The 67,375-nt window shown below is 37.2% G+C and overlaps 4 protein-coding genes and 2 pseudogenes across 4 annotated transcripts; 5 read left to right on the forward strand and 1 right to left on the reverse strand.

The window, feature by feature from the left end:
- The first annotated feature begins 2,021 nt into the window (after positions 1-2,021).
- LOC143272632 (olfactory receptor 4C6-like) lies at positions 2,022-2,957 on the forward strand. Its single transcript, XM_076568408.1, has one exon. The coding sequence runs from the start codon at positions 2,022-2,024 to the stop codon at positions 2,955-2,957; it is 936 nt and encodes a 311-aa protein (XP_076424523.1).
- A 15,460-nt stretch (positions 2,958-18,417) lies between these two features.
- On the forward strand, positions 18,418-18,649 carry LOC102917517 (small integral membrane protein 15-like; annotated as a pseudogene).
- A 3,824-nt stretch (positions 18,650-22,473) lies between these two features.
- On the reverse strand, positions 22,474-23,409 carry LOC102915016 (olfactory receptor 4C46-like). Its single transcript, XM_006995004.3, has one exon. The coding sequence runs from the start codon at positions 23,407-23,409 to the stop codon at positions 22,474-22,476; it is 936 nt and encodes a 311-aa protein (XP_006995066.2).
- A 13,512-nt stretch (positions 23,410-36,921) lies between these two features.
- Positions 36,922-37,482, forward strand: LOC143272710 (large ribosomal subunit protein mL49 pseudogene; annotated as a pseudogene).
- Positions 37,483-39,467: 1,985 nt separating this feature from the next.
- Positions 39,468-40,385, forward strand: LOC102917213 (olfactory receptor 4P4-like). Its single transcript, XM_076568681.1, has one exon. The coding sequence runs from the start codon at positions 39,468-39,470 to the stop codon at positions 40,383-40,385; it is 918 nt and encodes a 305-aa protein (XP_076424796.1).
- Positions 40,386-50,007: 9,622 nt separating this feature from the next.
- Positions 50,008-53,587, forward strand: LOC102916905 (olfactory receptor 4S2-like). Its single transcript, XM_076568682.1, has 2 exons — positions 50,008-51,443; positions 51,585-53,587. The coding sequence occupies exon 2, from the start codon at positions 51,609-51,611 to the stop codon at positions 52,560-52,562; it is 954 nt and encodes a 317-aa protein (XP_076424797.1). The 5' UTR covers positions 50,008-51,443; positions 51,585-51,608; the 3' UTR covers positions 52,563-53,587.
- Positions 53,588-67,375: the final 13,788 nt, after the last annotated feature.

A 67,375-nucleotide genomic window follows, 5' to 3' on the forward strand; every position in this document is an offset into this window, starting at 1 on the left:
TCATGTGCGTGTGTGTACATGTGTGCATAAAGCTCAACAGTCAATCCCCTGTATCATTCCTCACATGTCATCAATCTTTCTTTATGAAACATGATATTTAACTATCGTGGATCTCACCAAATGGTTTAGGTGGCTACTTTTCACACCTCAGATTTCTAGCTGTCTCTGCCTCTCAAAAACTGGGATTATAATCATAACCGCTTGCACTCAGCTCTTTTATGTGTTTTCTGGGGTAAAATTATGGACCTCATGGCAAACACTTCACATTGAGTTGTATTCCTATATAATGTAATGTTTCTAAGACTCAACTTCCTTATTCTCCACATAAAATTTTAATGTTATCCATCACATGTGATATGATAATAACCGGTATACTACTTGGAAGGAAGGTAATAAGGACAAAATAAAGTAGGTTTAGAAACTGACATTTCCAATCTCACTCAGAATCCTTTGTTTCCTCTGGTGATTTCACAAGTAAAACAGGAAGAAAAGCAATGGATTATGATGGAGGATTTATAATGCCTTACATTACCCTTTTATATTAGAATATTTATGTCATCCCACTGACTTAGAGCATATGAAATGATCACATCCGACACATTATAGATATGGGCTTTTGGAAGTGAGAAATGCATTTAAGGTTAATTTATTTTAAAAGGGGATTTTAGAAAGTTGTTTAATACTTGACAAATTAAATGATGGCTTCATATCTAAATTTATTATTAAAATATATATTCACATATATAGATGTGTGTGCATAGTTTAAAATTAGAATATTAACTTTTTATAGGAGTGTCATTGAATTTTACTACTGAATTGTTGAATGAAGTAGGCATAGGAAGCATGAATTTATTTCAGAGGAACATTATCCTAATGATTAATTACATAATAAATGTCATTCATATTGAGCCCTAGCCATTAACCTGGGAGAAATAATATATATTGTAATTGCTTTTAGCTTTAGAAGCAGAAATGCTAAATTTGGATTTGACTTCTGTATTTAATATTCATGAGAATTTTGTATCATTTTCTGCAACCTCTTTAAGACTTTTTTCCTATTCTCTAAACTGAAAAAAACCCCAACATTCTAAGACATATAATTTCATGAGGCATGAGACTCATGAATTATTAGCAATATGTAATTAGGATATTACTAGTCCAGTTTCATAATGTAAATGTTCATGTGTAAAAGATGTTGTCTTTGATATGTTGTCCTTGGTGTTTGATTTTTCTCAAGGTTCTACAACTAGAACATGGTAAATGTTCAATAAATACATGGCACGAGTCCATGCACACTCAAACATTGTCCATGTGTACATGAAATTGTAAGTTAAGCTTAACATTCTACTTTCAAGTGTGCAAAAGCCAGAGCCTTTGAGATGTTCAGGAAGTCTTGCATGTGTAATGTTTCTTTTATTGTGTGGTAAAAAAATGATGTAGGAACAAAGAAGTGTGAGACAGAGAATGACAAAGGAACAAGCCAAGAGTGTGCAAAATAAGTTATTAAATACTTGTTAGTGGCTATACTCCAATTTCAAGGTTTTCTCAGGATTTAATTATACAGTATTCTTAGGAATATGCACACACTTAGCTATGAAGAAGAATTTCTAAATTGTCCGAGCAGCAAGCACTAGGACAGAAAACAAGAGTTGAATTAATGAGAAACAAAGTTGTCTTGAGTTCAATGAGCTTGAAACTACTATCAGATGTTTCCTTTTCTTTTTTTTTAAGAGTTAAAAGTCCAGAGATTGAGCAGTAGCCAAGAGCTAAGACCACCGTATCTTACGACTCGCTGCTGTTTTTCCCCTGAGAGAGAGACCTTCTTCCTGTGTCCTGTCTTTTTATTGACTTTTTCTAAATGCTATTAGCTTCTGCACAAATGGACGGAGAATACATGTATCAGGAAGGTATGAGACAAGAAGAAACAAATGTCCATAACACTACATGATGACCCATCAAAAGTAATATTGCCTTTACAGATTCTCCAATGCAGAATTTTGTGTGTTCTTCAGATAGCAAAAATGGTGAATCAAAATAATGTGACTGAGTTCATTCTTTTGGGAATTACAGTGAATCCAGAGCTGAGGAAAATATTGGCTGCTTTGTTTCTAATTATGTACATGGCCACAGTGTTGGGAAATCTACTTATTGTGGTAATCATAACTAGAAGTCCGAGTCTGAGGTCACCCATGTACTTCTTCCTTTTATCTCTATCACTCATGGACATCACTTATTCTTCTGTTATTGCTCCAAAGTTGATTATGAACTCCCTTTCTGAGAGGACTATAGTCTCATTTGAAGGTTGCCTGACCCAGCTATTTGCAGAACATTTCTTTGGTGGTGTGGGCATCATCCTTCTCATTGTGATGGCCTATGACCGCTATGTGGCCATCTGTAAGCCCCTGAACTATGTAACCATCATGAGTCCTCGAGTGTGCAGCTTAATGGTAGGAGGGGCTTTGGTGGGAGGATGCATGCATGCAACCATTCAACTTCTCTTTATGTATCAAATACCTTTCTGTGGTCCCAATATCATTGACCATTTTATGTGTGACTTGTTTCCATTGTTGAAACTGGCCTGCATGGACACACATATCTTGGGTCTCTTAGTCATTCTCAACAGTGGGGTGATGTGTGTGTCCATTTTCCTTATTCTCATTGCTTCCTATGTAGTAATCCTCTGCTCCCTCAAGTCTTATAGCTCTGAAGGGAGACGCAAAGCCCTCTCCACATGTAGCTCACACTTCACAGTGGTTGTATTATTCTTTGTGCCATGTATTTTCTTATATGTGAGGCCCGTGGTGACATTTCCAGTAGACAAAGCAATGGCTGTGTCTTTTACTGTTGTTGAGCCAATGTTAAATCCCTTGATCTACACCTTGAGGAATGCAGAGGTGAAAAATGCTCTGAAGAACATGTGCACGAAGCTGGGGACAAGGGATGCCACCAACTGTTAAGGCATGAAGAAATATTTCCTACAAAGCCAGTGAAGATCTCTCTCCCCCCACTAATTTCAGTCCTCTGGGGACAAGGGATCCAGGAGCATCTTTTGAATTTAAAAACCAGATAAAGGTATATTTTGGCTATTGTCTACTTTCTGGGAAAGTTCACCAAGATATTTTATGATACACATTCTTCTTGAAAAGGATGTACATACATACACATGCACACACACACAAGCATGCACATGAACACACACTCATGTTCACACCTGCTTTTTGAAGAGTATAAAGTTCCTCAGTTTAATGTTCTAAGTTCTTTCCCTCTTCTCTGCTGAAATGATCTCTTCTGGAGGTTTTACTTGACTACCTACCTCCCCCTGTATTCTTAAGGTTCTTAGTGAATTCCTACTTGAAAAGAAAAGTGAAGCATTTCCTGGCTTTCTCATCCATTGCCATTGTTTATTCTCCATTTCTATATCCAGGTGGTATCATTAAGATTCATGATTAAAAACTCTTCTTCACAGTATCTCTTGGATTCTACAGTCTTCACTCTCACAAGTTGTAATCTTTCAGACCATATGGGTTACATTCATTTCTGTGGGTAGAAATTCCATCAATGAAAACATTCCTAGTGGTCAGGTGCATTCTCATGAATACTGGTGATGGAATTTAAGCCTGAAAACGACTTAGAGACCTACATGTTCACAAATAAACAATAAGAAAATAATGAAAGGCTCAATACATCTAAATACTTTAGGAAACCAAATCCTCTAGTTTGCATGCTGCCAAGTATTCTTTCAGAAAACATTTTTCAGATTATTAGTGTGCTTTTTTTTTTTTTTTTGTAAGACAGGGTTTCTCTGTATAGTTTTGGTGACTGTTCTGGATCTCGCTCTGTAGACCAAGCTGGCCTCCAACTTACAGAGATCTGCCTGGGTCTGCCTCAAGAGTGCTGAGATTAAAGGCCTGCGCCACTGCCGTGCCCGGCCTAGTGTATTATTTTAATAAGAGACCTCTTGCTTTGATTTAGAGAAGAAAACAGAAGGGATGCTTCCTAGTTTACTGGAGATATTTTCTGATCATGTGTCATTATCTTGAAGTTAGGTATTCTTTGCAGAACTCTGTTTTGTTTGATTGTTGAACAATATTTGCTGTTATATTCAAGATTCAGGCTCCCAGAAACAAAGGGTATTTGTTTCCTTTAAGATTCTATTATGATAATATTAGAAATATTTGGCATTTTACAATACCAGGATGGGGTACATGGTAATCCTTGGGGCCTAGATAATTTAGTATCACATTTTCTTAAAGCAAATGTAGATGATAATGTGACAATAAATTGTAGGATCAGTTATGGAATTAAAACATTTAAATTATAACAGTTGTACAATGTATTTGTTGAATGGGCATTTTAACCCTAATGAACATCAAATATCTCCATAAACAAGGTGTTCATTTTCAGTTATTCATCACAGAGGGTGGGCAGAGCTTGATATTTCAGAGGCTCTTCTAGGAGCTGTATATAAAATCTAGTAGATAAGAGAATGTTGTGTTATAGTTTGGAGCTCGTATTTTAAGGCAGGAGGCAATTTAAAACTATTTAGGTTAAAAACTTACAGAGCACATGTTGCTTCTCACAAAATGCCTTTGAAGTACTGCATAGCTGTGTTTGGGGGGGGTTCAGGGGGACTACTATATTAAGACATTAAAGATGCAAGATAATTCTCTAAAGGCAAATGTATGGGAATAATATGGTAGGTAAAATAGGGAAGGCTATTAGAAATAAGCCTGAAGGGAACAAGATAGAAATAGCAGTATATGCTGGTCTGTGACAGTGATCAAGGCCAAGGTGAGATTAGAGACATGGCTGAGTTCTGGTTAGAAAATTCTATTATTTTTTAAATACTTAAATTCAAACACAATGTAAATATCAAATTGACTTTATCCACTATAATTAAAAATAAAATGTTTCATGTAGTTCCAGATAGCTTTAGAAATTGGCATTAAAAAACCATTTATATCTTTCTTATATTTAGTCTTTGACATTTCAATAAAGGAGATATGTTTCCTAATAATAATATTTTACATTTCATTACATAAATGAGCTTTGCTGATGACTCATACTGAAATTATGACAGGCCTTTTGTTAATATAATTTCCAAAATTTCTTCTCTTCTATTTTCTGTATATTCACTGAATTAATTTGTATTAGGATGACTCATTAAACACATTACTTAACAGCTGAACATCTTAATTTTTTTCAGTATTCTTGACTTCTAGGACAAACCTTGACTAGGTGGTAAAATATAAGAACTTACTGCTATTGTTAATTACTGATAAAATTATATATTAAAATGTACAAACATCAACATGATTTGTGCTTTTAAAGAGGTACAATGTAAGAATACAAAGCTAGGCCGGGCAGTGGTGGCACACACCTTTAATCCCAGCACTTGCGAGGCAGAGGCAGGTGGATTTTTGTGAGTTCAAGGCCAGCCTGGGCTACAGAGTGAGTTCCAGGAAAGGCTCCAAAGCTACAGAGAGAGAACCTGTCTTGAAAGAAAAAAAAAAAGAATACAAAACTAATCTCATGAGTTCATTATCTAACCACCTATGTGCTACTTCCTACATGCCACTCTGCATTAGTTATCTGTGTTCCAGTTGAAAGCCAATTAAATTCCTTTTCCTGGGTAGTGCTCCTTTATCTCTTATTTCGAAGTCCTTATCCTGTTGACACCATCTTCCACATATATCCTGAAGGATATCACTTTTAATCCTTTTCCAACTGTTATCTCATGTCAAGACAACATCATATTTTACCTGGGTGATTGTGATTACTTCCCTGATAGACTCCCTACTTTGATACTAATATTCCATGAGTCCAATATTTGGTCCTCAAAACAGAACACAGAGATGGTTGTCTTTCAAATTCATAAATATGATCAAACTGCATGTCTGTATTTCTTAAGGTAAGAGCCATAATGCAGTTATGTTATTATCTTTCTGAAATCTGTTAAATTGATCCTTCTGTGCAAGTCATTATTTTTTTTTTTTTTTTTTTTTTTTTTTTTTTTTTTTGGTTTTTCGAGACAGGATTTCTCTGTGTAGCTTTGCGCCTTTCCTGGAACTCACTTGGTAGCCCAGGCTGGCCTCGAACTCACAGAGATCCGCCTGGCTCTGCCTCCCGAGTGCTGGGATTAAAGGCGTGCGCCACCACCGCCCGGCTAAGTCATTATTTTTTATATGCATTTCACATAAGATACTCTATCTGGAATGTGTCCCTTTCTATTTGTATGACTATTTGTATTCAGTGTATATTATATGATAGGAATAATTGACACATTGGATATTATGTGTTGAAACTGAGCATGTAGTTTGCTTTTCTTGACTTCGTACCCTACCATGTTTGTATCTCCAAGTTCTCCTTCAGTTTGAGGGAAAAGGTAGTATGTCTCCTGAGGTGCCACAACCAGGAACCTATACATATAAACTTCATCCCAGTTTTTTCCACATGGAAGTGATCTCCAACATAATATCATGTATTGTACTCATGTCCAAAATATTTTGACTGATGTGCATATCAAATTATATGAGTATTTTTGCTCAGTCTCATAGATGAAGGAGAACTATCTGACAAGGGCATTATTTCCATATTAGTTTCTGTATAAGACTGCACTAAATTGATAACTGCAATATTATGAACATGATTATTCTAGCTGATATTGGCCATGGTCAAGTTTCTAGGCTATGATAATTTTTGGTATTCTCTCTATTTATGAGATCTTGTAAACTTTATCTATCTCTGCTTTGACTATAATATCAATCCCTAGAACACCACATCTAGTGTCTTGGTTAGGAATTTTAGTGCTATAATAAAACACCATGACCCAAAGCAACTTTGAGAAGAAAAAGTCTATTTCACCTTATAAAATCCAGTCTACTATCAGGACAGTCAGGACAGTGTTGCTGTTTGGTTTTGCTCCTTATTGGGGGGGGGGGCTAGCACTCATCTCCCAAATAAATCACTCATGGAGGCTTATTCTTAATTATAAATGTCCATATGTGGCTTGGCTTGTTTCTTGCCAGCTTTCCTTAACTTATCTTATCCCATCTACCTTTTACCTCTGGGCTTTTCCTGTTCTCTTACTTCTATAAATCTTACTCATACTCTATGGCTGGCTATGTGGCTGAGTGGCTGGCCCATGGGTCCTCCTCCTCCTCTCATGCCTAGATCTCCCCTCTCCCAGATTTCTCCTTCTATATATTCTCTCTGCCTGCCAGTCCCACCTATATTTTCTCCTGCCTTGCTATTGACCATTCAGTTCTATATTAGATCATCAGCTGTTTTAGACAGGAAAAGCAACACAGCTTCACAGAGTTAAACAAATGCAACATAAACAAAGGTAATATACCTTAAAATAATATTCTACAACAGGGTGGTAACTCAAGGCAGGAACCTATAAGCAGGAACTGAAGCAGAGTCCCTAGATGGATGCTTCTTATTGGCTCCCTCCTTCTGGATTCCTCAATTATTTTTGTTATACAACCCAGGAACACCTGCCCAAGGAAGGCATCACTTGATATAGGCTGGACACTTTTGCAATAATCATCAATCAAGACAATATTCTATAGGCAAATCTTCTGGAGGTATTTTTTTCAGCTGAAGTTCTCTCTTCTCAGTCTCTTCTCAGTTGACTCTAACTGTGTCAAGTTGGTGAAAAATAGCCTACATACCTCAGCATGCTGACAGGTTTCCTTTATCCTGCATGACCATCCTGCTGTCACCAAGTAAGGCAACTTCAGTCTTTCCACATTCTCTATCTTGATTATCGGGCAGTTCTCTAGGGGTGACAGGGATTGTGACCTTCAAGGTCTGCCAAGACCACTCTTATCTGAGCCCCAAATGACCTCTTGGTGCCTTCTCTTGTTTCTATTAAGAATGGTATATTGAGCATAGAGGCATTGTTATTTAGATACTCTGATGAGGTTAACAATTTGCACTACTTAGGCTTTTGTTGTTCTTTTAATCTAATGAAAGGAATTCATCTTCTCTGCTAGTAGTAGTGTGTGGAAGGCAAGGCAATAGATGATGTCAAAAGATTATACAGTCGATGAATAGTATAAATAAGGTCTGACATGTTGCAAAAAATGATATAATGAAAAGATGAGTGGTTCTAAACTCATAAAATTCCAAGTAATCAATTTGAGAAAATAAAAAAATACATAAAATATTTTCCCATTTTCTTGCATACACTGGTCATCTGATTTGTGTCTATGATTATTATCTAGAATGTGTCTTTGAGAGTCACTAGAAGTCAGCAAATATGGGCAACATAATAAATACATGACACAACATCAAAAATAATAAAGTATAGTGAACCAGATAGAACCAAGAGGTGGAAGAGGTTTAATGTCAATACTGACAGATCCTAAATATTGAATTATTCCCACTCTGAGGGAAAAATAAAAAAAAAAAAACATTTTAACCAAAATAAGCAAACAGACAACCAAACTTCTAACCTCTGGGCTCGCTTGCTGTTCAGCCAGCAGCAATGAGGCCTACCTGCCAATTCTTTGTAATTCAGATGCTGCCACTCTGCACTGGCATGAAGAAAAAACTCAAGAGTTTTCAGCTCTCCTAAAAACTCTACAACTGGAAAAAGTCTTTGCATTCTCTATTACCACTGGGAAGAGGCTTCTCTCTTTCCTTCATCCTTCCTCTACAGGGCCCCAATCTTTAGGCCTAGTTTCAAAAATTTTTCCCCTTTTTACCGGGAAAATTCTTTTTTCTTGATTAAAATTTTTTCTCCCTTTTCTAACGGGAAATTTCCTTTTCTTCCCTCTTCTCTATTGGGAAGATTTCCTTTTTTATTTAAAATCTTTAGCTGTCTTGCCCTTACTTAACTTTGGTGCCTTCCTGCTTCATCAGTCCAATTGACTGAGTGTGAGCTAGCTGCACCCATTTCAATTCATTCTTATCTTTTTCTTTTTCCTTTAAAATGCTGGCCGGCCTTCCAACAGTGTCTGTCAGCTTGTTCCTTCTTTCTCAGATCTCGGCAGGGACCTCCATTTGTTGTGGTAACGTCCGCGTTACCGATACCCATTCACCATGTCCGAGCGAGGGGCTGCAGATTAAAAAACAGAGACAAGAGACAGCGAGTCATTCACCATGGCTGAAATGCCAAATGCCGTTTATTGAAAGAGGGAAGAAACCTTAAATACAGGCTTACAACACAATGGAGGATCCCTTGAGGGCAGAAGTTTGCTACCCAATGTTCTACATTCTTGCATCTAAGCTGTTTACACCAAATGCAGGATACAGGAACAAAGAACCTCTAGTGATCATTAGCTGAGAAGGAAACCGTCAGGGAATCTAAATAGGGAGGACATCTGGTCAAGGTGGACAAGCAAGGTGGCAGCCACTCCCAGTCGGGGGTCGGGGCCCACATCGGAACCTTCACCAATAAACTGTTACATTTGAAAAAGACTTAAGAAATTTGGATAGAAATATTTATTCAAATTGTTCATTTTTTCTTTATTAAGAGGTTTATTCATTTTATACACCAATCATAGATTCCCCTCTTTTCCTTTCTCCTGTTACCCCCTAGCCTTACCCGCCCCCCAACCCATCCTCCATCCCCTTCTCCAAAAAGGTAAAGCCTCCCATGGGGAGTCAGAAAAGCCTGGTAAATTCAGTTGAGGCAGGTCCAAGGCCCTACCCCGGCATCAAAGCTGTACAAAGTGTCCAACAATGGGTTCCAAAAAACCCAGCTTATGTACCAGGGATGGATTCTGATCCCACTGCCAGGAGCCCCTTAAGCAGACCAAGCTACACAACTGCCTTGCTTATGAAGATGGCCACTTAGAGCAACAATCAATAAATGGGATGTCCTGAAACTGAGAAGGTTCTGTAAGGTAAAGAACATAGTAAATAAGACAAAAAGACAGCCTACAGAATGGGAAAAGGTCTTCACCAACCCCACATCTGACAGAGGGCTGACCTCCAAAATATATGAAGAACTCTAGAAACTAGGCATCAAAATACCAAATAATTTAATAAAAAAATTGGGTATATATGCATATATATATGCATATATATATGTATATATATATATATATGCAGGACTGTTGTGGAGAAACATTATTTGCCTGGTTCTGCACATATTAGGAATGACAATGAATTGCATACACAGTTTTTTGATAAATTAATAATTCCCCTTTTCCCAGAGTAAGGTAAAAAATATTTTCTCACTGTAATTGACAAGTGATTTCTTGAATGTATACACATCTATTGGAAATGACATCCATGGTAATGACACCATATTAAAGCAAACAGAAAGGCATACGTAGACTGGCACCAGCATAAACAGAAAATTAACCCCAAAGCTCACTTCAGAAAATATGACTATGAAGCTTGAAGCACTGGGGGATATAACAGAGCATCACCAAAGGAAGAAAGAATATATTGACAATTAGAAAATCTCTGGAACAAATCAAATGTTTTAAAGAAAATATGTGAGTCCCCTTGAATATAGCACAGCAGGAATCAGGAGTAGAATGTCACCCTTCTTGCTCTATGGGCTATACTCACCACTCAAAATCATCTGAAACTGTTTGTGTATTTGATCTCACTTGTGTGTCTATGAAACGACATTCTCAAAGAAGCCTCTGAGACTCAGTTGTTTTTATCAAATTCATTTCTGGAAGTATATACTGAGGTTTTGAAAATTTTCAGAATGTCAAGAAACTTGTTCCATGCCACAGAACAATTAAAACAGCCTAGTTTGGAGCAGGTGTGTAAGAGTCAGGAACTGAAGTTCTTACTCAATGTCACTTCATCTTCGCAATGTGCTTTAACCCCAGGGTAGGCTGGATAGACCACGGGACCTGTCCATATACTTTTCTAGTGGCTGTTTCAAGCCCCCCTTTCCTTGATGTGTGTGTGTGTGTGTGTGTGTGTGTGTGTGTGTGTGTGTGTGTGTTTCATATTGTAGACACTGAGGAGAAATGCCCTCGAGAAACAGTGGAAATGGCTATCTCAAAGTGAGAAAGACAAAAATTAATATGCAACCCACTTTTTGGTTAATCTAATTAATGTTTAAAATAAGTGGAATTCCTAGGATGAAATGTACTGAACTGTCACAACACATACTATTACTCTTTTACTAACTGACTTTTGGCAAATATATCTATATGAGTTTTCAAATATTCACTTTTTAACTAACAAATGTCGGGGAATTTCACAATGAGGATATGACCAACCATTGTAGCAGTATGAAACAGGAGAAAATGAGTAGAAATTATCAATGGGTACAGTAACTGTTTTTTTACTTAAGCATGTAATGACTATATTTGGTGATGACATAATTGTTTTTAAAGTATTTTTGACATTTTAAATTGACACATCCTAGTTCTAGAAGATAAACAGAAATGTTGGCTATGAACAATAGTAAAAAAGGAAGAAATTACAAAGCTCATGTAATCTAAAAACCATTTAAGCAGTAGTTTGCTTTCCATAAACTGACAGCAAGGCCCCATTGCTGAAGACACTTACACAATGTAGCAAACATAGAAAAGATGAGCTGGTGCCTATAAAGAGCCTTCACCCATATGTTATAGTGTGTTTGGTACAGAATGCCCCTTAGCACACTACCAAAAGGAAAATATTAACACCAAGCCAGTCACAAACCCTTTGATCTACAATGGTGTCCTGCCTACAAGATATGTTAGCACAATGGTGGAATATAACAGTAACCAGCCAGTATCTTATTTGACTTAGGGTCCACTCCACAAGATGTAACACATACCTTACACTGCTTGATTGACCAAGAACCTGACAGTAGATAGCCCAGGGACCCAGGGTACAAACAAATATAACTAACTGGTCTTCATTGAAATGACTCCTAAGGGTATTCTGCTGTAGTCATGGTTTATTGCCTTGTTCAGCCATCATAAGAGAAGCTTGCTCTTATAGCATATGGGAAAAAAATAAAAACCCTGTCTTAGTTAGGGTTTTTTACTTCTGTTAAGAGACACCATGACCACAGCAACTCTTATAAAGAAAACATGTAATTGAGGGTGGCTCGCTTACAGTTTCAGAGGTTTCGTTCATCATGATCATGAAGGGGAGCATGGTAGCATGCAGGCAGACATGTTTCTTGAACTAAGAGTGCTACATCTTTCAGGCAACAAAAAGTCAACTGACTGCCATACTGAGGGAAGCTTGAAAAAAAGAGACCTCAAAGTCTGTCCCCACGGTGACACACTTCCTTCAATAAGGCCACACCTCCTAATAATGCACTCCCTTTGGGGCCCATTTTCTTTCAAACAACCACAGATCCACAGACACACAGTATTCAGTGAGAGAGAGAGAGAGAGAGAGAGAGAGAGAGAGAGAGAGAGAGAGAGAGAGAGAGAGAGAGAGAGAGAATCTTGGAGTACTCAACCCTAAATGAGATGCCTCAATCAAATCCTTCCCCTGAGGGCTCAGGAAACCATGTGGAAAATGGCCAGAAAGATTGTAAGAGTCAGAGAGGGTGGAAGACACCAAGAAAACAAGGCCCTCTAAATCAACATGAGCAAAGTTCATATGAACTCATCGAGACTAAAACAGCAAGCACAGGGCCTGCACAAGTCTGCACTAGGTCCTCTTTGCTTATATTATGGCTTACAGTTTAGTGCTTTTCTGGGATTACTGAGTGCATGAATGAGTAGGTCTTTGAGTCTTATGTCTTTTGTTGTACTGTTTCCCTTCTGTTGGTTTGTCTTGTCCAATTTCAAGGTGATAGTTTGTTATATCTTATATTTTATTATTATTTTGTAGAAAAAAACCTGTTCTAGTCTAATAAGAGACAGAAATGGAGTGGATCAAAACAGGAGGAAGATGGGGAGGAATAGGGAGGAGTAAAGGAAGGGGAACAATTTTCAGCATATATTATGAGAGAAAAGAATTTATTTTCAATAAAAGTAAAAATATAAAATTAAAACATTATATCAAAAATAAATAAAAATAAAAACAATTTTAGAATTGAAAGAAAATGATAACAGAACAAATCGAATTCTATGGATCACAATGAAAGTAGTTCTAAAAGGCAAGTTCCTGGACTAAGTACCTAAAAAAAACAACTGGGAAATCTCAAATTAATAACTTAATGACACACATGAGATCCCTAGAACACCAAGAAGAAATAGTAACAAAAAGGAGTATACAAGAAGAAATAAAGCCAGGGGTCAATTTAATGAAATAGAAACAAAAATTTTATAAAGAAACAATGGAACAAGGAGCCGTTTCTTTGAGAAAATCAACATGATTAACACACCTTTAGACAAATTTACCAAAACAGAGAAAGAGGATCCAATTTAATCGACTTGAGATTGAAAGGAAGACATTACCAGAGACATGAAGAAAATTCAAGGAATTATAAAGGTATACTTAAAAAAATATTTATTCAAAATAAATATTTTGGATAGGCCCATAATCTGTAATGAAATCAAAGCAGTAATTAAAAGACTCCTATTATTTTTTTTATTTTATATAAGAGATTTTCTAGTCATTTTACACATCAGCCATGGTTTCCCCTGTCCTCCCTCCTCCCACTCCCTAGCCTTCCCCCACAATCCTCTCCCCATTCCCACCTCATCCAAGGCAAGGTCTCCCCTGGGGAGTCAGCAGAGCCTGGTACATTCAGTTGAAGCAGTTCGTGTCCCCTCTCCCCTTCACCAAAGCTGAGCAAAGTGTCTCAGCATAGGTCCTAGGTTCCAAAAAGCCTGCTCATGCACCAAGTCCCACTGCTTGGGGACCTTCAAGCTATTAAACTGTCTCACTTATCCAGATGGCCTAGTCCAGTTCCATGGGGGCTCCTAAGCTATTGGTTCACAGTTCATGTGTTTCCACTAATTTGGCTATTTGTCCCTGTGCTTTTTCCAATCATGGTCTCAAATCTCTTGCTCATAGAATCCCTCCTTTCTCCTATCGATTGGACCCCTGGAGCTCCACCTGGGGCTTGGCCATGGATTTCTGCATCTGCTTCCATCAGTCACTGGATGAGAGTTCTATCATGACAGTTAGGGTGTTTGGCTATCTGATCACCATAGTAGGTCAGCCCAGGTACTCTCTTGACCATTGCCAGTAGTCTACAGTGGAGTCATGCTGTGGGATGTTCTGTATGTCCTGTGGGAGCCCTTCTTGGGTTCTTTGTGGTGTTACCCAGCAGGTCCGTATAGAGGATGATTAGGACCATGGGCCTGAGTGCAGGTGTCTGAGATGGTCTGCACTTGGCTGTGCTGGGGGATGGTCTGTATGTCAAGTTGTTCTGATTGATCAATAAATAAAACCTGATCGGCTGTGGCTAGGCAGGAAGGATAGGCGGGACTAACAGAGAGGAGAAATAAAAGGACAGGAAGGCAGAAGGACTGACTGCCAGCCGCCGCCATGACCAGCAGCATGTGAAGATGCCGGTGGGCCACCAGCCACGTGGCAAGGTATAGATTTATGGAAATGGACTAATTTAAGCTATAAGCACAGTTAGCAAGAAGCCTGCCACGGCCATACAGTTTGTAAGCAATATAAGTCTCTGTGTTTACTTGGTTGGGTCTGAGCGGCTGTGGGACTGGCGGGTAACAAAGATTTGTCCTGACTGTGGGCAAGGCGGAAAACTCTAGCAACAGAGTCATCTTTGGGGATTTCTGGGCACCTCTCTAGCACTCTGCTTCTTCCTATTCCCATGGGGTTTTCATTTATCATGGAATCTCTTTCCTTGTTCTCCCACTCTGTTCCTGGTCCAGCTGGGATCTCCTGCTGTCCTAATCTCTCTTTCTCCCAACCCTTGCCCTCCATTACCCCCATCACCCCCAGTTTGCTCATGTAGATCTCATCCATTTCTCTGTTGCTGGGTGATCCCTGTGTCTTTCTTAGGGTCCTCTTTACTAGGTAGCCTCCCTGTAGTTCTCAGTTGCAGTCTGGTTTTCCTTTGTATTACATCTAGTATCCACTTATGAGTGAGTACATACCATGTTTGTCTTTCTGAGTCTGGGTTACCTCACTCAGGATGATTTTTTCTAGTTCCATCCATTTGCCTGCAAACTTTATGATGGCATTGTTTTTCTCTGCTGAGTAGTACTCTATTGTGTATATGTACCACATTTTATGTATCCATTCCTCAGTTGAAGGGCATCTAGGTTGTTTTCAGCTTCTTGTTATTACAAATAATGCTGCTATGAACATAATTGAGCAATTGTCCTTGTGGTATGACTGAGCATTCCTTAGGTATATGCCTAAGAGTGGTATAGCTGGGTCTTGAGGGAGATTGATTCCCAGTTTTCTAAGAAAGTGTCATATTGATTTCCAAAGCAGCTGTAAAAAATATTGCATTCCCACCAACAGTATAGGAGTGTTCCCCTTGCTCCACAACATATCCAACATAAGCTGTCTTCAGTGTTTTTGATCTTAGCAATTCTGAAGGGTGGAAGATGGTATCTGAGAGTCATTTTGAGTTGCATTTCCCTGATGATTAAGGATGTTGTGCAATTCCTTAAATGTCTTTCAACCATTTGAGCTTCTTCTGTTGAGAATTCTCTGTTTAGCTGTATAGCCCATTTTTTAATCAGACTGTTAGATATTTTGGAGTCTAATTTCTTGAGTTCTTTATATATTCTGGATATCAGCCCTCTGTCAGATGTGGGGTTGGTGAAGATCTTTTCCTGTTCTGTAGGCTGTTGTTTTGTCTTATTGACCATGTCCTTTGCCCTACAAAAGCTTCTCAGTTTCAAGAGGTCCCATTGATTAATTGTTTCTCTCAGTGTCTGTGCTACTGGTGTTATATTTAGGAAGTGATCTCCTGTGCCAATGCATTCAAGATTACTTCCTACTTTCTCTTCTGTCAGGTTCAGAATAACTGGATTTATGTATAGGTCTTTCATCCACTTGGACTTAAGTTTTGTTACAGTGACAGATATGATCTATTTGCAGTCTTCTACATGTTGACACCCAGTTATGCCAGCACAATTTGTTGAAGATGCTTTCTTTGTTCCATTGTACATGGAATCATCACAGAATTCTACCAGATCTTCAAAGAACAACACAGGCCAATATTTCTCAAGTTATTCTACAAAATAAAACTGAAATAATATTTCCTAATTATTTTTATGGAGCCACTATTATCTTGATACCAAAACCACCGAAACACTCAATAACAAAAGGAAATTATAGAACATTATGCTTTATGAACATATATGTAAAATTCACCAATAAAATAGTAACAAACTGAATCCAAGAACAAAGCAAATAGTTTCCCACCATGATCAAAGTGTCATTCCAGGGATGCAGAGATGATTCAAAATATGTAAATCAATAAACATAATCTACTGTATAAACAGACTGAAAGAAAACAACAAAAAACACATGATCATCTCATTGAATTAAGAAAAGGCATTTGAAAAATCCAACATCCCTTCACGATAAATATCCTGGAAAGATAAGGGATACAATGGATATACTTCAAGATAATAAAGATCATTTACAGCAAATACACAGCCAATATAAAACTAAATGAAGAAAATCACAAAGCATTTTCACTAAAATCAGGAATAAGACATCCTTGTTTTAAGGACATCTGCTTTCTTCCTACCTATTCAGTATAGTACTTGAAGTCTTAGCTTGAGCAAAAAACAGTTCTACAAATTCAATGAAGTGAGCATCAAAATTCCAATACAAATCTTCACCAAAAAAAAGGTCAGCTTCATATAGAAACACACACACACACACATACACACACACACACACACATGACAAAACAAAACAAAATAGCTAAAATAATCTTGAATAATAAAATAACTGGAGACATCACAATCTCATATTTCAAATTGTGTTACAGAGCTATAATAATAAAAAAGCAACAATATTGGCATAAAAGCATATATGTTGATTGATGGAATAGAATTGAAGATGCAGCCATTATCCATAAACCAAGAGAAACATTATTTTTTTTAAAATGAGGCCAAAAATATATACTGTGGATAAGACAACATTTTTAAAAATGATGCTGATCAAACAATAATTATATGTAGAAATATATCCATATCTATAAGCTAGCACAGAACTCTACAATAAATGGATCAAGAATTTCAATGCAAAACCAAATACCCTGAACCTGATAATGTATGGAATAGGAATGAAATCATGGGTACAGGACAATCAGCATATCATACCTTTTCCCATTCATAATGACCATGTAGTGCAGGAGCTTGACAATGGCAACATAGTGGACCAAGATAATGGACACCAGAATAAAGATTTCCTACCAGCAATTGGGCAGTGAAGAGCTGGGTCATGCATTAATTATAGGAAATCTTTTTCTTTGCTACAGCCAAATTTGAGCATGAGAACCGCAGTGGAGGTGCAGATCTGGGTATATTTTCAGTTTTGAATAATTTGAGGACAAGATTACCCATAGGGGGATGCAAAGCTCTCTCAACCTGTAGTTCTCACATAGTAGTGGCAGTTCTACTTTATGTGCCTGGAATGTATACCTACATACTGCCTGTATGAAGTCAGAACAAGGAGAAGGAAATGCCTGTGTTTTACATGTGATTGCCCCCATGCCTAATCTCCTCATCTATAGTCTGAGAAACAGTAAAAACAAAAATTGCAATGCACAGGTATGAGACACAGACATTTCCTTATCCTGTTATTCAGATAGAAATTAATTTTCAATTAGCTCAACATGTTTCATAGCTTTTTAGATAGATTGGACAAATGAAAGACCATCCCTCTAACCACCAGCTAGCTTGTCCTATACTTCATTGACAGAATACATGGTTACAATGGGGAAGGCCCTAAGCTCAGTTTTCCATCACCACAAATACAAAAAAACCAAACAAACAAATAAGTAAAAGCACATGTTTGAACATACCATTTATGCCTCCAAAAACTTACAAGAAATTTTTTTCTCAGAATACATTGCTGTTTACTCTCTCAGGTTTTTGGGGAATTTTTGTAGATTTTTGGTCTTAATGTTTTGTTCCAGCATCTCTTTTCATTGATCTTTTTCCTGTATATTATGGTTTCTAAGCTGTTTTGTGTGTGTGTGTGTGTGTGTGTGTGTGTGTGTGTGTGTGTGTGTGTATGTGTGTGTGTGTGTTTGTGTGTGGTGTTTCTTGTGCTTTTTAATTATTTTTTGTTGTCATTTGCCTGTTTTTTTCTTTTTAAAGAGAGAAAAAGAGCATGCAGTTGGGTGAGTGGGGAAGTGGAGAGGATCAGGGAGGGTATGGGGGCATGATTGGAATATATTGTATGAAATTATTTCACTCAGATAACTTTATACTTACTGCCTGGTGAATTCAAACCTCTCCAAACTGTGATCAAACAAAGAAGACAATAATGAATGGTCATCTTAATTGTGATGGCTCAATCATAATCCCAGGAAAAATTAGAGCTCACTAGTCCAGCACAAGCCCCAGTTTCCTGCTTGCTATGAAGATGCTTGACATGAAAGCTTGGGATGAGTATGTTGTGGAGTGGGCTTCAAAGGACCCATATGGCTTCATTACAACAGTTATTTTAGCCCTCATAGCACTGTTCCTAGCTTGCACCGTATTGTCCTGGAATTTGCCCAACATAATTGAAACCATAGAGAAGGAGCACAATGAAAAACCAACATCAAGAGAACATTGCAAAAGCTAAATGCCTAAAAATGGAATTGAAGGAATGAACAGACTCTGCAACTAGACAAAAATCATCTGGAAAATTCTGTATCTTTGCAATGATTCACTAAGGTTTCATTCAAGTTCATGATAGTATTATTTAGTAAATTAAATCTGACCTCAACACTGTAGTAATTGTTCAGTTTGGAAACAGAAGTTTGTTGGTACCAACTGACAAGTGTTTAACTTAGCATTAATCATACAGGTAGAACACATCCAATGTAAAAATTCAAAACTCAAAACACTGTAAAATCTAACACTTGTGTTCAGACATGACACCAAGAATAGAAAATTCCACACCTCATCTTTTAATAGGTTGCAGTCAAAATACAAGTGTGCTAAAAATACATAAAATTATCTTCAAGCCATAAATTTGGATCCCATTCTCAAGGTATTATAAAATACTCTAAAATAAGGAAAAAAATTAAAACATTACTGGTCCAAAGCATTTTCTCTCCTCAATGTTTATAAAAATCCTTTAACCTGGTAGTCATTTGCCATTTTGCAATTTAAGGTATCTAAGTGAAAACCAGCATGTAGAGAAAAAAATGGTTTCAGATTATGAATCCTGTTTAAATGGTAGTTTAAAATAGGGTTCACTTTTGGACAGAGGATATTAGGAATGCAAAAGAATTACCTTCTGAGATGAAAAGTTTACTCTGGCATAACAAAGATACAGTATATTAATCACCATTTAAAGTCATTATTACTTATTTTTTTTCAATGGAACCATTACTCTTTTTCAAAAGAAAATCTTATTGATGAGTATGTCTATTTGCATTCTTCTGACTTTAGGCTTTACTCAGCTGGTAATGATCAAGACATTTCTGGATTTTAAACTTAGTTTTATATAGGATTCTCATTATCTTGACCAGGTAGAATACCACCTACTGGATCAAATAATTTTTTTTTTGTACATAGAACACTGCCATTTTCTTAAATGAGTAACTAAATATCATGATTTAAAATCAGCAGTGAAAATGTCTAGTAGAAAATGACAACTTGGGTTCAATGCTCCCCCCAAAAAAAAGAGAAAATAGGGAAGAAAATTTTAAAAGGGAAAACATGAAAAGTCTCATCATGGAAGCTGCAGTGTGACACAGTGATTCATACTGTAGACCCCTTTGTTCATATATCTTTACTTCAAGTGTTCATTGAAAGGAGTCATCGGTCTGTTTTGAGGCCTCTGGTTTCTACTACACTATGGATGCTGGGTCTTCACTAGGAGTATTTCTTGGTATCAAATTCTTGCCCTGTGTTGTGGACATCCTGCAGCTTCAGGTCTGTTGGTCAGGTTCCTATATGTGCTCCAACAGGTCATAAATGGGTTGGATTTTGGGGCAGGCCAAGTCATAACCTGGGGTATGGGTTTAGGATGCTGTAGGGTTGGTCTGCCAGATGAGAAAGAGGAACAGTACTCCTGTGTTTACAACTTCCTGTCGGGCTCATGCACACCTGCACTCATAGAGTTGAATCTCCTGATTTTATGACCACAGGGCCTGCTCTCCCACCTGCCCCAGGCTTTGATGGGCACAGGGGCGAGGAGGGCAGCTGGCCCTCATCGATGCTGTTGCAAGACAGATGAGTAATGGGGACAGCTCTCCCATGCTCACAAATTTGGAGCTGACTCACCCACACCTGTGCTAACAGGTTTGGCCTTATTGTGCTGCACTGGTGAGGTACAGGTATGTTGCAGCATGTGGGGGTCAGGGCCAGATCTTCCACTCTTGTTACTTCAGGGTAGGCTTTCCCACCTGCCTTAGACATTGATGGGTGGGAGCAAGGGAAGAGCATCTGCCCATGCCACCAAGTGGCAGGTGAGGGCTAGGGCTAGGTTTCTTATGTTCAGCTTCTCAGGGTTGGTTCACCTATGCTCTCAACACCAGGGTCATCTCTGCTGTGCTGCCCAGACAATGTGCAGGGCTCCTTTCCGGTGTGTTGTCACTGGTCAAGGGGTAATTTCCCTCACCACTCAGCCAGTCCCTCTTCTTTTGTCTCTTCAGATGTGTCTCTGTCCACAGGACCTGAATCATTCTGTCTATTCCCCACCTCCATAAAACACCATATCATACCATACCACACCTTGTTCCCTCTAATAGTGTCCATCTGGGGGGTGCTGCAAGATACCATGTGGGCCCTTGTTTTCCCCTGGGAGTACAGGGTAGACAGCCCAAGGTCTGTCTGTGGGTCTACTTGCTCCATTCAGGCTGCCATGACAATGGGCTGGGTCATGCTTCCTCATCAAAAAGAGATCATTATACTGCTCAATTGCCATGTGCTAAAGTGTTGGGTGGATTCCTGGATGGTGAATTTGACTGAGTTTCATCTAAACAGGCCACATGGCATGAGGTGTGTAGTTTACTATAGTGCAATGGGCCAAGGTTAGGGAACCGGATTCCTGCTTGACTAAGGCCTGTCCACCTTGGCCACAAGGCATAGGGTGGGTCAATATTATTTTATAAAGTGAAAAATATAAGTTTACATATCTTAAATCAGAAAGAAAAATCTCATCTCATATTTTGCAGCTAGAGAAGCTACATGGAGATTTGGAGTTCTCAGGCCAGACAAATAAATTTTAGTACAAAGAAGATTAGAAAAAAGATGAATTCTGCTTCCTTGACTCCATCATTAGATGGAAGAAGAAATTAAGAAAACTGAACAGAAAGAAAAGAAACTTTAAATGTGATAAATTTCCTCCACTCAGTAAAAGTGCCTTCCCCCTAATTGATGTCTACCTGAAGGGCTTAACTACATTGTCTGGAGAAACTATTATGGGAAGCTCTGAGGGCGTGGCTCTGATAGACAATAACTGTAAAACAAGACCATGCATTTGAAAGAGAACAAGGATGGGTTTATGGGAGAATAAAGAAAATAGCTTATGTAAATCACTCCCACAACCCTAATTTTCTTCTCAAACAAAAACTATACTCCAAGGAAGATCTATGAGTGTATTGTGACCCAGGTGCACTACATTTCAAAGAACTTCCAGATTTGTTTAATTTACACAGGATCATGTGTGATCACAGTGGGGCAAACTTCAGACTCTATCACTTCTGCTTTAACACTGTAGACTCGCTAGACCAAGAGCCTTCATTCAGTGTTGCAGTTTGGGTAGTGATGAGGTCATTGTTCATATATTTGGTTGTGACATGGCTAAAAAGGAGAGTTCACAATGAGTAAATTATAAATGTTGATAATTCCCTCATGTAAAGATGGTGGAGGAGAGTTTCAAATATCAATGAAATAGGAATATTAGTGCTATTTATCATGCAAATCCTACTACTCAACCTAGCAGAGCTCAGAAGACAATTTTGATAAAAACCCCGGGTAAGGTAGTTATGACTGAGAGAATAGACCATGAATGTTTCAGTTATCACTCTTTACTGTTAATGGGGACTTACAGTAGATATATAACAGAATGAGGAAATATCAATGAAAATTAAGAATAGGGTTTAGGTGGCAGGAGTCAACAGCAAATACTCAACTTTGAAAGACATAGTTTGTTGTGCCTAGATAATGAATAAGACAGTTGAAACAGAAATCAGGATATTCTGACCTGAAAAGCCTTGTGGCTCACCTCATTATAACAAGCATTTATAGAGTGAGACACAATAATCAGTACTGAATAAGCATTAGAGAGAGTAAATGTGTGTTAGACCAGTAGTGTAATTTTAACATAGGGTTAAGTTTCTCCATTATACGGATCTTATTTCTGCTTCTTTCAAAGCCACATGACGAACAACAGTTGTTTTAATCCTCATGCTGTAATGTTCTATATGGAGTCAATACAAAATGTACATTGAATCCTTTCCTCATTTTCACAGAAATATATTTATTTGTCTTCTGAATGAATTTTTCTATTGAACCATCCCCTAATAGCATCTTTCATTTGAGCATTTCTCAAGGTATAGATTAAAGGGTTTAACATGGGAGTTATCATTGTATAGAATACAGCAACTGCCTTATCAATGGGTAAAGTAGTTGCAGGCCTCATGTACACAAAAATGGAAGGCACAAAGAATAAGACAACCACTGTGATGTGGGAGACACAAGTAGAGAGGGCTTTGTGCCTCCCTTCTGCACTGTGGTTTCTTAGTGAGCACAGGATAACTGTGTAGGAGCCCAGAAGAAGAGTAAATGTTAATAGACAAATAAACCCACTGTTGGCAGCAACAAAGAGACCCAGAATGTGAGTATCAGTGCAGACCAGTTCAAGCAAAGGGTTAAGATCACACATAAAGTGATCTATGACATTAGGGCCACAGAAAGGTAAATCAATAATGAACAGGATCTGTATAATTCCATGAAGAAAGCCTCCCATCCATGACACTCCCACTAGTAGGTTACATATTGTTCGGTTCATGATGGTTGCATAGTGCAGTGGCTTACAGATGGCCACATAGCGATCATAAGCCATCACGGTAAGCAGGATGATTTCAGCCGCTGCAAAGAAATGCTCTCCAAAGACTTGGGTCATGCAACCATTGAACTGGATAGTCTTTTTTTCATGAAGTGAATCAAAAATCAGTTTAGGGTTATTGACAGAAGAATAGCAGGCATCAATAAAGGAGAGATAGGCAAGGAAGAAATACATAGGGGACCCTACCAATCGACTGTGTATAATGGTGACCAGAATGAGCAAATTTCCAACAACAGAGACTATGTAGATGACCAAAAACACCACAAATACAATTGTTTGCATGTTTTGGTTCTGTGTGAGCCCCAGGAGAACAAATTCTGTCACATTCCTTTTCGCCATCTGCTTCATGGAAAAGTTAGTCACATTGCCAGGAAAAATAATGCATCCTCAACTTCATTTAATTTCTTCATTCTTATAATTAATATTTAGATGCTGCTCTGTTGTAAAATTTTATGGATATTGTTATTGTTGTTTCTCATATACAAAAAACAGTTCTTCATACTTTGTGTTAGTCAAGTTGACTCACGGATGACAGAATGAAGATACATGCAAAGAGTACAAACATCAACTTTGTTGTAGACAAAGCTGGAGGTGGAGGGTTTCAAGGAGGTAGAGAATCGAAGTAATGGCCACCACGGTGAAGCAAAAGATTTCTTTCTTTAACTTATGAAATGAGGAACCATAAAAGGTAATTAAAAATATAACTTCCAAACAAGCAAGTTATTTGAATAAGAGGAAACTCTGGGAACCAACATAGTAAGCTGACTTTTGCCTTGAAAGAAACAGAAGTGAGTTCATTTCTCCATCAAATCCAGAGAAGGAAACTGAGGGATTAGACTATTTATCAAGTTTTCTTTTCATCACTTAATAAAGGTAATTTTGCTTGGCAGGGAACAAATACATACAAGTTATGAGTCTATCTTTTTCTAACAAATTAAGAGGATCTGGAAAAATATTCATCTTGATATACCTATCCAAAATAAATATTAATGAGCAATTAAAATGGCCTAACCATGGATATAAAGAAGGTTATGGTAATAATAAAAATGATTTAATAAATGAATAATTGTGTTATTATAAAGTAATCCACAATATTTGACAGTATATATGAAAGCCTTGTAATAGCTATAAAAAGTATTTCTTCTGTGTACTGCACATTATTCCTCATTTCTTTTAATACTTTTAATAACCTTGCTATTTATTTATTTTAGTGATAAGGAAATGATGAATAGGACCATGTATAAGATCAAAGAAGTATTCAATAAAATGACAATATTTACTCTCTCTCTCTCTCTTTTTTTTTTTTTTTGAGTCACAGTTTCTCTATGTAGCTTTGTGCCTAGAACTCACTCTGTAGCCAATGCTGGCCTTGAACTCACAAAGATCCGCCTGGCTCTGCCTCCTGAGTGCTGGGATTAAAGGTGTGTGCCACCACCGGCAATTTTACTTACTCTCTTTTAGTAGTAGTTTCTATAGGTATTTGTTCATTCAATCCCACTTGTATACAAAGTTGCTAATTAATATAATTATTTTCTACTTTTTATAGTTAGTTTATATAATATAAAACCAGAAAAGTTAATATTCCTATGCTGGAAATCAGAAGAAAAATGATAATTTTGATTCTTCTTCTTCTTAATTTTATCTGACAATTTTTAGCAAGTGTTATTCCTCAAATTCTTACCACTAAAACTATATTCCATAATTGCCATTTTATACAAATGTTGGTAATTTACTCTGAATGTGCTTATAATATTTCATTGCATTTTATATGATTTGAGTGATAACTTCATATGACCAATTTTGTCAGTGAACATGTCGATGCATCATGACATATTTACATTCCAAGTACTAAGAAATTCATGCTTTGGATTCCTGGAATTTTTCTTTTATCTTGGCCTACCTTAATGTCACTTTTCTCTAACATTATTATAAATTCTTTTGTAATCCATTAAGAACTACTGTAGCAGTGGCTGAACACATCCATTCAAGGATTGTAAGGAGCATATAAAAACCTGTTTCGCTCTGTCTTTCCTCTCACCTTACATTCATTTCCTGATACAACATGAAGCTGCTTCATCATCTGTCTATAAAGTAAAACCTGCCTTATAATTCATGGTGAGAATTGGTTAAAATAGAAAAACATGCACAACATACAAGTACAAGGCTTCAAGTTATTATTTTTTTTTTGCAAAGATGTATATACTTACCAGATTAGCATGAGTGAGTGTGCAAAACATGGAGAAACATTTGACACTGTCATGAACTCAAGAAGAATCCTCCGCAATCTTACTTTCTAAGAAGTCAAAAAGGTAGGTATCACAGTGAGTTATCTGTGCTTAGAATCAAGGACTTAACAATAATGCAATTAATACTAATCTTTGGAAATTATGAGTGAGAGGTACAACTAATCATTTTTATCCTCATAATTTATTCTCATTATTAATAGAAGTGTCTAAGGACAAAATATATTTCATATAATAGATAGGTGGGTCTTATTAATTGCTTGATTTCTATTAGTTTCAAATTATCTAATGATAATGATAGACATTTATCTGTTGAATTTTAAAAATTAGAATGAAGAGGAAAACTTCTCTGACTGTATTTGAAAAACATTAAGAAGTGATGATTCCCATATATGAAAAATCACAGTATCTAATAAGCACATTTAAGAATCATACCTTAGCAGTTGAAAATGATCTTGACCATGGTTGTGAGTCTTCAGTATTCACTTCAAAACCACCTTCAGTGAGACACTCCCCCCCAGAGAAAAGAAACTTTTACTATGAAAAGATATGAACACATTTGCAAAGAAAATCTTTAAATAACTACTATCAAATAGACATATGTTAAGGAAGTGTCTCCATAAGAAAAATCTTCCTCTGTTCCCTCCAAATTAAAATTATTTCAAAGAAAGCATGAACTGTGATACTTGTAAGGCACTACAGAGAAATAATATTTGTTTCCTGATTCTGGTCCTACAAGGAAGGAGGTAGCAAAACTGCAAAAAACATTCAAATCATTCCACTCCTGGTCAGTCTTTCAGTGAGGAAACATCTGTGCCCTACATTAAAAGAGTATTTAAAGCCGTATGCTTCCAGATTTTAGCAGGTTTTTTTTTTTTATCTGAAACTTGTCTTATGGGGATTCATTATCTCCTGTGATGGAAAGAACTTCTCTTAGAAGCTGGTGTTCTACAAATCTCTATTTGACACTCACTGGGTTTTCAGCTGGGAGCTGAGTTCCCTGTACCTGGATACTTGTTATTACAGTTTTTTTTTTTTTAATGTGAGCTTTTCTTGTTAAAAACCTACATACTAGCAGTACTTAGTACATAACCTGGAACTTGCCATATTTTATTGAGGCTGTCCAGAGATACTCCTGTCCTTGCCCCAGCCTCTAGTCATCCCTTAGCGCTGGGTTACAGGTGCATGCAGACACTACCAGCTTTCAGGTTGATGTTGATGATAGAACTCATCCTTCTACTACATGCTTCCACCCCCTGGCCCTCTAGGAAAATTTTTTCTAATAAAATGAAATGACATTGGTCTTTATCTATTTTAAACTGATTGTTTGAACAGAGATATGTATTATTATGAAGTTATGTTTTATTTAAAATACCTTATTCAAATATCTTATTTAAAATACCTCTCCTATGCATATATCCTATGTCTTGCAACTGATGGAGATTATTTTGGGCAAAATAATATGCAGTAAGAATTTTAATGGCATGGGGAATGTTGATGTGCAACACTGAAATAGAAATGTAAAATGAGAAGCAATGTCACAAATAGGTGTTTCTTCACACACACAGACACACACACACACACACACACACACACACACACACACACGCACACACACTCACACTAGAGTTAAGAAAAATGGCAATGATTTTATACCCACCACTGTAAAACTCTCTATTTTACTGCATTTGGAATTTTTTTATGTTACCTGAAAGAGTAGTTTTAAAAATCAATTTTAATTTTGAGACCAATTGTGCATTAGCTAAACACCAGCAAAGTCTGTCTACTGAGAAAAACAGGGTTTACTTTAGCTATTGTTTCCACCATTCCCCACCCATTCCTTTTCTGACCTCTGACTGGAGATACATTATAGCAATACTGTTATATCAAGTATGGTCAAGTGCTGATGAAGAATTTGTAATGAAACATATTTAGGAATAACTTTAGACATTTAGAAAACTTGAGGGAAAAACATTCCTAAATAAGTAACATACAATTTCTCCTTTGTCAAAACTTACATTCTCATAGTTCATTTGTTATAATTCAGAAACTGGCATTAAGACAGCCCTATCAACTCAACTCTAGAATATATTTGGATTTCATCAGATTTATTATTATTATCATTATTATAATTACCAGTCTTTCTGTAGTCAAGAATATGAACCAAAACATCACACTACATTTTGTTCCTGCTTTCCCTATAAGTCTTCTCACATCCTTAACATTTCCCAATTTTACAGGCTTCTGTTGTTGTTTAAGCCAATAAGAATCAGGTACAATACTGAATGACCCTAATCTGAGCTATTTGTTTTTGGATAATATTATGGAGATGGAAGGTATTCAGTTGAATCATATCACCTCATATAACTTCAGCATCACAGCAAATCAACTGGTTAAAGAAGTGTCTACCATTTCACATCACAAGAAAGTTGCTATCTTCCCCTTCCCTAATCTGTATTTTAAAAATGAACTACTAACTCTAGTTTATTCTCAGTGCAGGTCTATGTGAGTTGAGTCTCACCTTCTTCTATAAGAGGAGTGGTTAGGGAAATTTTTTTTGCTTAAGTATATTTTTTATTTCATTGAAAATAGTTTTTCATATAATATATTTGGTTTATGGCTTTCCCTCCAGCTCCCCCCACTTCTTCTGTACATCCACTGTTATACAGATCCATATCCTTTCTGTATCTCTTAGAAAACAAACAGGCGTCTAAAAGACAATATGAAACAAAATCAAACATCTCAGAAGAGGACAAATAAACAAACAAAAAAGAGCCAAAGAAAAAACTTTAGAAGCCCATAAATATGCAGAGCCATGTTTGTACACATAGGAATTCCATAAAAACACAAAACTAGATACCATAAAATATGTTAAAAGGACATGTAAGACAAGACAAGAAAGAGAAAGAGAGAAAGAGAGAAAGAGAGAAAGAAAGAAAGAAAGAAAGAAAGAAAGAAAGAAAGAAAGAAAGAAAGAAAGAAAGAAAGAAAAAGAAAGAAAAAGAAAGGGGATGAAGGGAGGGAGGAAGTCTGTGACATAACATTATGAAACAAAGAACCTTCAAAGGTGGCTTTGAGTTCATTTTGTATTGGCCATCTATTTCTGGACATGGACCTACCCTTAAGAGTGGTTTGTTTTCCCACTGAGACTCCCTTGGAGAAACTAATTTTTCATTTGAAAGTGGTTATCAATTGAAGATAGCTTCTGGGTTAGGTATGGCTGTTTCTGTCCACTTCTTTCAGCTCTAGGACACCATCTGATGCAGACCCATGTAAGCTACCTCAGTCTCTGAGTTTATATGTGTGGCCATCAACTGAGTTTAGAATGCCTTGTTTCCTTGGTGTCTTCCATCCTCTCTGGGTCTGATACTCTTTCTAACTTCTCTACCACAGCGTTCCCTGAGCCATGAGAGAGGGGAGAGATTTAATAAAACATCCCTTTTGGGGTTCAGTGTGCCAAGGTTTATCACTCGCTTCATATTTCCTGGCTGTGGATCTCTATATTTGTCTTCATCAGCTATGAGAGGAAGCTTCTCTGATGAGTACAGCAGAATGTGGTTAGGAGTCATTTTATTGCTATGTACCTTTGGAAAACAATAGTGATGGTTTTCCCTTATTTAGTCTCAGGTTCTTGGCCATCTAAGTAGTATCAGATATTGGTTGACTCTCATGGAATGGGCTTTAAATCAAATCAGATATTGATTGGTTACTCCCACAAGATTAGTGCCATTATCACACCAGCATATCTTCCAGGCAGGTCTTCATCACAACAGGGTTGATGTTTATCTTTCTTCTTTTGTAGCATGTGGACTACCCTCCAGTATATTGAAGGCTCTAGATATCCACCAGCTCGACTTCTCAGTGTTCACCAAGTTGTATAGGTATTGTCTTCAGCAATAGGACCTTACCTTCAGTTTGTGGAGGGCAACCAATAGCCTTGGCAATAGCCTGGGTTGTTTGGGTTTTCCAATGCAACCCCTTTGGACAACAAATTGATTAGATGTATCCCATTCCTGGTCCTGGAATTAGCTTCATTAGGTGACAAGAGATGTCCAGCTGGGGCTCTGTATCCTCATTCCTTGTTGATTTCAATTAGATTACCTTCATATATGTAAATATTTTAGGAAGATTATTCTGTATTACATTTCTTTACAACCTCTCAAATGGCCCTTTGTTTTGGCTGTTTCTTCCTTTCCCTATCTACTATCCCCCTTCCCATTTGATCCTCCCCCATCTCTATTTCTCCTTCATAGGAGATGTATTTGCACCCATTCCCCAGTACCCTACTCTCTACCTATTCTCTATGACTATACTGATTGTAGCTGCTTATTAATGACTTAACAGCTAATATCCACACACAAACAAATGCATACTATGTTTGTTCTTCAGGGTTTGGGTTACCTCACTCATGATGACTTTTATAATTCTATCCATTTACTGAAGAATTCCATTATTTATTTTTAAAAGAGCCAAGTAATATTCCATTGTGTAAATATACTGTATTTTCCCTAACCATTCAACTCTTAACAGACATCTAGTGTCTGGCTATGACAGATACATCAGCAATGAACATGGTTGAACAAATGTCTCTGTAGTAGGATAGATGTCCCTTGGGTTATATATCTAAGAGCAAGTTATCTGGATGATGAGGTATTTCTCTGCCCAGCTTACTGAGAAACCAGCACACTGATTTCCATACTTTCTGTATAAGTTTTCAGTCACACCCACAATGGATGAATGTTTTCATCTCTCCTTATCCTTCCCAGCATGAGCTGTCATTTGTTTTAACGATCTTGGCCATTTGACTGGTATACAATAAAATCTCAAGTTAGTTTGATATGCATTTTCCTGGTAACCAGAGATATTAGACATTTTAAGTGCTTCTTTTATTTTATTTCTTTTGTTTTAAATAAAATTTTTTATTAAGAGATTTTCTATTCATTTTACATACCAACCACAGATTCCCCGGTTTTCCCTCCTTCCAACCCCAGCCTATGCCCCAACCCACATACCCCTATTCCCACCTCCTCCAAGGCAAGGTCTCCACAGGGACTCAGCACAGCATGGTACATTCAGTTGAGGTAGGTCCAAGCACCTCCTTCCTGCGCCAAGCCTGCCTAAAGTGTCTCACCATAGACACTAGGCTCCAAAAACCAGGCTCATGTACTAGGGACAGGTCCTGATCCCACTGCCTAGGGGACTCCTATACAGTTCAAACTGAACAACTGTCTCACTTATCTAGAGGGCCTAATCCAGTACCATGGAGGCTCCTCGGCAATTGGATCACAGTTCATTTGTTTCTACTAGTTGGCTAGTTGTCTCTGCAATTTTTCCAGTCATGGGCTCGATATTCCTTGCTCATAGAACCCTTCCTCTCTCTCATCGACTGGATTCCTGGAGCTCTGCCTGAGACTCAGCAGTGGATCTCTGCATCTGCTTCCATCAGTCACTGGATTAGGGCTCTATGATGACAGGTAGAGTATTCAGCCATCTGATCACCAGAGTAGGTCACCTCAGGTACCCTCTCAACTATTGCCACTAGTCTATGGTGGAGTCATCCTTGTGGATTCCTGGGAACCTCCCTATTTGCAGATGATATGATAGTGTATATAAGTGACCTCAAAAATTCTACCAGGGAACTCCTACAGCTGATAAACTCCTTCAGTAATGTGGCAGGATAGATTAACTCATAAAAATCAGTAGCCCTCGTACATACAAATGATAAAAGTGCTGAGAAAGAAATCAGAGAAACATCACCCTTTACAATAGCCACAAGTAATATAAAATACCATGGGATAACTCTAACTAAGCAAGGGAAAGACCTGTATAACAAGAACTTTAAGTCTCTGAAGAAAGAAATTGAAGAAGATATCAGAAAATGGAAAGATCTCCCATGCTCATGGATAGGTAGGATTAACATAATAAAAATGGTAATCTTACCAAAAGGAATCTACAGATTCAATGCAATCTCCATCAAAATCCCAACACAATTCTTCACAGACCTGGAAAGAACAATACTCAATTTTTTAGGTACTTCTTAAACAGTTGAGTTTCTTCTATTGAGAATTCTTGATTTAGATCTGTATGTCAGTTTTTATTTATTTTTTATTAAAATGTTTTCATTCATTTTACACACCAATCAAAGATCCCCCTTTCTTCCTCCCACCCCCACCTGTTTTCCCTTCTAACCCATCCCCCATTCCCTCCCACAAGAAAACAAGGCCTCCCATAGGGAGGCACACTGAGTAGAGGCAAGTCCAAGCCCTTGTCCTTGCCTCAAGGCTGCATGAGGTGTCCTATCATAGGTATGGGCTCCACAAAGCCCACACATGCACCAGAGATGGATTCTGATCCTACCACCAGGGGTTCTCCCAAGCAGATCAAGCTACACAACTGTCTCACCATGAAAAGGGCCTAGTCCAGTCCCATGTAGGCTCCACAGCCATTGATCGGACTTTCACACATTCCCTCTAGTTTGGTTTGGTTGTCCCTGCATGTTTCCTCATCATGATCCTGATGCACTTGCTCATAGAATCCCTCTTCTCTCTCTTTGACTAGACTCCTGGAGCTCTGTTTAGTAATTGGCTGTGGATCACTGCATCTACTTCCATCAGTCATTGAAGAAAACTTCTGTGATGACAGTTGGGGTATTCACCTGTCTGATCTCTGGGGCAAGCCACTTCAATTCAGGCATCCTCTCCACTATTGCTAGTAGCCCAGACTAGAGTCATCCTTGGGGATTCCTGGCAATTTCCCTAGCACTGGGTTTTTCTCTATCTCCATGATGTCTCTCTCTGTCATGGCACCTCTTTCATTACATTACCCCTCCCTCCTTGTTCCAGTTCAACCATCGTATTCCCTTATGCTCTCATCCTCTATTCATACCCTCTACTGCCCACCCCTCATCTCTAGTTTACTCATGGAGATCTCATCTATTTCCCTTTCCTGTGGCAGTCCATGCATGCTTCTTTGTATCTTCCCTGTTAATTAGCTTCTCTGGAGTTGTGGGTTGTTGCCTGATTACCCTTTGCTTTATATCTAGTATCCACTTATGAGTGGGTACATACTATGAACCTGGAAACTACCTAGATGCCCCTCAACTGAAGAATGGATTAAGAAAATGTGGTACATATACACAATGGAGTACTTCTCAGCAGAGAAAAATAATGCCATCATGAAATTTGCAGGCAAATGAATGGAACTAGAAAATATCATCCTGAGTGAGGTAACCAAGATTCAGAAGCATAAACATGGTATGTATGCCAGTTTTTAATTGGGTTGTTTTCTTGATGCCTAGTTTTTAGTTCTTTATATATTTTTGGATACTAGCTCTCTATCATACATGAAGTTGAAAAAAAAAACTTTTCCAAATCTATAGCCTGCCACTTTTTCTAAATAACATTGTCCTTTCCATACAGAAGCTTTTCTGTTTCATGAGGTCCCACTTTTAATGTTTTATCTGTGATAGCAATGTTGTATTCAGAAGTATTTTCTGTTCCAAAGAGTTGAAGGCTATTCCTCACTTTCTGTTCTAGCAGGTTCAGTATATCTTGTTTCATGTTAAGTCTTTGATCCATTTGGAATTGAGATTTGTACAGGGTGATACTGATGGATTTATCTTCATTCTTCTAAGTGTAAACATCCATTATTTAAGATTTTTTAAAATTTCATGTATAATTTTAGAATAAAATTTTAAAAGCTTCTATTCATCTTTCCATTTATTTCTTTATTAGTATAAACTATGTATTTATTCTTTAGAATTTAATTAAATACTACAGTTATTTTTTATTGTTCTATCTGGATTGGGTGCACTTTCATGTCAGGCCTTCAGTCCCCTTGTTGTGTATCTAGTTTGGTGCACACTTTTGTTTGGGGTGTATTAAACTTGTCTTTATCCACCTCTCTCTCACACACACTAGTACTAGAATAATACATTTTTCTATGTATCTTAATGCCATTATATCAGAGAATAATATTTATGTTAAAGATATAGGCAATGAATATTACATGCAAGCATATTTCAAGTAAAATTACATTATAGTAAATTGTGGAGGGTACACTAAACTTTGTAAACAAAATATCTATGACTGTTTGTAGAGTTAGGCATCCTGTGTGTATCTGTTTTAGATAATTATAGTAAAATCCATCTAAAAATGAGTCACACAGGGTTTAATCAACCTATTATTTCCAACATTCACTATCTATTCTTCTTCATACTTGACTAGACATGTATTGGCACACAGAAGGTTGTGAGGCATCTCTATGTATCAGACCATGTACCTGTCACATGCAATGCCCTGAACTCCACTTTTAGAATTGTAAAAATAAATACATCAAACACACTTGAACATATAGCACCTCCCCAGAGAACATAATAAAAAAAAAGCTGTGTGAACTGTTTGAGGCTAATTCTCAGCATGAGGATAACTATAGTTTCCTTCCCATACAACAAAGAAGGAAAAAGAAATTCAAATTGCAAAATCAGAAAATTGCTTATCAGTCATTAAAATTTTGTCATGAATGAGAAACAATGTTTTTACAAAACATTTCTAATTCTGTTGAAGAATTTGCTCTGACATTTTGGATCTCAAAGGATGCTGTTAACTGGTGAATTGATAATTTGAGTATATGTGAATGATAAATTTTCCATAAATACTATCTTCAGAGTAAATTTAAATTTACCTTTAAGAAATAGTGTTTGCCCAAAAACTTTGCTCAGCAGTAGAGTTTGAAATGTTTAGAATTAAATTGGTTCTATAGAGGTTATAATGGATCTTGTTTTCAAAAACAATATATTGGTGTCTCAAATGCTATTTAGAGTGAACAGATCCTATAATTTGAATTTGGTGGTTTGATAGTAGACTCATAGTAATTAAATTTGGTTTCTTCATATATAATCTTGGTAAAATATCAGTATTGCTATTTGTGCTACAGTCTTCAAGTCAAAAATTGCCAGGAAATAATTTAAAAAGTTACATGACTAATGTCCTGAAAAGGAGATAGATATGATTATAAACCAAAATAACATATTTAAAATAAGAACAAGACATAAGTGAGTAAAGCATTTCATTACCTTCTATTATGCCTAAACTTGTAATATTTGCTTATAACTTGTGTAGGAAGAATATTTAAAAACCGTTCATTCTAGATCCTTAATGTTATGGACTAAGAATGATAAGTACTGAATCTAAAAAGTAACATTATTAGGATTTGACCTCAAATTTCTCCCCTCATCCCTTATTTTTCACAAATGACCAATATCTGAGAATATAATATCACTAATCATTCTTGTAAGGTAACAGATACTGCTACCTAACACCTTGTGAGAACTATGCAATTGCAACTTTTCAGGGCTAGTTATAGATCTAAGAACTGATTCAGTTCATGATTTGTGAACAGACTCAAATTGTCTTATACTCTTAATTTCTAATTGAAGGTTTTCTATTTAAAATAATTGGCTTTGTAGCAATATCAAAATGTATCTGTTTATTGACTTATTCAAACAGATGTATAAAATTCAAAGTTTGGCAATGCAAAATGAATGTTCAATTTATCTCTACTTTTTCTTGACTTTGGACAAGACATATAAAGAGGTGGTGATGAATTCAGGATCTGGGGTCAGAAAACTATCTTTTCAAGATGTGGTTGGCTATATGCTGGTTGTGTTTCCATGCATAAGTATCTTCCTGTATAAGGTTATAGCTATTTTTATTTACCTATCTGTAGATGTAACCAACCATCTCATTAAATAAGAAACACAGAACCAATATAAAAGAGAAAGCCAAGAGGTCAGAGCTCAGAGCTAAAATCTCACCCTTCCTCCTGTGGTGGTCCTAGCTCTCGAAAAAAAGCTACTTCCTGTGTGTACATCTTTTCATAGTGTTTTTGTTCTGTCTTCTCATTGGTTGTAAACCCAAACATGTAATTGCCTCGTCACTGTCTGTATGTACAGCCCCCCAAGTTTAAAGGCATATGTCTCCAATGCTGGCTGTATCCCTGAACACACAGAGATCTACCTAGCTCTTCTACCAAGTGCTGGGATTAAAGGTGTGTGCCACCACTGCCACACTCTTGCTATGGCTCTAATAGCTCTGACCCCCAGGCAACTTTATTTATTAACATACAATCAAAATCACATTTCAGTACAATTAGAATACCACCATACCTTTCTAAGAGGCACATCAATACTGCTTCAATGCTGACATTCCAAAAACATTTTAACAAGTCTACTTGGACCTATTATGAAAGTTAAAACTCAGAACAAATCTCTAACAATAAAGTAAAATGTATATCTTTATTTCAACTTTAAAGTGTTTTTTTAAAGCAAATAATTTATTTTTATGTTTAAATTCACAAGGATCATATATGAAGTCAGCTCTCTATTTACCATGTGTAACCAAGGAGTTATCTAAACTATAAAGGGTAATTAAATACTTACCAGTAATATTTTAAAACACTAATACAGTGGCAATTAAACTCAATATTTCTATGTTCATGAAGAGATTGAATCAAAGTGAAAAAAGATGCCAGGACTTTGAAGGATCACAACGAGGGGCATAGAGAAGGGTTTGGAGAGAGAAAGAAAAGGAGAAAATGTAATTATATTCTAATCTCAAACTAATAATAAATACAAATTTTATATAAAAAGAAACCAAATTTCAGGGAGAATGTTAAACAACAACGGAAGCCTTTGGAGTCAAGAAAACTCAAGATTCCAGCAATATATTCTAATAAATTCTTAATAAATGAATGGAAAGCAACTGTTCAACTGTGCCTGAGAATTCTGAAAGCTTTAATAATATATGTAACACATATACATATACATATACATATATATGTGTGTGTGTGTGTGTATGTGAAATCTTTATGTGATTTACAGATGTACAAAAGTATAATTCAGGTATACACACACACACATATATATATATATATGTGTGTGTGTGTGTGTGTGTGTGTGTGTGATTTTGCTTGTGAAAATTTATATTAGTAACCTAATTTAAGAATAACTGGAACATATTTTTTTGTATAATGGCAATGTATTACTATTATCTACTTTGGAGAAAGATTAGAACTTACTTCTAAAAATCTTATACCTTTAATCTAATTCTGCTTCTTGAAATTTCACTATGGAAATGATAGTCTTCATTTCAGAATTCAGTATCATAAACAGCATGGACTCAATTGTATTTTTGTAGACTTTTGCCTCATATTAATTTTTTGGCATTCTTCTCTTACTGATCTTATGGTTATATATCACATCTTTCAATTTTGTGTTTTTATTTTGTATGTGTGTGTGGGGGGGTTGTGTTTCCTCTTCTTTTCTTCATTTTAATATCTGTTTTTTTTCTGGTTTATTGTTTGTTTGTTTGTTTTGCCTGTTTGCCTGTTTGTTCTCTAAAGAGAGAAAAAAGGAATGGAGTTGTATGGGTAGAGAGGTGACAATAATCTGGGAGAAGCTTGGGAAGGACAAACCACGTAAAAATTTATTTTCAATAAAGAAACAGCTGTTTTTCTTTTAAGGTGAATGTCACTATTAATTAATTGTATATCAAATAATAGAGGGAATTTAAATAGCATTTCATTGAAAATCTGAATGTAGGCAGTTGGTCAATCCAAGATGGCAGCTGCTGTGATCTGAACAGCTCTGAAGGACTGGGGCCGCTGTGTCCAGTGGAGCAAAGGGCTATGGCAGCTGAGCCAAATCCAGGGTCCTCCTGATAACCCCAGCTTTGTGGAGTCTGGATGAATACCAGTTTGTGGAGTGCCTGTTCCCCCCTACCAAAACCCCAGAGCCAACAAAACATAAACATTATCCCAATCCCAGTGGCTGGCAGCATCCCAGAGATCCCCCTTCCAACTTGCCTTACTTTGTTCAGCGATCCCAGATGCATAACATCCTTGTCTACAAAGACATCACACATGGAAACCAACAGATAACTGTGATCCAAAAGGTGGAAGGGGACATCTGGGCTCTACAGAAGGATGTGGAAGAATTTCTGAGCCCACAGCTGGGTGACAAGTACTCTTCAAATCAAGGGCTACTTTGATGAGCAACTTAAAGCCTGGCTTCTTGAGACAGGCTTCTGAGGCCTGATGATCAGTCCATGGCAGTGCCCTCCACAGACTGGCATCAAGAGAGGAAGTAGATTTGGAGAATCTGGAATGGGATTCAGAGCACAGGGTTTAGGACTTAGAGGTAAAGGATATTGCGATCAATCCTTGCTTCCATAAAGAGGAAAAAGACCTATGTTTAAGTGTCCAGTGTGGGAGCCCAGGCTGACAAGGGAGACATTAACTTCTGTTTCTTTATACTCTGTGGTGCATTTCTTAAGTCAGCTATTCTGGAAACAACCCATCAGGGACGTGCATCCTTGGCCTTCTGGAGCCTTTGCTATAATCCAAACTGGGCTTAGTGGTGAATATGGAAAACAACATAGACAACACAGGACAATGACATGGACTGCAATGGACAAGACAGACAAAAATATCTTAGATTCTGAGTGCTGTAATAGGTAGGGTTGGGGACATCAGCCTGCTGGCCTGGAATCAGCTATGTTGAGGTTTGAAGACAAGAAAATGAAGGCTTTGCACTCCTGCTGTCCCTTCCAATATCAGCCACTTGTCCAACTCCACCATTAAATTGGTTAGCAGTGTTCAGATCCTGGCTATCCTGCTTGACTTCAGACCGAAGGTAGAAGAGATATCAGCCTCTCAGAGCTCAGGTTTTCCACGTGTAAGATGAAAGCATGACTAGTTGTTAAATATCTTGGCATCTGCATTACAGGAGACCACAGACCATAAGTCTACGGGCTAGGCAAGGGAAAGAATCCCTGCCCTAAGTTACAAGCCCCACCAGTCATTAATGCAAGTTTTTATTTGACTGTATATACAATTTAAGCTGTTAAAATTTGTACAACATTTACAAATTTAAAAAAAAGAAAATCTGAATGTGAAATTGTAGCTGAAACTGCAGATAAGAGGTAACCTTTTGAGACTATTTGGTAAGAATTAATTTTAAGATGTTTCATTTAGAAGTATTAAAAATGAAATGTAAAAACTGTTAATGAGTCAGGCATGTCCATGGTCCAAACAACCTAGTCATAAGTCTGGGAACTATTTACTACAATTTCCATATTTCATGTAGCCAAATCTTTCCAGTTGTTATGATTTTTCATGATAGATAGCGAGAATCACAACAATGATCCATTTCTATAGGTTAAAATTAAACTCACCCTTGTGAAGGAGGACAGTTGGGAAGGTGACTTCAAGACCCTAGGCACAAATAGCTTAACATCTCAAATGTGATTGTACTTTTCAGAGTTAAGGGTATCAAGTTGTTCTTCCTAATACTTAACTAATAATATCCATGTGAAAGTCTGTAGAATTTCCAAAAAAATTCACTCTATTATTCTGTGACTTCTATAAGCCTATTATCAGAGCTGGTTATATTTTATATTCTATTGAGAATCACATGAAGTTGTTGTAATGCAAAGGCACATTATAGAAGAATAAAAAGAACACAGCCTACATTGAGACATCTTTCTCTGTTAACCACAGTTATTTGTGATTTTCACTGTCTAGAGAGTATACGGATTTGGACAAAGGATTACATGGGATAATTATAGAACACAAATCTCAATCTGATTTAAGATTTCTTTGAAACCATCTTATATTTTCACAAAATCCTGAAAGCTATAGCAACTGAACACAAGATTGTTATCATCTGCTTTATTTAGCTGAAGTAGATTAAGCCAAGTTTGCACAGCAGAAAAGGGCCCCAGGCAGTAGGGTCAGGATCTATCCCAAGTGCATGAGCTGGCTTTTTGGAGCCCGTTACTTGTAATGGGACACCTTTCACAGTCTTGATGCAAGATAAGGGGCTTGAACCAGCCTCAGCTGAATGTACCAGGCTTTGCTGACTCCCCATGGGAAGCCTTATGTTTTCCAAGGAGGGCATGGGTGGTGGGTTGCAGAGAACGCTGGGAGGGAGCACAGAGAGGGAAGAGAGGGGGATCTGTGGTTGGTATGTAAAATGAATAAAAAAATTCTTAATAAAGAAATCATGGAAAAAAATATGGTCAAGAAACTGTGAGATGACACTTCTAAACATAAACATAAATTATGTCATTTCAGGTGACTTGCCTTTTCTGTCTACACTGAACCATGGATAGAAGAAGCAGTAACATCACAGCTTTTATTCTATTGGGGCTTTCCCAAAATAAGAACACTGAAGTCTTCTGCTTTGTGTTCTTTTTATTTTGCTACCTTGCTATTTGGATGGGCAATGCACTCGTATTGGTTTCTATCACATGCACTCAGCTCATTGACCAACCCAAGTACCTATCACTTTCTGACCTCTGCTACACATCCACAGTGACCCCTAAATTAATGACTGACTTACTGGCAGAAAGGAAAATAATCTCCTATAATAATTGCATGATACAACTCTTTACAACTCATTTATTTGGAGGAATCGAAATCTTTATTCTCACAGGGATGGCCTATGACCGATATGTGGTCATTTGCAAGCCACTGCATTACACCATAATCATGAGCAGGCATAGGTGTAACATAATTATCATGGCTTGTTGCACTGGGAGATTTATGCACTCAGCCAGTCAGCTTCTTGTCACTGTCTTCTTACCATTTTGTGGCCCAAATGAAATAGATCACTATTTCTGTGATGTGTACCCTTTGTTGAAATTGGCCTGTTCCAACACACACATAATAGGTCTCTTAGTCATTGCTAACCCTGGCTTAATTGCTTTAGTGACTTTTGTTGTTTTGATGTTGTCTTATTTTTTCATATTGTATACCATAAGGGCATACTCTGTGGAGAGCAGAAAGAAAGCTCTGTCTACTTGCAGTTCCCACTTAACTGTTATAGTCCTGTTTTTTGGACCTGCTCTATTCATTTATATCAGACCAGCTACCACCTTCCCGGAAGATAAAGTGTTTGCTCTTTTGTACACCATCATGGCTCCCATGTTCAACCCTCTGATCTATACCCTGAGAAACACAGAGATGAAGAATGCCCTACAGAAAGTCTGGGGCCATCAAGTGTTTCTGAAAGGAAGATAAATTTCTGAGCTATGTCTGTTTTCCATGACTGGTTCCAGAAGTCAATGCATGTAAGATCTATTGTCATTTTCTTATTCTGTGGGAAGATAAATGCGCAGATAGCACATCTGCTCTCCTGAATTATGTTTCTCCATGGACCCTTCATCAATAAACTGGGTATTATCTCACATAAGCCTTTTTGTACGTTACTTCATCATTAGGACTATATTCTGGCAATGAAATAAGCTTTGTTTAAAAGCAATATATGTTTTTTTTTAATTTTTAAAGAATTTCATACAAAGGATCTTGACTGTATCCACATTTCCCTCAAGTTCATCCCAGATCCAGTCCCTTGCCTCCCTCCCCATTTTATGTTCTTGTTTGTTTGTTTTAAGAAGGAATGTTCTCACATTGTCCTAGTCCTCTGGCTCTTACTATCTTTGCACACCATGTTTGTGATGTTCCCTGAGATTCTACTGTTGGCATTGTGCTATAATAGATTATCTGGGGGCAGGGAATCCAAGGTCTGCTGGTGTCTATAATTCCACCACTTATGCTTTCTGTAATGGTCTCTGTCTGCTGCAAAAGAAGCATCCTTGATGATAGGTGGGAGATACACTTTCTGTGGCTATAATGATAAGTATTTTAGAATTCAGGGAGAAATATTACTGATTTAGTAGATGAGTAGTAGTAGGCTCTCATCTACGTTCCATAGCCTCATTGTCCATGGATGGTTGGCTAAGTTTACGGTGTAAATGAATTCTTATCATGTGGACCTTAAGTCCAACTAGGTGATAGTTCATTCCCCCTGGATACAAGTGTCACTACTGCAGCTTTTGGATTATTCTGTCATTCTGTTAAATTTTGTGGTTTGTAGATATTACAGAAGAATAGGACTGTTTATTGCTATTCACTGTTAGTAGAATGCATGGCTCCTCCTGAAACTATAAGAGTTAGTCCTGAGTGAAGAGGTTACCATGTCAGATATAGATCAATTTCTTCAAATCCTGTGCCCAAAGAGTGTGGTGTCTTCAGAAATTCAGTTTTATTTTCTTTTTCTGAAAGACACTAAGAATCATAGCAGTGATGTATATTGTCTGGGGTTTCTGGGATCTTGACCAGAAACTCAAATGGAGGTTTCCAATTCCTGATACTTGGGTTTTTATAAGAAAGTCTATAGTTTTAGGAGGAGCATTCTCCTCCCAGCTGACATACCTTCATATATCATATAGATATGTATGTATGTATGTATCCGTAAACATAGCCATCATAAAAAGTTTTACACAACATTTCAATAGAAATGAGTTAAATGTAGTTGAAGTTTTCCTGGTCCCAACCACCTTCCATGACCCTGCAGTCCCACAGCTGCTCAAACCCAAATGAACATACAGAGGCTTATATTAATTATGAACTGTATGGCCTAATGGCTCAGGCTTCTCACTAGCTAGCTCTTTCCTCTTAAATTAACCCATTTCTATGAATCTAAACTTTGCCACATACCTTGTGACTTACTGGTAATTTACATCTCGCTTCTTCTGGCTGCAGCTAGCACTGTCTCCCTGTTCTCTCTAGTTGGAATGTCCCACTAACCTTATTCTGCCTCACCATTGGACAAAGAGCTTTATTTATTGATTAAACAGAGCAACACATATTCACATAATACAGAATGATATCACCCATCATTTTCCCTCGTTTCTTTTCAAAAATTGTTTTAACTTTAACATAGTGAAATTATATATAACAAAACAATTATCCAGCAAGAATTATAGTTATAATATCTAGTCTATTTGTGTTTGGCAAAATTAAAGAAGATATCCTATCTATCCTATATTTGTAAGTCTAAGGTTTCATATCTATCTTTTCATAACCAAGAAAAACCACAATTATAACTATCTAGTCTACCACTACATCAAAGACTCCAGAAGTATATAATATTACCTAAGTAAACAGGAAGAACATTTTAAGCAACTTCTAACATCTAGAATGACAGAGACAGCTTGCTAACTGAACAGTCATCCAAAGTTCCTCTACAACATTGGGACATCCATTCTTCAGTTTACAGGCCTAGAGTCTCTCAGTCATTTCTCTCTGTGTCCTGTAGAATGTCTTGCAGTTTCTTCTGAAAAGCAGGAACCTGAAAGACCATCTTATCTTGCAATGTTCAGTTGTCACCTTCCTATGGGTCCTGCATGTCCACTTTATACAACATACTGTCAAGCAGTGGATATAAGGGTACTTTTATGCCCAGTGGCTAACTTTTGCCACAAAGAAGGCAAACTCCACAAAGTTTCTTCAATGCCCTTTATCTTCTCTAAAGTAGATTGTGGCTGCCAGGAGCAGACATGTCTCATTGTCCAGAAAAGTCTAAGTTTTTAAAACATTTTCAATGCCATATTCTGTAGGTCTTTGAAGTGATTGAATATTGTCTACCTAATTGAATTATATCTATGTGTATCTAGAAAACTTAACAGGACTATAAGTTTGACTATCATAGAAGACTAATTATTAATCTATATTTCTTAATTATCCAATACTATTTAAATGAGCCGCACAAACATAATACCTTAAACAAGAGTAGAAATATACAGTGTAGCAAATTGACTTTTAATTTGTAATGAACTAAAATATATAGCAATGTGAAACATTTTAAACAAGTTGTTAAAAAACAAAAAAGTAGATTCAATTATCTTTCCTTTTATCTATCATATCTCCATCCTTTATTTCTATATCATATCCCCCTTTCTTCTTTTAGAAGTATATTGACTATGACCAATAACAATTTGTAACCAACAACCTAAACAATGACAAACATTCATAATCTATTTTGGGGAATGTGGGCATAGCGTTCTAGGTTACTTCTTAGACAGGTGGCTGTGGGTTCTATAAGAAAGAGCTGCATAAGTCATGGAAAACAAGCCAGTAAGCAGTACCTCTCCATGGTCTCTGCTTTAGTTTATGTCTGTAATTTCTGAATGAGTTCATTCCTGGTTCCCTCAGTGATGGACTCTAAACTGTAAGATATAGTAAACCTTTTTTTCCAAGGTTAGTTTTGGTCATGATGTCTTATCACAGCAACACAAAGCAAACAAGGATAGCAACCTTTGAATTTTAAAAGCTATTATAAACAGTAAAGCCATAGAATACTGTGCATAAAGACTCATGTGCTGCTTATGAATTTATATGCACAGCATTTTTATGTAACCAACAACTAAGTTAAGAAGCAGGTGTTAGCATTCCATAAGAAGTTCACTTTGTTTCTTTTAGGAATTGATATATTCTAAATTTAAACACAAATTTCATCTACTCTACAAATAATTTGGTTGACATGTCCTTATGTATTTATGCCTAAGAATAGCACAAATTACACAAGTTGTATAAGGAAAAATCAGGAGCCATCTTGAGAGATGCTTTCCCCTCCTCTCCTCCAAAGGTATTTGCTGTCCAGCAGTTTTAGAAGTGATCAGAAGTTTGATTTACAAGGCTAGGACAATAAAGCTATGTATCCTGTACTTGGCAAAACAAGATATGGGGAGTGATGGGTTCAACTGAAAAGAAGTTGACCTTAGAGGAGAGTAGGACTTGAACAAAAAATCTGAAAGTATATATCCTGGGTTCAACAGAAGCAGGGCATAGGGAGTAAAAATTTATGTCTCTGTAGATACCCTGAATCCTGTTAGCCATAAGTAACCTCATGGTTATAGTTCAGCCAGTAACTTCAAAGAACTGCCTCAGCCAGGCAGTGGTGGTGCATGCCTTTAATCCCAGCAATCAGGATGCAGAGGCAGGTGGATCTCTGGGAGCTCCAGGCTGGCTTGGGCTACAGAGTAAGTTCCAGGACAGGCTCCAAAGCTACACAGAGAAATCCTGTCTCAAAAAGCCAAAAAGCCAAAAAGCCAAAAAGCCAAAAAAAAAAAAAAAAAAAAAAAAAAAAAAAAAAAAAAAGAACTGCCCTTTCTAGACCCCATGTGCAATCCCAAGCTGCATGTAAACTTCTCCTATATAAACAACTTAAAGTGAGAGCTCAGGGCCCTCCTCCTTCACCCGCTGTGTCAGGTATTGGATGGTAGGCCAAGCTTGCTTGTTTTGTCATTAAAATCCTCTGTGTGCTTGCATCAGATATTGGCTCTGTGGTAGTCTTGCTTGGAAGTCTTGTAACCTGGGCATAACAGTTAGAATCTATCTTATTATTATAAGATAGCTTGTGAGAATTGTTCTTTATAAATCAGAGTCTATTATATTGTTCCAAGACAGTCTATAAGAATCATACCACATAAATTATAATCTATTGTCTTATTATATAATAGTTTGTGAGAATCATTTCTTGTGCTTGTGAATTGTCTGTTATTTTCACTAATGGATATGAAGTTGTAATAAAAAGTCACAGTCTAATCTTCTCAAGTCTCTTGTTGCAGGGTGTTTCTGTAGCACTCCATTTAGGGTTGCTATATATTTCAATACTCTTTCTTTGTATATCACTGATATAAAGTAGAATGTATTCATTTGAAAAGACTGAAAAATTCAGAGAAAATTGCTAGGATGACTAAAATAGGAGATTTATGCAGATGTAAGCAAGTTAGCATGTCTAAGATTGAAGCAATTGGTTATGGTGTATATTAATGAATACAAACATTGCTAACAATTCTGTGGGGTAAAAAAGCAGAGAACTCTGGAAGTATCCACATATGCAATGGAGACAATGACAAATCAAATGAAACAACCTCCCTGGAATACTTTATATGGTTATGTTAACAATATTAACACCCAGATTATCACCATTGGTTAATCTAATCAAATACTGTCTTCTATGCATCAGAAGTGGTTGTTTGTAATATTTAAAAAAATAAGTCAGTCCTGAAACAACTCAAAAGCAAACTTTTCTGTAAATGCTTCCTGTAAGTGAAGGGATGAGTCATTAATAAGATGAGCTAATGCTCACAATAGCAGTAGACTCACATAGTCAAATGCACAGAGTGTAAAGATCAGACCTCAGGACTGGTGGAATGTCTCAATGGGTAAAGGAACCAAACCACCAAGTTTAATGACCTAAGCTCTTTTTCTGGACCCACATAGTGAAAAGAGATATGTGATTTCCAAAGTTGTCCAATCATCTCTATTTGCACACCTTGGCAAGTGTGTGTTCACACAAAGAGACACATAAGCAACAAACAAATGCAATAAGGAGACTTGTTTTTGATACAAAATGAAAAACATTAAATATATGAAGAGTGAAAGATTACATCCTTAGATTCTATAGAAAATAAAGGTATTATAAGGGAGGATTATAAACAGCTCAAGACCATACTGGAAAACTGATGATGCCAAGTTTGAAGTCCATGTTAAAAAATGGCACAATTGTTTTCTCACATATTAGGAAAATTGCTTAAAATGTCAGCATGCATGAAAAATAAAACACAACAAGCTTTTTCTCAGTTAAGATTTTATGACAGTTTCTCAGAAAACAGGGCCTCAATCTACCACAAGACCCAGCTATACTACTCTTAGGCATATACCACAAGGATGATCCATCATACCACAAGAATACATGGTCAACTATGCTCATAATAGCTTTATTGGTAATAGCCCAAGCCTGGAAACAACCTAAATGTCCCTCAACTGAGGAATAATAAAGAAAATGTGATACATTTACAAAATGGAATATTACTCAGCTGTTAAAAACAATGATATCAGGAAATTTGAAGGCAAATAGATGGAATTACAAAAAATCATCCTGGGTGAGGTAACCCAAACCCAGAAAGACAAACATGGTATATACTCACTCATAAGTGGATATTAGCTGTAAAATACAGGATAATTATTGAATACTCAGGATTTCGGGATTGCACTAAGTCAGGTATGAGATATCTGAGGGGAAAAAAATCTACGTACACTATGCACTAATATCTGTTAACTTTATTCCTCAAAGACAAAATTCTATCAAAATGGCTATAGCTGTTAGGCATTCAGATTGACAATAAATATATATATACATCAAGCTCTTTATCTGTCTACTTTATTTCTCTGTGATGAAATTCTGTTCCCATAACTTCAGTTCTGTCCAGTTCCCTAGCTCATAGTCCTGCTAATGACTAAACTCCTATGCTTCCAACCTCATCTTTGTCCTCTGTTTCCTCATTCTCCATTCCACTACTCTCTACTCCCGGCACTCAGAAATCTCTACCCAAGATCTCCTTACCCTCTACAGATTTGGAAATATTTGGGCATGCAAGAATTTCATAGTAGAAAACAGCTGAAATATTAAAGCCTGGATAGTATCAAACATTCATAATAAACGGCTTGCCTTTTGATTGACCCTTGGCTTGTCAAAGTATAGCTTTAATACACAGCTGAATCTCTATAATATATTCTTGCCGCCCACAAGAGTTAAAAATGCTATAATCCACAGACCATGAGAAACTAGATAACAAAGAGTGTTCATGGGGAATGCCTGGATTTCCCTGGGAAGGGGAAATAGAAGAAATTTCATGATTGGACTGTAGCAAGTGGGGATGAGAACATGATCAGGTTGTGGGGGCAGAGGACAAGACCACCGAAAGAGACTACTAAAAAGGGAAGTCATTTCAAAATCAAGGAAAAGCCTAATGCAAGAAAATCTCCCAGGAATCTATAAAGATGACTCCAGCTAAGATTCCTAGCAATAGTTGATACATAGCCTGACCTGGCCATCTTCTGTAAGCAGGCAGCACTTCAAGAAGGGGGATTGGGACACCAACCCAGCCACACAACATTTGACCTACAGCCTGTCCAGCCTATGGGAAGTGCTGGGGAAAGGTTGACCCAGAGATTGAGGGAGTGGCTAACTAATGACAGGTCTAGACTAACACCCATGGCACAAATAAACCTATATCTGACTGCCTGAAGTACCAGGACCTGTAGCTGAAAGTTTTCCTGTGTCCTGCCCAGTCTGCAGTGACTCTGACCCAAGTAACACACAGAGGCATATATTAATTAAAACTACTGGGCCATTAGTTCGGGCCTATCACTGACTAGCACAAACACTTAAATTCAACCCATTTCTATTAATATCTGTATGTTGCCACATGTTACGTGGTTTTACCTGTGTGCCATTACATGCTGCTCCCTGGGTGGCAGCTGGCAAATCCTGACTCAGCCTTTCTGTTCCCAGAATTCTCCTTGACTGCTTATCCCACCTATACTTCCTACCTGGCTACTGGTCAACCACCATTTTATTAATCCAGTATACAAAGGCATTATTCCATAGCTTAGAACCTCAGGCTGGATGACACAGAGACCTAAGATACAAACAAACACAACAGGAGGGAAAAAATGCCAATGTGATAATGCCTAATGATATTCTGCTATACTCATAGATTGATGCTTAGCCCCATTTTCATCAGAGTAGCTTCATCCAGCAATTGATGGAAACAGATGAAGAACCATAGGCAGACATTAAGCTGAGCTTTGGAGAATCCTACAGAAGAGGAAGGATTGTAAGAGCCAGTTAAGGACACTACAAGAAAACTCACAGAATCAACTAATCTGGGTTCATAGGGTCTCACAGGGACTGAACTGACAATGAGGGAGCCTGCATGGGACTGTCCTAGGCTCTCTGCATACACTTTACAGTAGTGTAGAGTAGTTACAGTTTTATGTTCCAGTGCAAGAGAACTGAAAATTTATGTGCACATGAATTGCACAAAAATGTTCACAGAAGTATTATTCATAATAGTCATAAGCTGGCAATACAAATATCCAAATATCTACAAGGTAATGATAAAAGAGTAGCATATCACTTGGTACTAAATAAGAACAAGTCACCCATAATGCAACTGCATGGTAAATTTCCAAAACATTATACTACAAAAATAAAATAGACACATAAAATTATATCATTTTTATTCCACAAACAAAGCTCTTTCCTAGTTGCCACCTATGATATGGATATTTTGCATGTGAACCAAAGAGAAAATTAAGCTGTCATTGAGGGTCCCCACAACTCTGACAAAAGCTGTATTTTTTTTTATTTTGTACTTTTTTATTCTCTGTATTATTTTTATTTTCTGTCAATCACTTTTTAATGGATCTTGGGTACTGTTGGACACTTAGCTGTCTGTGGGTATATACACTCATAAGTTTTCTAGTGAATTAGTTTGTTGCAATTCAGTTCTGCTCCAAATCTGTCTTCTGTCTCCAGTCTTCCTTATTTCTTTTGTTTGTTTGTTCATTTAAATCAGAGTCAGGGTCTTACTATGTAGCTGTAGCTGACCTCGAACTCTCTATATAGACCAGGATAGCCTTGAACTCATAGAGAACAGTATGACTCTGTCTCCCAAGTGGTAAGATTAAAGGTGTATTATCTTGTTTGGCCAAGTACTTTAAGAGTGACTATTTCTCAAAGCTGGGCAGTGGTGGCACACGCCTTTAATCCCAGCACTCGGGAGGCAGAGCCAGGCGGATCTCTGTGAGTTCGAGGCCAGCCTGGTCTACCAAGTGAGTTCCAGGAAAGGCACAAAACTACACAGAGAAACCCTGTCTTGAAAAAAAAAAAGAAAAAAATAAGAAAAAGAACAAAAGAAAAAAAGAAGGAAAAAAAAGAGTGAATATTTCTCTACTTATTTTTCTTTATATATAGCTTTTTTAGTTTGTTAGAAATAGAGCAATTCTTCTAAACAATAAGATAAATTGGGTTATATAATAAACATATTATTTAATATATGTATCAATGTATATTAATTTAAGTAATAAAGTTATAATCAAAATATTAATTTTTTAAACTTTTTTTCTGGATTATGGCTATGAGCTGAGCATTGATTAAGCTTTAACTTTAAAATAGTCACTTAGCTTTAATTTTAACTGAAACTAGAATTTAAAGTGCTTTTTAGGTTTGCAATGTTATTTTGACCATAGAGTAAGTCTCTGGGAATATATTCTCCCCAAGGTCATTACAGTTTTTTTTTTCCCTCTCCTTAACTAGACTACATAAGAAGTAGAAGAAGGCGCATTTTTTGTCAAAGGCATAATGCCTAGGCAGATTTCGGTAAATGAGAAGATCTAAAACAAGGAAGATTAAGTTCTGTCATCCTATTTTTAGGAGAACAAGGATTCCCTGATCATCATTATTTATAATTACTTAGGATTACTACACTATCTAAGGAGAAGAAAAAAAATTCATGTGAGTCCAAGCCCATTTGAAAATTATCAGCAAGATTTGTCTTTCTTCTCAAACTAAGGACATGAAGTTTGTGGAAGGAGGTGGGTTGTCAACTGTTTTCCATTTATAATAAAATTTAAATACCCTGTATTTTTAAGAAAAGAAAGTATGAGATTATAATGACAATGTTAACAGAATGACATATCTGTATGTATGGTGCCTTAGAGATAGTGAATTATAACTGGTAATAAGAAAATGCTAGTCATTGGAATGAACATCAAGTCTGAAATGTTGAAAAATGGAGAAGGAGGTTTTTAGATGCACATTGTCTTAGAGAAAGAGTGCTTCCCCTCCTCCTCAGTGCTTTAGACAGTGCAGGAACAGTATCAAGTTTGTGTGTAAGTATCTATCTGTTCTAGATAAACAAATCAACAGGAACAGTAATAGTTACTCTAAACTTCTCAAGTAGGAGCTCATTAGTTTTGAATAATTTCTATTTTTAAAATCAGTAAGATGCCAAAAGAATCAGTTCATAAAACCTTTGGATTGAACTTAATTCCAAATCTGATTAGAAGACCACTGTTCCCTTGTCCACTTTCCCCTTTTATTTGCAATACACAAAAGGAGACAGATGTATAGTGATTGTTCTACAACTCTAGGACAAATACCTGAACACTCACAGCACACATGGCTTATCAGAATCTCTTGGTTGGCCTGCTCTTTCTGCAAAAGACAGCTGAATTTGCAACATTCTGTGGCTGAAAGAATTAAACATAGTGGACCTTGAGAGATGCATTCACAAGCTTACCACCACAGGGATCACTTATGCTGTGCATTGATTTGAGAAAGGATCTTGAAACCTCTATTAATCACAGCTTATCTACGTTTGCTTTCCCATATCAATGATACCCATTAGAATGCTGTAACTCTACTGCTAAAGATACTTCTATTGAAATCAAATTTGTCCTCTCTGGAGAGTCATTCCAGCCCAATAGAATGATAACCTCTCTCAGAAATTATGAATTCAAAGTCATCCACATAAAGCAGTATGGTGTAGCTAATATGAAACAGGACATATGAGGATGCATGAAGAAAAGCTGATGTTAAAGTGCAGAGCATTTCCTCTTTTGTTTTTCTTTTGTTTTTCTCTTTGTTTCATATAGGCATTTAAATATCAAGTTAAGGAAATTATGGAGTAATCCTGGAGTGACCCCTATTGCAGCTGAAGAAATTATCTGGGATCTTGATCAAGCTGGCAGAGCTGGCTTCATCTACAGAAGATTCTTCTATTATCATTAATTATTACCATATTGATGCATATTCTCTTAACTTTGTCTCTTCTTCAGGATTTTGTGGTTTTTCTATGCTTACAGGAATGATTTACTTTCATTGTAGAAGTGACAATTTATGAAAAATAATAATACCTTAAAAGTTTATTATATTACAAATAAATTAAGGGAGGTCTCATAAAATTAACTGATTCATTTGGCTTAAAGTGGGATTATTACAAGTTCAAATATGTCTAATTTAAGACTCTTTCTATAACACTACATAATGATATTGAACTCTGAGGTCAGATGAGAGGCCATAATTTCACTTCAAGATGACCCAATTTTTAGGGGAAGGGAAGTCTGAAGAAGTCACTGGGGCTGCGCTACTTGTAAATTCTGAGCAGATGTGACACTGAGACTGGGCAGTGTGAAGCAGAGAAAATCTGAGAAAACATTCTCATTTCCATATAAAAAATGCAGCAAGCATTTGCTGATACTTCAGAGGGAAGTCTGTTTATCTTATACAGAAGATCCAAGTACATTAGAAGCTGTGTATAAACCTTACAAAGAAGAGGAGGGAGTTCTTCAGGTGTCATATGAGTCTGGAAGAATTGGCCTTATGCCTTTGGACTTCACTTCTTATCTGAACTCAAAAGAGCATGGGGATATAACACTGAGGTAAGCTTATCAGAAGAGATACATTTAAACTGAAGCCTGAGTATGGAAGACATAAGGGCTCACCTTCCAAGTCCAGCCACTTTAATTTTTCATTGGTTAAAGAGAAATGAATGTTGATGGTCTTTTTCATTTTTATTTCAGGTAATTTAACGTACTTTTGGGAATATGGCTTCAAGATTTTATCCCATAGAAGTAAACAATGTCACTGAATTCATTTTCTTGGGTCTTTCTCAGAACCCAGAAGTTGAAGAAGTATGCTTTGTGGTGTTTTCCTTCTTTTACATGCTCATAATCCTGGGAAACCTCCTCATTATGCTCACAGTTTGCACTGGCAATCTTTTCAAGTCCCCCATGTATTTTTTCCTCAACTTTCTATCTTTTGTGGACATTTGCTACTCCTCAGTCATAGCACCCAAGATGATTGTTGACCTATTAGTGAAGAAAAAAACCATCTCTTATGTGGGGTGCATGCTACAACTCTTTGGGGCTCATTTTCTTGGTTGCACTGAGATCTTCATTCTTACCGTCATGGCCTATGATCGATATGTGGCCATCTGTAAACCCCTGCACTACATGACTATCATGGACCGGGACAGATGTAACAAGATATTGCTGGGAACATGGGTGGGTGGATTCTTTCACTCCGTTATCCAAGTGGCTCTGGTGGTACAGCTCCCCTTTTGTGGACCCAATGAGATTGATCACTACTTCTGTGATGTACACCCTGTCTTGAAACTTGCCTGCACAGACACCTACATTGTTGGTATTGTTGTGACAGCCAATAGTGGTACCATTGCACTGGGCAGTTTTGTTATCTTACTAATCTCATATACAGTTATTTTGGTGTCTCTGAGAAAGCAGTCAGCAGAAGGAAGACGCAAAGCTCTCTCCACCTGTGGTTCCCACATTGCTGTGGTCATCATCTTTTTCGGTCCCTGTACTTTCATGTATATGCGGCCTGACACTACCTTCTCAGAGGATAAGATGGTGGCTGTATTTTACACCATTATCACTCCTATGCTGAACCCTCTGATTTACACTCTGAGAAATGCAGAAGTAAAGAATGCAATGAGGAAACTGTGGGCTAGAAAGGTTTCCTGGCAGACTACAGGAAAATAGCTGAGAGTTATCATTTAACTTGGCAAACTTCAATTTCTTCAGCCTTGACTAATGCCATTGCTTAGTGAAACAATAACAGAAACCTCACAGGATTCAGGAGAGAGATGATGGGGCACTGGGTTATACATAAGTAAGGTATGATAATCATGATCATACTCTCATATTTATGTTCAGGTAATTTTCAGAAATGTGAGTAAAAACAACTTCCCTTATTCAGTCATAAGAGTCATATAAAATTATTGCTGTCTCTTCTTCCTACTTAATTATTTTAAGTTGAGAGCATGACAATGAAATACTTAAGGCTGTTTCTAGGGTTTAGAAATGTGGTATTTAAGTTGGGTGGTGGTGGCACATTAAAGGTGGCCTTTAATCCCAGCACCTGCTAAGCAATGGGATCTCTATGAGTTCCTTGCCAATGTATTCTATAGAGCAAGTGTCAGGACAGCCAGGGCTACATAGAGAAGTCCTGTCTTAAAAAAATGAGAAAAAAATATTTACCTATTAAGCCTTCAATGTATGTATATTGCATAAAGGATTATACATCCAAGGCAATATCTTCTTAATAGATTTCAGAAAACAAGAATATCAAGCTTCACAACATTGAAACTGTGGTACAACTAGCAAAGAATGTAAAAAAAATATTTGGAACACAAAAAAATCTGTTTTAATCATTTGGTTTTGCTAAATAGTGTTTCCATTCATTATTAGTCATTTTCTTTTAGTCCAGCAATTAGAATATTAGATTGACTGATCTGTAACATCTCTCTTCTGATACCATTCCATTTATCCCATTATCATTTTAGATAGATCTCTGAGTATAACATTTCCCTTTACTGGGATCAACACACTGATATTTATTTTACTAGAGTAAATATTGAGTATAAATGTGCCTTTACCATTGTTTCCTTGTATTTTGCTAAAATAAAACTATCCAGCTACTATTTCTTCCTATACATAAGTTTTAATTATATTGAGAACGGAACATAAATGTTACTCCCTGGAAAGCCTGTATTGCCTAAGAATAACATTGGTGTATTCATATGATTAAATGTTAACAAAATAAACAATATGTTTACTGGATAGGCCTGAAAACTTAGCACTAAGAGGTATGTGTGTATGTGGGCCTGGCGGAGGTGGGGGTGGGGTGAGGGAGTCAGGATGAGAATCCAGATTTCAGAGTCAATCTCAGCTGCATAGCAATTTATGGGCAGCCTAGGAGAATGAGACCTTGTTTCCTGCTTTCCTTCACTTTCCTGAGTAAGACACTCCCAGCAAAGGTTTCTTTCTCTCTATGTAAATAGAATTTGAAACGACTATATCTTCCTGCATCCTTTCCATTATATTTTTCATTCTTCTTGTTATAGTTCTAAATTCCCTATTTTTTTTAAGCAGGACATAAATAGTTCTGTCTTTTAGAAATAAAAAACAAATTCTACCTAAAATCTTTGTCATCTTGTGGATCCCTTTTGCAAATTAGTTCCTGACCTTTAAATGTGTCTTTTTCACAGAGGATGGAGATACTTGAAGGGCTTTCAAGTCATCTTTCTTGTAGAGGAGACTGTGGTACAGATAGTGAGCATCAGAAATATCACGTTTGAAGGCCAGAGAACTCGAACTCACTCTCTGGGCCCTAGCTCATCAGCTTTGAGGCTTAATATACCCAGAGATCCTGCCTAGTTCACTGAAGGTCTAAGGAGAAATGAAAGAAATACTAAATAGTGTTCTGAAGATATTAGCCTACATTCCAAATTAAGTTAGTTCTACCTGCTTTATGTCTCTTGTCCAATTTTAGTGTAGTACTGATAAAATGTTTTTATTTGATGTGTATACATGGTTCAATATACATAAAATACGAAGAATGAACATTACAAGCAAATATATTAGCATATCCATCACCACAGTTATTGTGCATGTGTACATATGTGTAAGAATGTGGTTTCTTTGCCACAGGGTCTTATTTACTACGTAAGGATAGGACAGGCTTTGGTGAAGGAGACATTGCCACAGCTTAACAGGTGCATAAAAAACTCATTGTTTTCTATGATCCATGTTCAGTAAAGATTAACAAACTATACATAAGGAACTGTCCTTTATTCATGTCTACATTTTCCTAATTTTAGAATCTTACACCAGTTTGAAGACTTCCTATGCTGCACATTTGTAAAAGAAAACACAAAATAATAGCAAAAACAACAACATGAGTATACACTTGAGAACTCATGAAGACTTTTTAAATGGGATTGTAGAGTCTCAATTGTGAACTTGAAAAATAGAGATATTCATCATCTGATTTGAAATGATAAATTAATGGAATATACCATAATTAGAGAACTGATAATTAATTGCAATGTCTCCCAATGGTAATGTGTGAGAGGCATATAGTTTTCATGGAATTACAATTTCAGAAATATGTTTTGTTTGAAAAGGTTATCATATGCAACATGCACATTGTTTTACATTTTTTTAAAAGTTCAATGCAAACCTCAAATGAAAGTAGTTATAACCTCTTTCCTTTCATGGGCAATAATTCTTTCAATACACCTGTGAAAGACAGAGCTATATGTTTTTTTTTACAATTTGCCCTAGAAGGAATATCATATGCTCATTGTGCATGGGTCCATAAAGGAGCAGCTCAAATGTGTCAGTCCTACATGAGATTGAAGATCCTCCAGTGCACTTTTCCTATGCACTGCCTCAAGAGTTAAAGTAATATGTAGGCACAAGCTAGCTATCACCTCTCTTGAAGATTACAAATTGAAAGCTTACCATTTTTTCTGTACCATTGTATGGTGGGTAGACATTGATTGAATAGCTAGAACAAGATACCACAAAGAGCTCCAACAGTTTGGGCACCACCCATATTACATGACATTCATCATGTTTTTATTCCCAGAACGAAAGTGAGGCCATCTAATATGGACAATCATGATATAAGAAAAAACAAGTGCTTTGTCATCATAGGCAGAACTAAACATAAGGACATAAATGAAGATGGTAGTTTAAAAGAACATAAATGGAATAGTGATATGTGAATTACAGGTGAAGAGAAATTTGAGGAAGACCTCAGATGTGCATGTCCTTGGAGTGAACAAGATGGTGATGTAAGGAGTTATCAACAAAAGTCAGTGTCTTAAGAGACTGTAAGCAATGGCTGCATATCCAACATGCTTCATGTCTTCTTCTTTGAGATCTGAATCCTGGTAGCCATGACTCTGAATGCTTACAGCCTTTTCAGACCCTTTCTGTATATGATCTTCATAAGTATTTAGGCACAATATCAATGATGGACAGCTGTGTTGATGTATACTAACAAAAAAGAAACCACTATCCACATTGCTACAATATACCTTTAATTAAAATACTTCTATATCTGCTCCAGCTAATCTCTCCTATTTATACTGAAAACCCTAAAATAATTCATACCTGAGGTAGAACTATTTCTGTATCAAGAATAAGAAGAATATGCAATGTAATTATATTGATCTGTTTTTTTCAATCTCCTACCATAATTCCTTACACCATTAAATTCTACTCTAGATATTTATATCTGGGTTAGGAACATATATAAGTTATATTAACAGATTTTGCCATTATTATGACAGAATGTTGACAGAAGCATTTTTAAGAAGAAAAGGGTATTTTGGCTTATGGTTTCAGAGAGACTTCATTACCATAAGGCAGGGAAGGCATAGCAGTAGAAGAAATTCTGTCTTTGGAGTCTGAAGCATGAGCCTGCATCTTCACATGGTATCAGACAGAGCCAAAGATCTCTGAAATGAAAGGAGAAATGGCTATAAACTCAAAGTCCATAACTTAATGACATACTTCTTATAGGTTCCACAAATCACAGTTTCCAAAGTCTTCAATGCAGCACTGAAGCCTGATCCAGAGCATTCAAAACATGAGCCTATAGGATACATTTCAAATTCAAATGGTGCTGGGCTAGAGAGATGCCTCAGCAGTTATGAACACTCATTGATCTTATAAAGAGCCAACATTTAATTCCCAATAGTCACATGGTGGTTCTCAGACACACTTATCTCAAATCAAAACCATAGTATTCGATAATCATATTAATCTTGCATTAAAAAAAAGTGATTATAATTCTTAGGATTCAAGATTAACTGTTCCCTCAAATTTCAAAAGTGTTCAATTATTATTTTAAAAATATAGTGATAGTAAAGCCACAAGTGGAATCTTCCTAATGTCAGAGGGTTTCTGCTGTGTGGCTTCTCTCTACTTATTCTAATGTTACTACAGGCTCTGAGTAATGACACATACACACAACAAAAACCTATGGAATATAATCTCAAAACTGGTAAATTATCTAACACACACATATATATGCACGTATATTTTACATGTATCTCTCTTTGTATAATGATATAGATAGATGATAGATAGATAGATAGATAGATAGATAGATAGATAGATAGATAGATAGATAGACACAGACAGACTGGCAGATATTGAAATATGACAGATACATACACACATATTCTAGCCATAACAACAATCATGATAGCATTATTTTAAAGATATTCCCTAGTTAGGATTTAAGAATAAAGACAATGTGAAGAGGAAGAACATGCTAACACATATGCACACACAAATAGACAGACATTCACTCTCTATCACACACACACACACACACACAGTTAAATACACAACACACTCATATTGTACCTTGAAACAAGACTTCTATAAATTTGTAAATACATTACATTCTTTTTATTCCTGGGAATGGGGAGTGTAATTGAAATACACAGTCACAATTTATTGAAGTAAATTGATTATCCATTTGTCATGTGGTATCAATTGCGTACAGTTTCTTAATTAGAGGTGGGGACAAGTGTCCATTCTCTCTTCTCGGTGCTGAGACATCATCTGACTTAAACCTGTGCAGGTCCAATGTACTCTCATACAGTCTCTGTGAGTTCATATGAAGATCTCTCCTGTGGCTTCAGAAAGACACTGCTTCTTTGGATTTCTCAGCACCTCTGTCACCTATGAGGAGAGATGTTTGATGTTTGATGAAGGCATTCCATTTATGACTAAGTGATCAAAAATTTGACTCTCTGAATTTTTTTTCAGTTTTCAGTCTCTGTGTAAAATTCCATCCACTGCAATATGTAGCTTCTCTGATGAGGGTTGAGCAAGGCACTATATGAGTATCATAGTATGTAGGTCATCAAGAGTAATTTATTGCTATGTTCCCTAAGCAGAATAACTGTAGTAGCTTTAACCCATGGTCCATGACCTATATAGCCTCAGATTCTTAGTCGCATTACCAGTGTCAAACATGGGGTTCATTTTATTTTTTATTTTAAATAATGGTTAGCTACTCCAGTAACATATATGCCACTACTGCATCAGGATTTCTTGCTTTCAAATTTAAATCATGGAAAACAAAGTGATACAATGATAGTGTAATATGTTTCCTAGTTTACAGACATATTATTTCAAGGATTCCAAGATTTAGTCTTCAAATTATTCTGAAGACTAACATGTACAATAAGGAAACATCTACATTTGTACCTTTTCAATTTAATTTCATTTGGCTTAACAATTTATATCAGTAAAAATTATTATTTTTTCTTTTTTATTTATTTAATTTTTCTGTTTTCCATACCAACCACTGTTCCACCCCCCCTTCTCACATTCCCACCTACCTCCCCCAGTCCCACCCCCCCATTCACTCCTCATCTCTAGTAAAGCCTCTCTTGGGTAGTCAACACTGTCTGGCATACCAATTTGGGGGACTAAGCCCTTCACCCCTGCACCAAGGCTAAGTAATGCATCCCACCATAGAGAATGGGATCTGAAAAGCCAGTTCATGTCCCTGGGATAGGTCCTGGTCCCATTGCCAAGGGTCCCACAAATAGATAAAGCCACACAACTGACACCCACATTCAGAGGGCCTAGTTTGGTTTCATGCAGGTTCCCCAGCTGTCAATCCCTTGAGCTCCCACCAGCTCTGGTCAGCTGTCTCTGTGGTTTCTGAATCATGATCTTGACATGTTTTGTTCCTATAGACCTTCCTCCCTCTGTTCAACTGAACTTCAGGAGCTCAGACAAGTGTTTGGCTGTGTGTCTTTGCATCTGCTACTGGATGTGGGTTCTATGATGACAATTAGGGTATTCACCAATCTGATTACAAGGGAAGGCTAGTTCAGAAACTCTATCCACCATAGCCAGAAGTCATAGCTAGGGACATCCTTGTGGGTACCTGGGGATTTCCCTAGGACCAAGTTTCTCCCTAACCCCATACTGACTCACTCTGCCAACATATCTCTTTCATTGGTCTTCATCCCTCCCAAAACTTGGCCATCTCTATCCCTCTGGTTCCCACTCCCCATCCCCTACCCTTAACTTCCACCTCCCAGTTTACCCAGAGGATCTTAACCCTTTCCCCTTTCTAGGCCAATCCATGCATGTCACTTTTAGGGTCCTCCACTTTACCTAGCTTCTCTAAGGTTGTGCATTGTAGCCTGGTTATCCTTTGTTTTGCAGCTAATATCCACTTATAAGTGAGTATACACTGTGTTTGTCCTTCTAGGTCTGGGTTACTTCACTCAGGATGTTTGTTTCTAGTCCATCCATTTGACTACAAATTTCATGTCACTGTTTTTTAACCACTGCATAATATCCCATGTATATCCCTTTAGGAACATCTAGGTTGCTTCCATGTTCTGGCTATTATGAATAATGTTGCTACAACTATAGTTGAGTAAATGTCCTTGTGGCATGGTTGAGCATCTCCTGGGTTTTATACACAGGAGTGGTATTGTTGGGTCTTGAGCTAGGTTGATTCCCAATTTTCTGAGATACCGACATACTGATTTCCAGAGAGGATGTACAAGATTGCACTCCCACCATCAACAGAGGAAGGTTCCCCTTTCTCCACATCCTCTCTGACATAAGCTGTCACCAGTGTTTTTGATCTTAGTCATTCTGACATGTGTAAGATGATATTTCAGAGCTGTTTTGATTTGTGTTTCCCTGATGGCTAAAGATGTTGAAAATTTTCTTAAATGTCTTTCAGTCATTTGAAATTCTTCTGTTGAGAATTCTGTTTAGCTCTGTAGTCCGTTTTTTAAGTGGATTGTTTGATATTCTGATGTCTAGTTTCTTGAATTCTTTATATATTTTAGAGATCAGTGTACTGTCAGATGTGGGGTTGGTAAAGATCTTTTCCCATTCTGTAGGATGTCATTTTGTCTTATTAATGTGTTCTTTGCCTTATAGAAGCTTCTCAGTTTCAGGAGATCCCATTGATTAGTTGTTGCTTTCAACATCTGTTCTATTGGTGTTATATTAAGTAAATGGTTTATTGTGGCAATGCATTCAAGCCTACTTCCAACTTTCTCTTCCATCAGATTCAGAGTAACTAGATTTATGTTGGAGTCTTTGATCAATTTGGACTTGAGTTTTGTGCATGGAAATAGATATGGATCTAATTTGTATTTTTCTACATGTTGACATCCAGTTAAGTCAATACCATTTGCTGAAGATTCTTTTTTCCATTGTACAGTTTTGGCTTCTTTGTCAAAAAATCAAGATTTCATGGGAGGGTGGATTAATGTCAGGATCTTCAATTTGATCCCATTGATCCATATGTCAATGCTTATGCCAATACCAACCTGTTTTTATTACTAGAGCTCTATAGCAGAGCTTGAAGTCAGGGATGGTGATGCCTCCAGAAGTTTATATTTTATAGGACTGTTTTGGCTATCCTTTGTTTTTTATTTTCCATATGAAGTTGAGTATTATTCTTTCCAGGTCTGTGAAGAATTGTGTTGGGATTTTGATGGGAATTGCATTGAATCTGTAGATTGCTTTTGGTAAGATTGACATTTTTATTATGATCATTCTACCTATCCATGAGCATGGGAGATCTTTCCATTTTCTGATATCTTCTTCAATTTCTTTCTTCAAAAACTTAAAGTTCTTGTCATACAGGTCTTTCACTTGCTTGGTTAGAGTTACTTCCAAGATATTTTATGTTACCTGTGGCTATTGTAAAGGTCAATGCTTCTCTAATTTCTTTCTCAGCACATTTATCATTTATATATAGGTGGGCTACTGATTTTATTTTTAGTTAATCTTGTATCCTGCCACATTACTGAAGGTATTTGTCAGCTGCAGGAGTTCCCTGGAAGAATTTTGCAGGTCACTTATGTATACTATCATATCATCTGCAAATAGTGAAGGTTTGACTTCCTCCTTTCTGTTTGTTTCCTTTGATCTCCTTTTGTTATTTTATTACTCTAGCTAGAACTTTGAGTACTATATTGAATAGATATGGAGAGTGGACAGCCTTGTCCTGTTCCTGATTTTAGTGGAATCACTTTGAGTTTCTCTCCATTTAGTTTGATGTTGGCTATTGGCTTGATGTATATTGCCCTTATTATATTTAGGTATGTTCAATGTATTTATGATCTCTCTGAAACCTTTATCATGAAGGGGTTTTGTGTATTGTCAAAGGGTTTTCAGCATCTAATGAGATGATCACATGTTTTGTTTTCTTTCAATTTGCTTGTATGATGAATTACATTGACAGATTTTTCTTTGTTGAACCATCCCTGCATCTCTGGCATGAAGCCTACTTGATCATGGTGGATGATTTTTTTAATGTGTTCTTGGATTTGATTTGCCTGTATTTTATTGAGTATTTTTGCACCAATATTCATGAGGAAGATTGGTCTGTAATTCTCTTCCTTATTTGCATCTTTGTATGGTTTTGATATCATGGTGACTGTGACCTTATAAAAGGAGTTTAGCAAAGTTCTTTTTGTTTATGTTTTGCTGAACAATTTGAAGAGTAGTGGTATTAGCTCTTCATTGAAATTCTGGTAGAATTCTGCACTGAAACTATCTGGCCCTAGGCTCTTTTTGTTTGGGAGACTTTTAATGACTGTTTCTATTTCCTTACCTTACTTTCCCTCAGCTTCCAAAAGAGACCAACTTCGTGTATATACATGCCTAGATGCCTTCCTGTTCTGCTATCTCATTTGTTCCCTGTGTCCAACTATATCATGTCCTCTTCCTGCCAAGCTCTGTCACTTCCTGACTGTCGGTACAGATCTCAAAACCCTTATGTTTAACTAGTGTTGGAATTTAAGGCATGTGCCACCACACCTGACTCTGTTCCCAGTGTGGCCTTGAACTCACAGAGATCCAGACAGATGCCTGCCTCATGAATGATAGGGTTAAATATGTGTGCTACCATTGCCTGACTTCTATGTTTAATATAGTGGCTGAATTTTTCCTCTGCTCCTTAGATAAGCTTTATTGGGTTGTATAAATAAAATATCACCACAGTTTTCCTTGTGATAAACATAAAATGTCCTTCTCCATCTCTTCTGATTAATTTTAGTTTGAAGTCTATTTTGTTAGATATTAGGATAGCTATACCAGCTTGTTTCTTAGGTCCATTTGATTGGAAAATCCTTTCCCAACCCTTTATTCTGATGTATTGTCTGTCTTTGAGGTTGAGTTATGTTTCTTATATGCAGCAGAAGGATGGATTCTGTTTTCTTACCCATTCTGTTAGCCTGTGTCTTTTTATAGGTGAATTGAGTCCACTGATATTAAGAGATATTAATGACCAGTGACTGTTAATTCTTGTGGTGTTATATTGTGTGCTCCAATATACTTTGTCCCCAAATAAAATTTATCTGAGGATCAGAGGAAAAAGCCAGCCACTATAGTAAACATAGAAGTCAGGCAATTGTAGCACATGCCTTTAATCTTATCACTTGGGAGGCAGGGATCTGTCTGGATCTCTGTGAGTTCAAGGCCACACTGGGAACAGAGCCAGGCATGGTGATACATGCCTTTAATCCCAATACTAACTATAGAGATCTGGAGGTCTATAAAGACAGACAGGAAGTGAGAGATCTGAGCAGGAAGAGGAAGTGTTGTAGCTGGGCTGAGAGAGCAAATGAGGGAGCAGAACAGAAAAGCATATAGACTTTGGTATACAGGAAGTAGGTTTTTTTTGGAAGCTACAGAGTTGGTAAGGTGAGGTGAGCTGTGGATTTTCCTATTCCTCTGATCTCTCAGGTTTCAACCCCATTATCTAGGTCCATGCTTTTTTATTTAATAAGACTGTTTAGCAATTCATCTACAAATTCCTGTTACTTTTGGTTTTGTTGTTGATGGTGGTTGTGTATTTCCCTTCTTTGGGGCTTGCTGATGTGAGATTTTCTACTGCCTGTGTTTTGGTAGGTGCAGTTAACTTCCATGGGTTGGTTTGGAGCTGCTGTAGTTTCTGTTCATCTGCTCAAATTTTCTCTTTCTGGAAAATCCCTGGGTTTGTGTTTTCTTTATTGCCTTTATTTCAATTTTCAAGTCTTGAACTTTTCCCTTCACCTGTTTGATTGTTTTTTCTTGGGTTTCTTGGCCTTCTTTAAGGGGATTTATTGATTTCTTCTGATTTTTTGTTTCCTTCCGCCCCCCCGCCTCCTCTCTTTACGGGAATTTTTCATTTCCTCTTTAGGAGCCTCTATCTTCATATAATTATTTTTAAGGTCATTTTCTTCTAGTTCATCTGTGTTAGGACGTTCAGGTTTTGTTGCTATAGAAACACTAGTTTCTGGTGGTACTATATTGTCTTTATTCTTTTGAATGTACACCATTGTCTACCCATTTCTTCCTCCAATCTGTAGAGGTGGAGTTTGTACCTCCAGGTGTTCCTCTTCCTCCAGTTGATACAGGTGGGGCCTCTGGCTCAGGGTTGCTCTTCTTCCAATCCATGCATGTGGGGTGTGTGGCTACAGTGGTCACTGGTGCTGCAGTAGATGTTTGGGGAGGGGACAAGTGAGTAGGTTGCTGCCCAGACTCTGGGGCTTCTCTTCCCAATTCAGTGAAATTTATTTAAAGAACAAATTTATTGACAAGTTTTGCTTAATGAAATTTTCTCTGAGTATTTTACATAACTACTAAAGTTATATTTTTAATTTACATAGTTGTTCCATAATGTAAGAATTAAAAAGAGCATTCCATATACAAAGCAACTAAATTCCGCAGGCATAAAGCATTTGCTGTGATTACATGTTTATAAAATTTAGCACTGAGACATCCACTAATAATTAGTGCTCTGTGGTTTTCTCTTTCCATGTGCTTTGCTTACTACTGTGGAATAATTCTTTTCTACACTATGAATGTTTATTACTATGATTGGTTAATGAAAAGCTGACAGGCCAGTACCTGAGCAGGATGTTAGGCAGGAAAGCCAAACAGAGAATACTGGGAAGGAGGACAGAATCAAGAGTCACCAGCCAGTTGCAGAGGAAGGAAGATGAGAATGCAGTGCTGAGAAAAGGTACTAAGGTGTGGGAGCTTGGCTCCCACATTTTGAAGGGTTCTTAGGTGAAGGGGAAAAGAATTAAAAAACAATAGATAGAAAGAGAGACCTAGCTGAAGAGAAGAAAGACAGAAACACAAGATAGCTTTGGGCGGGGGCTGGATCAATACCCATGAGCCTCATCTGTTATTGCAAAGGACTTTTTTTATAATATATTAAGGGGAGAGGAAAGAAACCTCCCTTTTGCAAGATCAAAGCACTCCATACAGCCAAGTGTAGACTATTTCAAACACCTGGTAAACATGCCTGAGATCAAATTATCGCCTTATGTAGCTCTGCTGGATAAAGCAAGCCCAGATATAGAAGATATTTCCAGTAGGTAAGAAATGACTATCTCAGGTTTAATAATTGTAAGGCAATGAAACCCAGGTCACTGAGTCAAAGGGACTCAGGTCACTATGTTATACACAAATGAAAATATTCAGTAGATAGATAAATATGTTTTACATTTTAAGTTTCCTGCTGGTTAGATTGGCTTAGTAAGCAAAAGAGCTTCCCAAGAAGCTTGACAATTTCAGTTTGATCCCTGGGACCCACACAATAGAAGGAAAAAGTTATCTCCTGAAAAGTCATCCATTGACTTATACATCTATGCAATTGTTTGTGACATATTTCCCTGCTCTGTCCAATACATACATACACACACACACACACACACACACACACACACACACACATACACACACACAAATACACACATACACACAACTATAAATAAGTGTAAAATACTTAAAGTATAGCCTCCCAGTCAATGCTGAATAGCTTGGGGACAGTTTTTAAAACCATATTTTTTTTTTTTTTTTTTTTTTTTTTTTTTTTTTTTTTTTTTTTTTTTTTTTTTTTTTTTTTGGTTTTTTTATTATTATTATTATTATTATTTTACAACACCATTCAGTTCAACATAATAGCCACAGAATCCCCTGTTCTCCCCCTCTCGCCCACCCCTCCCCCCAGCCCACCCCCCATTCCCACCTCCTCCAGATCAAGGTCTCCCCCGAGGACCGGGGTTGACCTGGTAGACTCAGTCCAGGCAGGTCCATTCCCCCCTCCCAGACCGAGCCAAGTGTCCCTGCATAAGTCCCAGGATTCAAACAGCCAACTCATGCAACGAGCCCAGGACCTGGCACCAATGCACAGCTGCCTCCCAAACAGATCAAGCCAACTGACTGTCTCACCCGTTCAGGTGGCCTGATCCAGTTGGGGGCCCCTCAGCCTTTGGTTCATAGATCCTGTGCTTCCATTCATTTGGTTATTTATCCCGGTGCTTTATCCAACCTTGGCTTCAACAATTCTCGCTCATATAAATCCTCTTCATACACACTAATTAGACTCCCAGTGCTCCACCAGGGGCCCAGCCGTGGATGTCTGCCTTCAGATTCCTCAGTCCTTGGATGGGGTTTATGGCCATAAAACCATATTTTAGATCATAAAACTGAGTGACTTTTTCTAGATCCATCCATTTGCCTGCAAACCTCATGATGTCATTGTTTTTCTCTGCTGAGTAGTATTCCATTGTGTATATGTGCCACAATCTATTTATCCATTCTTCAGTTGAAGGGCATCTAGGTTGTTTCCAGGTTTTGGCTATTACAAACAATGCTTATATGAACATAGCTGAGCAAGTACTCTTGCAGTATGATTGAGCATTTCTTGGGTATATGCCCAGGAGTGGTATAGCTGGATCTTGGGGGTGATTGATTCCCAATTTTCTAAGAAAGCACCATATTGATTTCCAAAGTGGTTGTACAAGCTTGCATTCCCACAAGCAGTGGAGGAGAGTTCCCCTAGTTCCACATCCTCTCCAGCATAAAGTGTCTTCCGTGTTTTTGATCTTAGCCATTCTGACAGGCATAAGGTGGTATCTCAGAGTTGTTTTGATTTGCATTTCCCTGATGATTAGGGATGTTGAGCAATTCCTTAAATGTCTTTCAGCCATTTGAGTTTCCTCTGTTGAGAATTCTCTGTTTAGTTCTAAAGCCCATTTCTCAATTAGACTGTTGGTCGTTTTGATGTCTAATTTCTTGAGTTCCTTATATATTCTGGATATCAGTCCTTTGTCACATGTGGGGTTGGTGAAGATCTTTTCCCATTCTGTAGGCTGTCGCTTTGTCCATTTTTACAACCAAATGCATATTATCTGTTGTACTTTATTTAAGGTTGACATTGGGTAGCCTCACCACTTTGATATCCAGGAATGGCCTTAATTCAGGTGGCATCATGAGTGCCAGTGGGGATGAAATATATGGGAAATACATTCACATCACAAGATAAAGATTTTTGAGTCATATGACATTCATATGACCTAGAAATCTTCATTAGTCAGTGTCTGAGTTAGGGTTTCTATTGCTCTGAAGAGACACCATGACCATGACAAGTCTTATAAAGGAAAAATATTTAATTGAGTTGGCTTACATTTTCAGAGCTTTAGTCCATTATCATTGTGGTGCAACATGGTGGTATACAGGCAGACATGGTGCTAGAGAAAGAGCCCAGTGTCCTACATCTTGACTTACTGGGAACAGGAAGGAGTCTTTATCACTGTGCATGGATTGATCATATATGAGACCTCAAAGTCTGCCTGCAAAGTGACACACTTCCTCCAACAAGACCACACCTACTCCAAAAGGCCATATTTCCTATTAATGCTAATCCCTTTGGGTCCCATTTTCTTTCAAACTACCACTTTCCATTCCTTGGTTCCCAAGGGCTTGTGTTGTTTATTATGCAGCACAATATATTCATTAAACAGCACTGTTTGCCATGTGAGAAAAGCTATGAGGCACAACAAAACCCACTCTAAGAGCTTATTAAGGGAAGGGAACAGAAGGGGGTGCTTAGGCCTATTGAAAGATTATGCAGGAGGAGGGGGCAGGGGTATGTGGGACCTGCTTTTTTGGACTCTGCCGCACATGTGCGTATGGGCTTACAGAGCTACACCATGCATGCACATACATTATGTGATCATGTAGTGCACAGATTACATAGGATATAAGGCCCTGAGATGATTAATTGTCTTGCGAGTACATGTGCGGTCATGGGGGAGTGGCTAGGAATTTTATCATTCCAGACTCTTGGTTCAGGTAAAAAAGGATTGGTAACAGGAATAGACCTGGAGGTCTGTATAGACAGGGAGTGATGAGGAAGTCATGTGGCTGGGCTTAGAACCAATGAAAAGGCAGAACAGTAAGGCAATAAAAACACAGGTCAGACAGGAAGAAACTCTCTCTGTGGAAGCTACTGAGTAGTGGTAAGCTAAGGCTAGTCATGGCTATTCCCTCTGAACTCTTTGGCAATTACCTCTGTATTTGTCTCTGTGTTTCTTATTTAATAAGACTATTTAGAAATTTGTCTACACTTTTTCACAAATTTCCAATTTAGCTAGGTGCAATCTTACCCTAAGGTCACCACTCCCTTTATTCCATGTTCCTACTAGTATGGCCCA

Source organism: Peromyscus maniculatus, chromosome 4 (genome assembly GCF_049852395.1).
Source record: "Peromyscus maniculatus bairdii isolate BWxNUB_F1_BW_parent chromosome 4, HU_Pman_BW_mat_3.1, whole genome shotgun sequence".
Classification (NCBI taxonomy): Eukaryota; Metazoa; Chordata; class Mammalia; order Rodentia; family Cricetidae; genus Peromyscus; species Peromyscus maniculatus.

Excerpts from the sequence above, each read along its gene's own strand:
- LOC143272632 (XM_076568408.1), top strand. The coding sequence starts at position 2,022 with ATGGTGAATCAAAATAATGTGACTGAGTTCATTCTTTTGGGAATTACA.
- LOC102915016 (XM_006995004.3), bottom strand. The coding sequence starts at position 23,409 with ATGAAGCAGATGGCGAAAAGGAATGTGACAGAATTTGTTCTCCTGGGG.
- LOC102917213 (XM_076568681.1), top strand. The coding sequence starts at position 39,468 with ATGGATAGAAGAAGCAGTAACATCACAGCTTTTATTCTATTGGGGCTT.
- LOC102916905 (XM_076568682.1), top strand. The coding sequence starts at position 51,609 with ATGGCTTCAAGATTTTATCCCATAGAAGTAAACAATGTCACTGAATTC.